General features: G+C 39.4%; 1 protein-coding gene across 1 annotated transcript; it reads right to left on the reverse strand.

Annotated features, from left to right (window-relative positions):
- Positions 1-1,421: 1,421 nt before the first annotated feature.
- On the reverse strand, positions 1,422-40,605 carry LOC117993447 (muscle segmentation homeobox-like). Its single transcript, XM_069507001.1, has 3 exons — positions 38,997-40,605; positions 4,300-4,487; positions 1,422-2,070 (listed from the first exon to the last, which is right to left on the reverse strand). Exons 1-3 carry the CDS (start codon positions 39,373-39,375, stop codon positions 1,822-1,824), a joined length of 816 nt encoding a protein of 271 aa, XP_069363102.1. The 5' UTR covers positions 39,376-40,605; the 3' UTR covers positions 1,422-1,821.
- Positions 40,606-72,089: the final 31,484 nt, after the last annotated feature.

The following is a 72,089-nucleotide window of genomic DNA, read 5'->3' on the forward strand; positions in this document are numbered from 1 at the left end:
TTACAGAAAGTAAATTTACCTATATTTAAATATTATCCTTATATGTATACATTATGGCTATTTTAAATCTGTTAAGTAATTGAAATTGCACTTATTTTATAAAAAAATATCTCATATAAAGAAAAAAATCTTATTCAATCCCTTTCTATAAAGGTTCGTACGCACCTGAGCGGCGCGGCGCGGCGCTTCAGCGAGCTGCACGTCGCGGCACAGAGCGTCAAAATATCATTTCTATCATTTTGTATGGCGCATATCGCACTAGAGCGGCGCTGCACAGCGCTTCACCGCGCGTTGCCGCGCGGCACGGCTGGAGAGAATATTTTGAAGCGCAGCGAAGCGACGCGCAGTGCAGTGACGCTAGTGCGACATACCCAGCGGCGCGGCACGGCGCTTCGCGCTCGTACGCGAACGGGTATAAAAGTGACGCGCAAGTGACGCGAGGTGCCGCGTACTGAAGTTGTAGTGCGGTAGGCACCGTCAAGCGGCCTGAGGTGACGCGTTCTGCAGTCGGACTGAAGCGCCGCGCCGCACCGCTCAGGTGCGTACGAACCTTTAGAGCAAGATCCCAGGACCGCCAGACGTTAAGAAGGCTACATACTTATTTTCTTAGAAAAAATATGTGTGGAATTTCTTGCCACCAGCACCAGCTATTAGAAAGTTAAGTAGAATAGAGATAGCGAGCAAACGAGCAGGCGGGTCACCTGATGTTAAGTGATTACCGCCACCCATGAACATTTGCAGCACCAGAGGAACCGCCGATGCGTTGCCGGCCTTTTAGGAATTTGTTGGTCCGCCCCTTGAATAACCCCATGTTGTAATCTAAAGAGAACACCGACGAAGGGAGTTGATTCCACAGTTTGCATGTGCGTGGAAAAAAGAATCTGGCTCAACGGGTGGTTGAAGTTCTCCAGAAACCCAGGTGGTGAAGGTGGAATTGATTGTGGTGGCGTGGGGTGCGGTTGTAGAAAAAGGAGGGTGGAATCAAACAACTATTTGGAACACTCTCCATTATAGAGGCGGTAGAACACGCAAAGAGAGCTTACGTCTCTGCGGTGTTCCAGGCGTTCCAACGAGCCGGTTAGTTTGGTATCGTCCACAAGTCGAACAGCCCGCCTTTGGATCCGATAAAATGGAAGGAGTTGGTACTGGGGTGCTCCGGCCCAAAGGTAAGAGCAGTACTCCTTATACTTGTGGCGGTTACCACAATAGAAACTAGATGGCGCTGTTCAATCGATGACGTAGTCCCGAACAAATGTACCGCCGATAGCAATCGCACTAACGGAGTTTTCTGCAATCTGGACTATATATAGAAGTTTCAAGACATAACCGTCGGCCCAGCTGGCGCTACCGAGCACAACCAACCGCTCGGTGGGAGATCTCCCCTTTGGTACGGTCGAGCCTGCACACCGCTCCCGTACATTAACACTATGCCACACATTTCTTTTCTCAGAAAGTAAGTAAGGTCTGGTGCTCCTGGGATCTTGGACCATATTATATCCCTAATCAATATTGCATAAATAAAATTAAGTACTGGCACAAAACACCACAGAATTCAAATAAATAACTTTTATAGTCCGTGTATCCGATTATTTTAAAAATAAAAATCACTTTTGCTAGTTTATTATTATGTACCTATCCGATTAATTTAAAAATTAAAAATCACTTTTATTTTACATAGTCTGAGTATCCGAATATAATATTAAAATCACTTTTACTTTTACTCGTCCATGTTTCCGTTATTTAAATGTCAAAATGACAGTTCTGTCCATCATGTTAGGAAAATGGCGGCGGGTTGTCACGCGTCAACGCGTGATCCTGACGTCAATGCGGTTGTAAAGAGTTCAGGATATTCATGTTTATCGCATGCTGGTGGGACGGGGGGCCTCCTAGGAAGCTCAGCTGGGGCCTTGTCGCCGCAGCCATTGCTGCGAACAACGGCGGGGCCCCCCCACCGCCGAATAGCGCAAAGGATGGCGGCAAAAGGGGCCTCGCTGACAACCGAAGTTTTTCGATTTCCGCTTCTTGTAACCGTTTTGCTTTTGCGCGCCGATTCTGGAACCATATTTTGACCTGTAATAGAGAAAAGGATTATTTTAAAAAAGTCGTTTTTAATGCAAAGAGATGATGGCACCTAGCGGCCGAATTTAACTAATGACTGACTGATCTATCAACGCACAACGCAAACTACTGGACGGATCGGGCTGAAAATTGGCATGCAGATAGCTATTATGACGTAGGCATCCGCTAAGAAAGGATTTTAGAAAATTCAACCCCTAAAGGGGTAAAATAGGGGTTTGAATTTTTTATTTATTTTATTTATACTTTACTAGCTTATGCTCGCGACTTCGTCCGCGTGGACTACACATAATTCAAACCCTTATTTCACCCCCTTTGGGGTGGAATTTTCAAAAATCCTTTCTTAGCGGATGCCTACATCATAATAGCTATCTGCATGCCAAATTTCAGCCCGATCCGTCCAGTAGTTTGCGTTGTGCGTTGATCGATCAGTCAGTCAGTCAGTCAGTCACCTTTTCCTTTTATATATTTAGATTGCACACAACAACAAAAAAGTAAACATTGAAAAAACATACAGGGATCTTAATCTAATAGCTGTAGCATGCAAAGGCGGCCTTATCGCTAAAGCGATCTCTTCCAGGCAACCTTTGACGAAAGGAATCACGAAAGCACGGGTTGGTTCGGCAGCCGAAAATGGTCCTAGGAAATTTGTTTTGTCCACGCGGACCAAGTCGTGGGAATAAGCTATATATAATTTACCAGACGATTTCCCGATGACTTCGTCCACGTGAATTTTGTTTTTACTCTTTGATTTTCCGAAATAAAAAGTAGGTACTTAAGTAGCCTAATCTATATCCAAGATACAAGCTATCTCTGTAGTCTGTACCTCAGGACCGCCGTGAAAATATAACAGAGAGATAGACAGAGACACACTTTCGCATAGTTTGGATAAATTGTGAACGGATTTAAATAATAAAATAAAATACAACAAAATGGTGTACGATTTTTGGAATCCCAGACGTTGGCCGGTAATTAGGTACCTACTACGACTTATCCAGACACTTACCTACATTAATTATAGTAGAATGAACTGAATTATATTTTTAAATTAATTAATTCTTCAACCTCGAAAATTTATTTAAATGCGAAGGTGCGGTTTGCGAATCAATAAACAAATCTAGGTATGTTGCTAATTTATCTAGTTAGCAATGTTTATTTGAGCGCATTAGAAATTATAATTAAATTAGTGGATTCAATCAATTATTTTTACATTTTTGAACATTAAATAATCCGTGTTGACATCACGAAAGATATTCACTGACCAGCACATAATTTAAAGCGATTAATTTAATCAATTTTATTTATGATTTTTTTTATTAATTTTACTATTTGCATAAAATATAACGATTTTTTTTTGTGAATGCCGTTTGCCGATCGAACCTAAATTTTTGCATAGGACAAAGTTTTATACACCTGTAGTTATTCACGAAAATACTAGATGAGCTCTATTTCTTTTCTGTTGACTTGGCTTTAGCTGTGTCTGGGTAACTAGTTAGCTAGTAAGTTAATACTGACCTGTGTCTCAGTGAGCCGTAGAGATGACGAGAACTCGGCTCTCTCCGCGATGCTCAAGTATTGTTTGTCCCTAAACTTCTCGAAGGCAAAGGGGTGTTGCATCATGAAGTGCCTCCACAGTTTTGTATTGGGCTTGTAATGGACTGTTTATATTTAGGTATTATAGTAGTATAGTACCTGTGTCTCTGTGAGTCGTAGAGAGGACGAGAACTCGGCTCTCTCCGCGATGCTCAAGTATTGTTTGTCCCTAAACTTCTCGAAGGCAAAGGGGTGTTGCATCATGAAGTGCCTCCACAGTTTTGTATTGGGCTTGTAATGGACTGTTTATATTTAGGTATTATAGTAGTATAGTACCTGTGTCTCTGTGAGTCGTAGAGAGGACGAGAACTCGGCTCTCTCCGCGATGCTCAAGTATTGTTTGTCCCTAAACTTCTCGAAGGCAAAGGGGTGTTGCATCATGAAGTGCCTCCACAGTTTTGTATTGGGCTTGTAATTGACTGTTTATATTTAGGTATTATAGTAGTATAGTACCTGTGTCTCTGTGAGTCGTAGAGAGGACGAGAACTCGGCTCTCTCCGCGATGCTCAAGTATTGTTTGTCCCTAAACTTCTCGAAGGCAAAGGGGTGTTGCATCATGAAGTGCCTCCACAGTTTTGTATTGGGCTTGTAATTGACTGTTTATATTTAGGTATTATAGTAGTATAGTACCTGTGTCTCTGTGAGTCGTAGAGAGGACGAGAACTCGGCTCTCTCCGCGATGCTCAAGTATTGTTTGTCCCTAAACTTCTTCTCCAAGGCGAGGAGTTGTTGCGTCGTGAAGGGCGTCCGCGGCTTTCTGTTGGGTTTGTGCTTGCGGAGCTGGCATCGCACTACTGGAGGACCCGTTGGTGGGCCGGCTGGGGACAAAATGAACATATCAAAAAACGGACCGAATTGAGAACCACCTCCTTTTCGGAAGTCGGTTAAAAAGATTGGATAGAAGCAGGCGTTACTTTGCGGAAGTCCATGATACACAAGGTTAAATTAAATAATATTTAACAAGCTTAATCTATATAATTATATAAAAGGAAAAGCTGACGGACTGACTGATCTATCAACGCACCGCTAAAACTACTGGACGGATCGGGTTGGAGATGCGGATAGCTATTATGACGTAGGCATCCGTTAAGAAAGGATTTTTGAAAATTCAACCTCTAAGGGGGTGAAATAGCGGTTTGAAATTGTGTAGTCCATGCGGAAGAAGTCGCGGAAATAAGTCTGTTCGCTATTTTTTTTTTTTTAAAGAATATTAGCCATGTTAAATGACTAATATTCCCCTTTCCTCTCCAACTAAGCGTCAAGCTTGTGCTAGGAGTAGGTACGACAATAGTGCAACGGGCGGGGTTTGAACCGTCGACATTTCGGTTTTCAGTCCACCCCTTTACCAGTTGAGCTATTGAGGCTCTGTCTGTCTGAGGCGTTGAGGCTATAATACGGCAATACAGACAATCTATAGGTCCTTACCTATAGATGTTTACCTTAACCTACTATCGATGGTACCTACGCCCTATAGTATTGCTAAACAATTTTGTAGAATTAAGGATTTTTTGAATATTAGAAAAGAAAAATTTATAGGTAAGTATTATTTTTCTTACCAAAATCATAAACATACCTTTAACTCTGCAAAATACCTACAGTAAAAGAGCGATTTTTATAAGAAATTGTAAGAGGCACTTCCTGGATCTAGGTGCCTCTTTGGATGCCTAGTCTAGGTCTAGGAAGTGTTTCATGTAACGATATTTTATATGTACAAATATGCTAATTAACAGCTTTTAATTTTTATAACAGTTTTTTACCTAGATTTTATTAAATTTGTATAACGCGAACTCGCCATCCTCACATAAACTTTAACAGTTTCCAGAGGATGGCGAACTGTTTATTTTAAAATATTGTATTAGTGAAATTTACGTGATCAATAAAAAAAAAAAAATCCTTAACCGAAAATTATTGTAATATCCATGGTGCTATAGTGCTAACTACAATAATAAATGTGTGTGTCACCGTACGATACACGACACAGTAGTCAAATAAATTGATTACTTCTCGGTATATATGGGGCCATTAACATAAATTAAGTTTAAATTCAAACTCTAATTATAAAATACAGCTTAATAAATACATCCATTTATCATTCGATAATTTTGTAATTAAGATATAATTCATATTTTGCTGATTTAGTATGTAGTAGAATGAAAAAAATTTACGAGACATTTCACTAAGGTAAACAAGTACCCTCATCTGGTGACAGAAGGGCTGACTCATTTTTTCCGCAAAGGATCAGTCTGGCTGATTAGATAATAATAGACAGTAATTAGATAACGATAGCTTTAAGTTTTACATTAGTAACACATAATTAGGGTTCCGTACTTCAAAAGGAAAAACGGAACCCTTATAGGATCACTTCGTTGTCTGTCTGTCTGTCTGTCAAGAAACCTACAGGGTACTTCCCGTTGACCTAGAATCATGAAATTTGGCAGGTAGGTAGATCTTATAGCTGACATTTGGGGAAAAATCTAAAAACCGTGAATTTAGGGTTAGATCACACAAAAAAAAATTGTGGTCATGAACTAATAATTAGTATTTTCAATTATCAAAGTAAGATAATTATATCAAGTGGGCATTAATATGAAAGGTCATCTGTACATTCTAAAACAGTTTTTTATTTATTTTTATGCATCATAGTTTTTGAATTATCGTGCAAAATATCGAAAAAATACGACTGTAGTTCGGAACCCTCATTGCGCGAGCCTGACTCGCACTTGGCCGTTTTTTATTCTTAGGTGAGTACTCGATTCTTTCGAAAACCTTCATAGCCCAGTGGTAATCGTAGTGCTCTTAAAAACCGGCCGTCATTTTGGAATTTACAATTATTATTTACAACTAGCTTATGCTCGCGACTTCGTCCGCGTGGACTACACAAATTTCAAACCCCTATTTCACCCGAATTTTCAAAAATCCTTTCTTAGCGGATGCTTACATCATAATAGCTATCTGCATGCCGAATTTCAGCTTGATCCGTCCAGTAGTTTGAGCTGTGCGTTTATAGATCAGTCAGTCAGTCAGTTACCTTTTCCTTTTGTGCACCAGCGTGCAGACTGCAGATAGCTATTATATGATTTTTATAGTCCAAGCGGACGAAGTCGCGGAAATAACAGAGTTCCCTGTCTTTCAACCGCACTCAGAGTCGCTAATCGTTACTTAAGATTGAGTTAAAACGAGACAGATTTATGTGAGAGATGTAGCTCTGTCTTGTTTTAACTAAACTTAAGTAACGATAAAGCGAATCTGAGTACGGCTGTTAGTTGTTAAAATAAACTGCTATTTATTTATTTATTGCTCATAAACAACAAATGTTTGTAATAGGTCAAGAAACTATTATGTCGTTAGACTGTTAACTAATTCTAAAGTCACAATAAAGTCAAAATATTTATAACTTGAAGTTAATTTATGAATATTCATGCGCAAGTCTGAAGTTGAACCGCCGCCGGCCGCGCTCGCGTGAATCTTTTATTCACGACTATTTACGGAGTTAGCGCACACGTACGACAAGACAGACGACAAAAAGAATATACGGCTGAGTTTGTTGTTTGTTTGTTCGTCTGTTACCTTTCACAGCCCTTCTGTTTAGCCGATTTTGACGATAGATTTGTATCCTGGAGACGGATATAATATCGGAATACTAATAAAAAAAAACTATGGTGAGCGGACTAGTTATACGTCTTTCATTTCCATCCTACACAAGGCCATCTAAAGTCTTATAGTTTTTGCATTTCACGAGAGCGAGTGGCTCATGCGTGTGTTTAACTCGTTTCGGCAAGTAAGGTAAAGTGAATGTGTGCGTTTGACAGCGCTTGCTCGCGATTGATTGGTCCGACATGCACGCACACGTACGCAATGCCCATGTAAACGACTTAACCACATGTAAAGTTCACTTGCCTTCGTGAATTGCAAGAACTGAAACACGGACAGAGTCATCGTAGTAGACCGACTGGGTAGGGAGGGACCCAACATTGGTAGGTATGTCTTTTGCGTGCGCAGGCGTCATGTCGGCGGACACAGAAGGTTACAATAAAAATAATGGCGCGAACTCGGTAACCACCGTGAAGGAATGGAAATGGAAAATAATAATTACCTAAAAGTAGTAATTTTATAGTAGGTAGGTACCTACTAAATTGTGTTTTCGATTTCATACACTTTTGAGAACATAGATATGGAAAACTCTCACGTAGATTCCTTCACGATGATTTCCTTCACCGTTATTGCTAGTGAAATTTAATTTATGTACTTAAAACACATTAAATAAATAAAACCGGCCAAGTGCGAGTCAGGCTCGCACAAGTCGTATTTTTTCGACATTTTGCACGATAATTCAAAAACTATGATACATAAAAATAAATAAAAATCTGTTTTAGAATGCACAGGTGAAGACCTTTCACATGATACCCCACTTGATATTTAGTTTTCTTACTTAGAAAATTGAAAATATTAATTATTAGTTCATGACCACAATTTAATATTTTTTGTGTGATCTAACCCTAAATTCACGGTTTTCAGATTTTTCCCCAAATGTCAGCTATAAGATCTACCTACCTGCCAAATTTCATGGTTCTAGGTCAACGGGAAATACCCTGTAGGTTTCTTGACAGACAGACGGACAGATAGACAGACAGACAACAAAGTGATCCTATAAGGGTTCCGTTTTTCCTTTTGAGGTACAGAACCCTAATAGAGGTGCGTGCCCGGAGTCGAACCCCCGACCTCTCGATTAATAGGCTAACTAGATTATTATGGCTTTTTTAACAATCTACCTGCACTGGTTCGGTACGTCCGTCTTACCGAGAATTATTTTGTTTAAAATAGTCTAAAAATTCTGTCAGAATTTCAATGAATGTTTTTAATAGATAGATTACCTATGTATTTATTTCAGGTTAGATACATAAAACTAACAACGTGGACACTAACAAACGGCCTTGTCCACAAATTCAAAGTCGCTCAGCGAGCTATGGAGAGGGCTATGTTAGGAGTTTCCTTGAGGGACAAGATCCGAAATGAGGAGATCCGCAGGAGAACCAAGGTCACTGACATAGCCCAAACTATTAGCAAGCTGAAGTGGCAGTGGGCAGGTCATGCCTGTCGTAGAGGCGATGGCCGTTGGAGCCGGAAAGTCCTTGAGTGGAGACCGCGTTTAAGCAAGCGTAGTGTGGGACGCCCTCCAGCACGATGGACCGACGATATAAAGAGGCTGGCGGAAAGTGGCTGGCTGAGGAAGGCTGAGGACCGGGTGTGGTGGCGCTCTTTAGGGAAGGCCTATGTCCAACAGTGGACGTCCACAGGCTGATGATGATGATGATGACATAAAATACACGAGGTACCTACGTATTTATTATTATTTTAAATGCGGTCAGTGAATAAGTATTAGGTACCCATACCTATCTAATAATCTACACTAATATTATAAAGAGGAAAACTTTGTTTGTTTGTTTGTTTGTTTGTTTGTACTGAATAGGCTCAAAAACTACTGGACCGATTTTAAAAATTCTTTCACCATTCGAAAGCTACATTATCCACGAGTAACATAGGCTATATTTTATTTTGGAAAAAAATAGGGTTCCGTAAGATATTTGGGTTTTTCGGACACAAGGTGTAAAAAATCAACCAGAAAAGTTACTTATTTTGCGTACGCTGCCTAAACTATAAAAGATAGAACCATAAAATGTTCTAATTAATTGTAGATCTTATAAATATCTACAAAAAAGTCCGCGACACACTATACCCATCTATGTCGAGTGAGGCACAGCAACCATTTTTTTATTTAAAAATCTTGAATTTTTTTTGGACTACATTTAAACGCGTTTATTTTACTCATGCTATTAATCCTTATCAAAATAAATGATTTCATCACTAAGAACAGTTTATGGAGATAATATTTGGTCTTTGAATGATTAAAATTGGACGTTTGGTTTTGAAGTTATGGCGAAATTAAAATATTACGATTTCTGCTGCACGGCCCGTTGTATCTACACTATAATATTATAAAGAGGAAAACTTTGTTTGTTTGTTTGTTTGTTTGTTTGTTTGTTTGTTTGTTTGGTTGTACTGAATAGGCTCAAAAACTACTGGACCGATTTTAAAAATTCTTTCACCATTCAAAAGCTACATTATCCACGAGTAACATAGGCTATATTTTATTTTGGAAAAAAATAGGGTTCCGTAAGATATTTGGGTTTTTCGGACACAAGGTGTAAAAAATCAACCAGAAAAGTTACTTATTTTGCGTACGCTGCCTAAACTATAAAAGATAGAACCATAAAATGTTCTAATTAATTGTAGATCTTATAAATATCTACAAAAAAGTCCGCGACACACTATACCCATCTATGTCGAGTGAGGCACAGCAACCATTTTTTTATTTAAAAATCTTGAATTTTTTTTGGACTACATTTAAACGCGTTTATTTTACTCATGCTATTAATCCTTATCAAAATAAATGATTTCATCACTAAGAACAGTTTATGGAGATAATATTTGGTCTTTGAATGATTAAAATTGGACGTTTGGTTTTGAAGTTATGGCGAAATTAAAATATTACGATTTCTGCTGCACGGCCCGTTGCGAAGTGGGCGTCACCAAGGCGGGGGTGCGCGTGCGGGAGGGGAGTTTAGTAATATTATAAAGAGGTAGTAGAGGAGGTAGGGGGTAATCTCTGGAACTACTGAACCGATTTTAAAAATTCTTTCACCAGTATTAAGCTACATTATTCCTGAGTGACATAGGCTATACGGGATCTTTAAAAACATAAAACCACGCGGGCGAAGCCGCGGGGATCAGCTAGTATTATATAAAGAGGTAATGTCGTTAAGTTTGTTTGTAGGGGGTAATCTTTAGAACTACTGAACCGATTTTAAAAATTCTTTCACCAGTAGAAAGCTACATTATTCCTGAGTGACATAGGCTATACGGGATCTTTAAAAACCTAAATCTACGCGGGCGAAGCCGCGGGGATCAGCTAGTAATGATAATAAAATAAAATAATTCTTATGCAAAACCTTAAGTTATTGTTACGATAATGTTCTTTGTATGCAATCTAAATAGTTACACAAACACACATTATTATGCATTCGAAACTAAACTACGTGTAAAATTGAAATTTATTCCTATTAATTATAATAATTACAGCCACTAGTGCATTACAGAGTCAATAGACAGCGTTACAACTAACGCAGACGACTGAGTTTTTAATAGACTTCCAAAAAGGAAGTTCCGAGGAGGAAGAATCAATCCAGATGCTGCAAATTACTGCATTAAGAGGAGATACTAAGTGTGATTTTATTAATTGTTTAGGTACCTACATACAGTAAAAAGCTTAAAAAATATTTTCAAAAACGTCTCCAAAGTCACTACAAAGTAAAACAATATTGCGTAAAATTTGTATTGATGTGCGCACAACCGTGCCGTGGAGTTTAAGTGAATTTGATAATTATTAAGGTGCTAAACGAGTTTTGGTCTTTGACTTTACATTATTTTCTACCGGGTATTGTATCCTTCTCTCCAGCAAATGACAAACTTAATAATAGAGATAACGAAAGCTGAGACTGGAAAAGCCTGACGCTTAGTTGGAGAGGAAAGGGGAATATTAATCATTTAACATGGCTAATATTCTTTAAAAAAAAAAAATACGCTGGAGTGTTACGCACAAACGCGTTACGAGCAATATTTCAGTCATTAAATAAGATGAATTTTGGCCAAGAATGGGCATTTCCTTTTGCCGCGCTTTTCCAGTCTCATCTTTCGTTAGCCAGACTCTGAATACGCCGATTTTTGTCTGAAAGTATCCCACTGACTGAAGTATACCAGCTATATTTATCGGTTGTCTGCAGTAGAAGTTAATTTTATGTCTGATTGTTTACGCCTGTTTTAAGTAAATCAATCGTTATGTAAATTCTTCAATTTCCTGTAGGCATTGTTTTAATTCATGAATCTCGGTCGTTGATCTCTGACTTAGGTATAATTATGTGACCTTTATTTGCAAGCGTAATTTACTACCGGTGGGACTTGGTCCTGCTATCAAATCATCATCATCATCATTATGTCTGCTATAAGACCTACCTACTAAAAGCAATAGTCAGAAAAGCAGGTTAAATTTAACTAATTTTATAAGTTATTAAAATGTTCCGTCATATAAAGCTTGCACGTGGATATAGATCACAACGCGTAGAGGCTTATCGAGAGATTTAATCTTTATAATACCCTAACTGCAATATTAACTTGATTAGGGCACAATTGCTATTGTAACCACTTAATCAGAATATCGACCTAAACACAAAAGTATTTAATAGTCGTTGAGTCGAGTCGGAACGAGACTGGCTTAAAAACCTTCAAACACTGGTATTTATACAAATCGATTCAAGATGGCTCCCCGCCACAGATCGCGTGACATCGGATGAGTCAAATATTGTCCAATTCATTAAACTAACTTCAATAAGCTAACAGTCGGCCTTTCCTGATCCTCTTCACGTCTCGTGAAATAACCGACTACCCGTTGCGTGACCCCTTCATGTTCACAACAACTAAAACAGAGGGTATTCGCCCATTATCAATCAAAACATGAAAACATTCCTTGAACTGCCCGCTGTCAGTTTTAATCACACAACAATAAATCTAAACGTTTGACCTCTCATTCGATGTACACAAAATCTGCATCATCTACTGTACTAAATTACTTGATTCTAAAGCGATTCTACCACTGGTTCGGATTGCCACGGCCTAGCGAGAAGAACCAGCAAGAAACTCGGTGGCGTCTAACTGTTCAAATTTAACAAGAAAATTGCGGGTACTTTATAAAAAAATATCTGCGGGTATATTTTTAATTTTAGTCACTTTAAATTACTCGCGTTTTCAAAAATATAACTGTGTAGATAGCAAAGCAAAATCAAGGCAACGTAAGTTAGATCCCGCTTCTGAACTAAAAGCAATAGTCAGAAAAGCAGGTTAAATTTAACTAATTTTATAAGTTATTAAAATGTTCCGTCATATAAAGCTTGCACGTGGATATAGATCACAACGCGTAGAGGCTTATCGAGAGATTTAATCTTTATAATACCCTAACTGCAATATTAACTTGATTAGGGCACAATTGCTATTGTAACCACTTAATCAGAATATCGACCTAAACACAAAAGTATTTAATAGTCGTTGAGTCTCGAGTCGGAACGAGACTGGCTTAAAAACCTTCAAACACTGGTATTTATACAAATCGATTCAAGATGGCTCCCCGCCACAGATCGCGTGACATCGGATGAGTCAAATATTGTCCAATTCATTAAACTAACTTCAATAAGCTAACACTACCTACCAAATTTAATGATTCTAAGTCAAAGGGAAGTACCCTGTAGGCTTCTTGACAGATCGACTGACAGACAGACAAACAACAAAGTGATGTAAGGATTCCGTTTTTCCTTTTGAGGTACGGAACCCTAAAAATGTTCAAGTCCTTAAAATAAAAATTACGAATCGACAAAACCATCAAAACCCATCGATTATAAAGTCAATATTCCGAATAGAGACCCGACCTGCGGCATCGATACAATGGCACAAAAAGGTACAAATAAAGCGCAGAACCTTCGCAAAAGTGATAAAATACAAACTATTCAATACCCACATCGAGATCCTAGATCCTAGGAGACATATCAATGCGAGCTGTACGCTAATGAAGATATAATATCCGTTCCGAAACGTATTTATTTCCCGCGGCCATTTTGTTTCGATGACAGCTCCCTTCGGGCACGTAATGGCGGCCAATTATTGGGATTTAGTTGTCAATGTCGCGGCTTAATTGGATTATTATTATCTGTGCGATGAATTATGCAAATGATGATGCTAGTTTAAGAGAAAATCTTACGAATCGCTGCAAAATTTCTTCATCATCATCAACCGATAGACGTCCACTGCTGGGAAGTCTCTTGTGGGGACTTCCACACGCCACGGTCTTACGTCGCGTCGCCTGAATCCAGCGGCTCCCTGCGACTCGTCTGATGTCGTATGTCCACCTAGGGAGGGGGGGACGGGGGACGAGCTGCGCAGATCGAATCCACGCTCTTTAAAGGTTCGTACGCACCTGAGCGGCGCGGCGCGGCGCTTCAGCGAGCTGCACGTCGCGGCACAGAGCTTCAAAATATCATTTCTATCATTTTGTATGGCGCATATCGCACTAGAGCGGCGCTGCACAGCGCTTCACCGCGCGTTGCCGCGCGGCACGGTTGGAGAGAATATTTTGAAGCGCAGCGAAGCGACGCGCAGTGCAGTGACGCTAGTGCGACATACCCAGCGGCGCGGCGCGGCGCTTCGCGCTCGTACGCGAACGGGTATAAAAGTGACGCGCAAGTGACGCGAGGTGCCGCGTACTGAAGTTGTAGTGCGGTAGGCACCGTCGAGCGGCCTGAGGTGACGCGTTCTGCAGTCGGACTGAAGCGCCGCGCCGCGCCGCTCAGGTGCGTACGAACCTTTATCATTAACATAATCTTCGATTGAGTAATAATATGTTTTTTTTCAGGAGCATACTTTTAACAGATTTATGAACTTGTGTAAAGGCAAGTCCAAAATAGTTTGCGGGATTTTGTTATAAAAGGTTATACCCATACCCACTTTCCTGAGGCGGAAGGTAGGAGTTGCAAGCTTATTACGGGTTCTACAAGTCTAGACCTTATGTGTATGTTCAAAGCCGTCTTTAACCTATTGGAGGCCCTGGGCACATTAGAATAATGGGGCCTGTATGATCTTGACAGAGTAGGTAAAAATAAGATGAATCGGTTATTAGTCAGTCTTGACTGGTTAACAATCACTATGGTCCTATGTTTGAGAGGGCCTTTTGATCTTTGATTTTATTGAAATAAATAATATAAAATAGGTTTTTCGGTAATAAAATATCGGTCGGTCGGTTATAGTTTGGTGATCTGGTGGCAGGGACTAGTGGGCCCCTATGAATCGTGGGCCCTTGGCACGTGCCCAGAGTGCCCAGTGGGAAAGAGGGCCCTGCGTATGTTGTGTGTGTGTGTGTGTGTGCTTGGCTAAGATCTTAAATTGGCATTCAAGACGTGAGCTGATGTGATCTAGGCGCGATGCAGAGATAATATTCCTGAACTTTTTGCGAGCATGCCTCCTCGCAGCGTTCTGTGAAACAATTTGTTATTGCTGCCGGCACGCTATGAAACAATGTTAATTATTATTAATTATTCGCACTAGAGTTCCGTTTGTGAGTCGTGAAAACGGATTAGATGATCCAGTTTAACTGTGCGTGATTTGACGTGTAGTAGAAACTAGCTTAGGTATGACTACACAAAATTCAAACCCCTGTTTTACCCTTTTAGAGATTCAATTTATAAAAATCCTTTCTCAGCATGTCTACGTCTTAAAGCTATCTGCATGCCAAATTTCAGCCCGATCCGTCGAATAGTTTGAGCTGTGCGTTGATAGATCGGTCAGTCAGTTGATTTGCCAAATGTCGAACTATCGTAGCCTGAACTCGAATCATTTTGCCGAATTATTTTTGAAGTGAAGCCTACAGAACTTTCTGCACAATATATAAACTTAGTTACAACCTAACTAGAATCTATCTAGGTAAGTATAATATCCACTATGTCTATTGCCTATTATACAATGCAATAACACGACCTACCTACAGGCTTTGACGTCTAGGTAACGAAAAAACAATCATTATCGAAAAATAATCCTTATTTTCTTCAACATAAAGTTTAAAATATATATGTATTGCTTTTAGAACAAAAATGGCAGGCTTCAGTAAAAACTTGAAGTCCGTTGACTGTATAATTTTGTGCTCGCGTTCGACTTCTTATCGCTTTATCAACACAACGTTTGTCCTTTCCTTGCACGTATTGAATCGTTTAGGTGCGAGAGCGACAGCGATGCAGCAAAACACTTTTTATCGCTTTCCACGGCGTTTAATTCCCTTGTATGCAATAGGTCATTTGATATTTTATATTTTATAGCAATTGATATTTCTAAAACAAACATTATTATGAAACTCCAGTAAGGCGATTTCGTAAAACCTGCATCAATCATCTCAATTGTTGCGATTGGCTGAATTTGTGCGATTCTTGCTGCAATAATGTAGTGTAGCCAATAGTCAGTGAGCATCAACCAATCAGAGGTGATTGCGATCGTGACATTGTAGCTGTCATTCACAGAGAAGTGCTGTCATTCTACCGCAATCGCGCAGCTGTACGCTTAGAGTACGAGAGGAGACCCGTGCTCTGTAGTGAGCCGGCAATGGGTTGATCATGATGATGACGATGAATGCAATACGCGGTCCAAAGTGCGTAAGAAAATGAGCATGGCCGCCGCTGCAAGTCGGACGAGTGAACAATTTCACAATTTGTCCGCACGGTTTTTGCGCGTCGATAATTGGCAGTCACCTGCGGCTACCCGCCGGCATAGCGGCCCTAATATGGCGACCTGCTCAGCCCTGCTTCTTGCACACGTCTGACAAATGTGTAATTATTTATTTAATATCATCCGTCGCTACCAATTTGGACGCAATTCGCATGCCGGACTCGTGGCTTTTTAGTGGCGTCCGAAATTTTCTTTTTTAGAGTTTCGTACCCGATGGGTGCCAACGGGACCCTATTACTAAGTCCGTACCATGTCTCGGATCCATGTGTCATCTCTGGCAATCGGATTAATAGAATTATGCCATCGTTATGACACGCGACGTTAGGCCGAATTTCGGCATGGGGTGCCAGGTAACCTCCCAGTGTGCCTGGGTGCTGTTGGTCCCTTTTAAATGCATCGGGCATCCGAGGGGAAGAGCAGTTGGTATTCGTGCCGGTGCACCCCGGTAACATGGCTAATAATCTCTATTCGGGGATATTGTTAGCCATGGCGCGTGTCCCTCTGACTATTAGACTTTAGAGGGCACAGTGGACGAGGCGGAGGATGGGACGCGGGCGACGCGACGTGCGCAGGATCGCGTTGTCGCCCGTTGGGTCTCTGGGGAAGGTAAGGTTAAAAAAAAAGATCTAATTTTGGCATTCCTTGGAACCGGATATTCAGTGGAATCCAAATTCAGCTCATCATTAGTACCTACGCACTTCGCAGCAGCTGTTTGTCAATTCAGTTTGGTATGAAACGATTAAGGGTTAAATATCTACCCATTTCGTTTGATGTAATTGCTTGGAAAAACAAAAAGACAGGTGGAATTTATCTAAACAAGAAACTTTTGGTAAAATTATACTAATTCATTCGACGGGAATTGCTGGGTAATAGGTATTGTATAAATATACTGGAATCATAATAATTATTAGCTTAAACGGTGAAGGGAAACATCGTGAGAAAACCTGCATGTCTGAGAGTTCGCCATAATATTCTCAAAGGTGTGTGAAGTTTGCCAATCCGCACTGGGACAGCGTGGTAGATTATTACCATTGCATGGGAGTTCTCACTTCACCATAATGTGTTCTCAAATGTGTGTGAAGTCTGCCAATCCGCATACTGGGACAGATTATTCAACACTAGAGGATGCCCGAGACTTCGTCAGCGTGGATTTAGGTTTTTAAAAATCCCGTGGGAACTCTTTGATTTTCCGGGATGAAAAGTAGCCTATGTCCTTCCCCGGGATGTAAACTAACTCTGTACCAAATTTCGTCAAAATCAGTTAAACTGTTGGGCCGTGAAAAGCTAGCAGACAGACTGACAGACACACTTTCACATTTATAATATCAATATGGATTTTGCAACTCCAAAATTCAACATTTTGCAAATTCAACATTATGAGAATTCAACATTTTAGGAATTCAACATTTTGAGCCCGAAGGATTATTACCATTAAAATTTATTTATTTATCAGAAATCAAACTCAGGACCTTCCACTGTGCCAGGGAGGTCGTCAAAAAATTCAAAAGTTTCCACGGGATTTTTAATAACCTAAAATTCTACCCAGTTCCCAGACGAATTCGCGGGCGTCATCTAGAATTTTTTTAAACGTATTGCTCTTGTATTGCTATTGACTAAACTGTGCTAGTAAAGCATAGAAGGACTGCAATAAATTTATAATAACCGCTCGTTAGCCAAGTATTCGCCACTTAAAGTAGAAACAAATTAAGTATGTTCGAGGCACGCCGCGCCTTCTAGTTATTAGTAACCGATCCAACGACGGACCAGTTTTGCGTTAGGTACACTATTTCTATTTCACTGTAAAGGTTGTTTTAAGACGGAGGCATTTGAAGACTTTGGACTCATAACAGGGCATAGCCCACTAAACAAACACCTTTTCGTTATAGGTGTCACCGACAGTCCTCTATGAGTATATGCAGGGCCTGCATGAAGGTCATTGAAACACCGACGCACATGCTGCGAGAGTGCACGGGCGTGGCAGAACAATACGAGCGCCATTTGGGTTCCTCGACCTCACTCCATGAAGCCCTCGGCAACCTGGGCGGTCTACTCGGCTTCTGGAGCGAGCTTGGATGGCTGGAGTGAAGACTTCAGCGGTGAGGGGCAATGCACGCACAACAGACGGACACGTTTAAGTGCGGAAACCAGCCCAGAGTAAAGAAAGAAAGAAGACTTTGGTGGTCTTGGTCCCAAGGTGTTGGAATGATGATCTCGAAGTCGCACTGGAAAGCGCAGTCCTCACTGGGTGGGCAGACGACATCAAACGAGTAGCAGAGAGCCGCTGGATCCAGGCGGCGCAAGACCGTGGCGTGTGGAAGTCCCTACAAGAGACCTATGTCCAGCAGTGGACGTCTATCGGTTGATGACGACGACAACGCCAACATGATTGAGACCAAATAATTTTTATTTAATAGATACTATGTAACTGATGATGCCCACGACTTCGTCAACGTGGATTTAGGGTTTTAAAAATCCCGTGGGAACTCTTTGATTTTTCGGCATAAAAGTAGCCTATATCCTTCCTCGGGATGCAAGCTATCTCTTTACCAAATTTCTTCAAAATCAGTTGAACAGATGGGCTGTGAAAGGCTAGCAGACAGACAGACAGACACACTTTCGTATTTATAATATACTAGCTTATGCTCGCGACTTCGTCCGCGTGGACTACACAAATTTCAAACCCCTATTTAACCCCCTTAGGGGTTGTATTTTTAAAAATCCTGTCTTAGCGGATGCCTACGTCATAGCTATCTGCATACCCGATCCGTCCAGTAGTTTGAGCTGTGCGTTCATAGATCAGTCAGTCAGTCCCTTCCCTTTTATATATCAGTCAGTCAGACCTTTCCCTTTTATATATTTAGAAGATTTTTTTTACTTCTTAGAGTGCCTGAAGGCGCCGACTACTTTGTAGCTTGTTGTAAATAAAAATAAACAAGTCTATGTAGGGAGTGCTAGTCTGGCTAAACACGACTAGATTTACCTAAAAGCCTATCAATTACGGATTCTTAGTCAATAGGCAACTTTCCAGAACCTTGTCGGTGCCTACACGACTAGAAAAGGCACCATGAAGCCGTGAGAAACATTGTACCTTTCTATTAGTACTACTACTTACTAACTATCTATATATATAAAAAATTCAAAGTCCTGACCGACTGACATATATATCAACGCACAGCCTAAACCGCTGGTCCTAAAGACATGAAATTTGGAGGGTCTATTCTTTTTAACGAGTAGGTATCCACTAAGAAAGGATTTTTCGAAATTCCACCCCTAAGTGGGTTAAATGGGGAATGGAAGTTTGTATGAAAGTCCGTCATTTTTCAAGTTATTTGCATGGAAATTGGTATTTGGGTTTTCGGTCACAAATGAAGAAAATATACCTACGTGTTTCAGGATTTTTGGAAAATTGGCCCATAAGGGTAGTAAAATAGCTGATGAAAGTTTGTATGGGACAGTTTTGATTATTGATACTATTAACACCCCCCCCCCCCCCCCCCCCCCCCCCGGGCGAAGCCGCGAGCAGAAGCTAGTAGATCATAATACTTTTACTATTAGGTCCTACTATATAATATTACTAGCTGATCCCCGCGGCTTCGCCCGCGTAGATTTAGGTTTTTAAAGATCCCGTATAGCCTATGTCACTCAGGAATAATGTAGCTTTCTACTGGTGAAAGAATTTTTAAAATCGGTTCAGTAGTTCTAAAGATTACCCCCTACAAACAAACTTAACGACATTACCTCTTTATATAATAATAATATAATACAACGGGCCGTGCAGCAGAAATCGTAATATTTTAATTTCGCCATAACTTCAAAACCAAACGTCCAATTTTAATCATTCAAAGACCAAATATTATCTCCATAAACTGTTCTTAGTGATGAAATCATTTATTTTGATAAGGATTAATAGCATGAGTAAAATAAACGCGTTTAAATGTAGTCCAAAAAAAAATTCAAGATTTTTAAATAAAAAAATGGTTGCTGTGCCTCACTCGACATAGATGGGTATAGTGTGTCGCGGACTTTTTTGTAGATATTTATAAGATCTACAATTAATTAGAACATTTTATGGTTCTATCTTTTATAGTTTAGGCAGCGTACGAAAAATAAGTAACTTTTCTGGTTGATTTTTTACACCTTGTGTCCGAAAAACCCAAATATCTTACGGAACCCTATTTTTTTCCAAAATAAAATATAGCCTATGTTACTCGTGGATAATGTAGCTTTCGAATGGTGAAAGAATTTTTAAAATCGGTCCAGTAGTTTTTGAGCCTATTCAGTACAAACAAACAAACAAACAAACAAACAAACAAACAAACAAAGTTTTCCTCTTTATAATATTAGTGTAGATAAAGATAGAAAATCTGTAGAAAATATTGTACATCGACCTTTAGAAAGATATAGTTGAAAAAAATCTATTTGTATTTGAAATCTATTTTTATCCGTTTTCTAAAGAACATAAAAACATAAGTATTCTTATCTACTTGAACATACTTTTTACCGGACACACCTACTTGAACTGATCGTCTATAGGTACTCTATATAATTACGACTTAATCCAAGATTCTTTGAAATCTGAAGAAATTACGCTAATTTGTTGAGATTTCAAGGAATCCGTAGCACGATGCGTGCAGGTGCCTTATTTAGCACATGATTACCGATATATCTCATTTGCATACATCACAGAATACAGAATACATATAGAAATGGTATAAGAGCGTGAGATTGTCGTCACGCAGATGTTCAGGGACACATCAGTGCGTATTATTCTAAAAATCAAACGTATTTGTATAGTGTACAGTTTGAAAAAATTAAGTTGCTTTGGATGCTAGAATCTGCTAGATACACCTATGTGTTTCGCGTTAATATATAATTTTTATCCTTCTCACTATACGTGTAGGATAAACGCTAAAATTTTACCCTTCTCATTCAGAGAGGAGACCCGTGCTCTGTAGTGAGCCTGCGATGGGTTGATCATGATGATGCTGATATATTTTTAAGTTTCCTGTGAGATTTCTTTGATTTTCGTGTTGAGAATGCAAGGTCAAATGTCAAGATCAGTTCATCGGTTGAGATGTGAAAGACACACTTTCGCATTTATAATGCCTACTCTATCTGTGTATTTGTTGTTTTTGACTGAATAACTACCCCTATTCTAAATGTGGAAGTGTGTTTGTTTGTAGGTTTGTTGGTTTGTCCTTCCATCACGTCGCAACGGAGCAACGAATCGACGTGATTTTTTGCATGGCTACTTTTTATCCCGGAAAGTTAGAGTTCCCACGGGATTTTTATAAACCTAAAATAAACGCAGACGAGGTCGTGGGCATCAGCTAGTAGAGGATATTTATATTACTATTATAACATTACCTAATAGGGATAACTTTTCCCCACCACTTTGTCCATGTGGATTAAGTTTCCAAATGGATTTTTTCAAATTTATTTCTTAGTGCACCTTTGGGTAGTAGGTAGATACTATATACCTACCTAATAATTTTAAATACATTATCAAAAATTGCGTAACCGGCAGGAATCGAACCTGCATCTTCTGGGTTCGCGCCCGATGCCTTGACCACTCGGCCACGGTCTCGCTTACTGCCAGTGGCGAAATTGGTGATATGTATGTTAACTCAGTACTGAAGCGACTGTTCAATGCCATCTAGTAGCGACACTTTGCAGTTATCGAAACTACTTTCAAAGGCCCATATTACAATGCAGCTCTTTGAACGAGAAATGACATTATTTGCTTTTTACTATATTTTTGAAGTGTAAGTAAAACACTAAAAAAATATAAAAAAAAATATACCTACCTACTCAAGATATGTTTCCTTGAATCTGTGGTTCGGGTTTGTGATGTTTGTTAGTCAGCCAGTCACGATACCATTTGACGTGTATATCTAGATGTAGAATTCTGTAGCTTCATGTGCGCAGACCATTAACTTTATTTTCTCAGAAAGTAGGCAAGATTTAGACCTAGCTTCCACTAACCTTATTATACCCATTACGCACCTCATATTATTAGGAAGGCACTTAGTCATTTGCATACGCTGTCATTATTTTTAATTAGCATTTTTTCTCATACCGGTATGTCACGTATGTAACCGTACATACTACATAGTTACCCATTACGTGATGGATTTTAATTAAAACGTCTTTGGTTCCAAATGGATTCAAGATCCAATTCTATTAGCTTTTTTAGAGTTCTGTGGTAAAAAGGCCAGTAATTTTATTTTCTCGGAAAATAGACAAGATTTATACAAATACAAATTATTTATTTGCTGATTGTAGGTTACATTTATAAGTTTTTTGTTTCGAGCTACAATCTACCATATTATGGTGTGCAAATTTGAATAGGTACACAAATATAAATATTAATAGGAATCCTTACTATTACTGCAACACAACAATTATTTATTAATACAATAGCTCAAATATCTCATTATTAACATATTATTCATTATAATTAATCAATTCTTATTATTTTGCATTTTTTTAAAAAATAAGTTTAATAAGTAATTAATAAGTAAGTCATAAAATTATTATAATCTAATTAATGGCAAAATTTGGACCTAGCTCCTACCTATAGCATACTTTAGTACTATTACAAATTCTGTGCCTATAGCTAGCAGTACAGTCAGCAACAAAGCTAGGTTTGCAGTTTGCACCCGTCCATAGTCGATTGTACTGGCGAGTTCAAACCTAGCTTTGTTGCTGACTGTACCAACTTGATCATTTGCATACGCCGTAGGTAATTAGTGGTAATTTGCAGTTTTTGTTATGCAAATGAACTATTTACTTGCTACGTGGTGGATTGAAGAACTGAGGCATTAGCCGTTTATCCACAATTTAATAAATGGCGTACAAAAAAAACCGCCCAAGTACGAGTCAGACTCGCGCAACGAGGGTTCCGTACTACAGTCGTATTTTTTCGACAGTTTGCACGATAATTCAAAAACTATGATGCATAAAAATAAATAAAAATTTGTTTTAGAATTTACAGGTGAAGACCTTTCATATGATACCCCCCACTTGATACAGTTATCTTACTTCGAAAATTGAAAATACAAATTATTAGTTCATGACCACATTTAATTTTTTTTGTGTGATGGAACCACAAATTCACAATTTTTAGATTTTTCCCCGAATGTCTGCTATAAGACCTACCTACTTGCCAAATTTCATGATTCTATGTCAACGGGAAGTACCCTGTAGGTTTCTTGACAGACAGACAGAGAGACAGACAACAAAGTGATCCTATAAGGGTTCCGTTTTTCCTTTTGATGTACGGAACCCTAAAAATGGCACCGACTCAGTGATGCTTTAGCACCAATGCAACCTCAGTGATGTCTGGATTTCAAACGGGTCGTTCATTAGTATCTAAGAGGTGGCGCTGATTTATTTGGTTCCAAAACCGTGAAAATTTTCGATCGCTTGACCAATTTATATCGATGGATCATGGAGATCAGAGATTTTTTTCATTTTTCAATGTAATAAGGTAGTGAGATAGCAAGGAAGTTCTTTTACTCGGTAGGTACAGTTATTTGACCCAACAAACCATTGTAGACTGGCAACTCGGTGTTGCTAATTGCAACTAATTGCAACTTCTCGAAAACACCAACGAGCTCATTGAACTGTCAATCATCGGGTTGTCATTTCCGACGGGATTCCTATGAATGAATGAATCAATGAATGATACTCTCAATGAATCAGTGGACGATAAGTAAAAACTGATCCGCGATTCTACGGACGCTGTTAATAAGGGATTCTATTATAGTTAGGGTGGCTAGGCTTTCTGTTTTTGTAGGATATTTCCTGATTTTTAAAAAAAATCAAATACAAGTTAGCCCATGACTGCAATCTCATCTGGTGGTAAATGACGATGCAGTCGAAGATGGAAGCGGGCTAACCTGGAAGGGGTATGGCAGTGGCTGGAAGGGGTGATTTTAAATGTGTATTAGTTATAAGCTATCCCGAATTTTTAATGTAATTTAATGTAATTAGTATTATTGTATCATTGCATGCCGCAAGGTAGAATTTGGTCGAACACTAATAATATCTTTAAGATCTGTAAACTAACCCAAATTCGCAATAAAGAAAATTGAATTTAATTGAATTTAATTGAAACAAACGAAGTTGAATTGAAAGAAAGAAGTGGTAGTTAGAAAAATTAAATAGTCCGACAGCCCTGCCAAAAAACGAACCAAGAAGTAAAAAAAACACATTTGAAAATATTGAAAAATTTATAGCCCGTGTCACCCGGATGATGTAAGTGGCAATGGGCAGGACACATAGTTCGAAAACACGATAGACGTTGTGGTTCCAAGCTACTAGATCTAGAATGGTGTCCTCGCACCGGATAATAGGTATTTTATTGGTAAATAAGAATTTCCTGACTTAAGCGAACGTGTCCTGCTTTTTTATATACCAAGATTGTTACCCTAATGGATGTATGGACAAAACGTCAACATTGTCAACTAGGTATGTAATGATTGTATTGATTGCAGCTGGAATGGTTTTTCAAGTAGGTATTTGAGTTCTATTTAAGTTGCTAATAAGCCCGCGTCGCGGCGGCGGTCAGGAAATTCAGGAGGTCGGAAACGAACTTTATTTTACACTAGCGGACCCGGCGAACTTCGTACCGAGTCGATTTTTTAACTTTTTTTTAATACTTTATATTTTTCTCTCCGCAAGAACCATCCTCGTACTTCAAGAAATATTATAAAAAAGAATTAGCGAAATCGGTTCAGTTGTTCTCGAGATTTGCAATGACCAAGACACATTCAACGATTTATTTTTATACATAGAGATTAAAAAATAATTTTAAAAATTGATTTGTAATTTTATTTCAAAATACAACCTCGTTTTTACTACAATATAATCGTTTCGCCTAAATCGATTCGTTATTTTACCGATTATTCAGTAGAGTAGATTAATTAAACTCAGCGGGCCTCGTGTCGAAGAGAATTGATTTGAATTTATTACCGATCGCGATAAAATATATTATATTACTTATTAAAAAGTTCAGTAATGACGCAGAAAACTACGACAAAATGATTACGCAAATACGTTCTGTGAAAGATTCAAATGTACCTAATGTTATTTTTATTTGATTATTTAAACCACTCATTTATTGCATACTAGCTAATGCCGGCGACTTCGTTCACGTGTAATGTAGATAACGGGTACATACCACGATTAATTTGATGTTTTTATTTGTCGATATTTCAACCCAATTGCACGAGTCGTGACCACGATTAATTTGATGTTTTTATTTGTCGATATTTCAACCCAATTGCACGGGTCGACGTCACGACTCGTTGCAATTGGGTTGAAATATCGACAAATAAAAACATCAAATTAATCGTGGTACGTAAATCGATATTTAAATGACAAGATATTATGGTCAAGCGAACAAAATTTTTCACGGTTTTGGAACCAAATAAATCAGCGCCACCTCTTAGATACTAATGAACGACCCGTTTGAAATCCAGACGTCACTGAGGTTGCATTGGCGCTAAAGCACCACTGAGTCGGTGCCATTTTGTTTCTTCAATAGCCCTGTCCATAAATAAATAAATAAATAACTAAGTGACTAAGCTTTAAAATAACCGGCCAAGTGCGAGTCAGGCTCGCGCAATGAGGGTTCCGTACTACACATTTTGCACGATAGTTCAAAAACTATGATGCATAAAAATAAATAAAAATCTGTTTTAGAATGTACAGGTAAAGACCTTTCATATGATACCCCACTTGATATAGTTATCTTACGTAGAAAATTGAAAATACTAATTATTAGTTCATGACCACAATTTTCTTTTGTGTGATGTAACCACAAATTCAGGGTTTTCAGATTTTTCCCCAAATGTCAGCTATAAGATCTACCTACCTGCCAAATTTCATGATTCTAGGTCAACGGGAAGTACCCTGTAGGTTCCTTGACAGACAGACGGACAGACAGACAGACAGACAGACAGACAACAAAGTGATCCTATAAGGGTGCCATTTTGTTTGTTCAATGGCCCTGTCCTTACGAAGTAAGTACGTACTACTATAGGCATCAGAGCTCAGAGTAGGACTATCTACTCGTGTGATCAGAGGACGTGTCGCCCAACCTTACATGATTCGTTGATGAATCTCTGTTTGCTGATTCTAAAGCTCCATGTGAATCTGCATTATCATTAACCAGTTAAGACCGTAGTCAAGCGACAAAACTGCGATCGATAAAAAAAGCTATCGTTAATGGCTTCAATCATTAAGAAATACGCATCATTCCTATAGCGGAGTACTCGGAAATATGCGCGCGCGCAGATAAGATGAAACAAATGAAATCCCCAGGAAATCATAATTGGATATCGGTTTCTTAAACGATATCTATGTGATCGCATTTTTAGACGACAAAAACACGATTTTGCTCCGATTAAGTAACTTCGCTTTGATGGAAATCGGTCAAGGGTTCCGTTAAAAGAAATAACATTTTTTTAAATTGTTTAATTTTTCCTGGCGGCCATTTTGAATTTTCTATTAAGTATTTGTTATTATAGCGACAATGGATAGGTATAATATTCACATTCTTCTCTCGCACCGTGCTGACAGACAGACGGTCACTATTTTAATATTAACTAGCTAATTCAGGCGACGACGTCCACGTGGACGACACAAATTTTGAACCCCTATTTTACTCCCTTAGGGGTTGAATTTTCAAAAATCCTTTCTTAGCAGATGTCTACGTTATAATAGCTATCTGCATGCCAATTTTCTGCCCGATCAGTCAGTCAGTCAGTCACCTTTTCCTTTTATATATTTAGAAGAAGAAGATACAGATAAATAATAATATGGATATTTATTGACATCAATTCGGCTCCTATACTAACTTAAGTAAATATTTAAGTAAGCTAGATAGGTACACGACGTATGGATATAAGAAAGTCCTAAATCATAGTAACAAATAGTTTTAGTTGTTTATGTCAGTTAATGAGTCACTAAATAAAGTTTAAGACAAGACACCTTTGTCTATCGGTAACACCTTGTAAATAATTAATGGTCGAACATTCCTGCGGTCGTTAATTTCTGTCATCGGTTGTTAAATTAATTACAGATTATTGATTCGGTTCACGATTTTATGTTGCGATAAAATTTGTAGAGTTTGATAATTGTTTGAATGAACAAATCGAAAAAAAAAAACCGGCCAAGTGAGAGTCAGACTCGCGCACTGAGTCTACAATCTTAAACAATGGTTTAACAAATTAACTACAAACATTTTAAACAGTCATTGAATTGTTAATTAGTCATTAGGAAGTTTACCAAAAACAATCGAATTTCCTGTCTACTTAGAGTGGAGCCACACGACGCGATGCGTTGGCGGTGCGGCGCCTGAGCGGTGCCGCTGCGTCATCCTACAGTGCGACAAGGCTTTCTTAGCACTTCAATGACATTGACAGGGCGACGCTGTTGGAGAACAAAGGCTTAGAATATTCAAACAAGAACATAAATAATAATAATAAAAGGGGACATAAAGCTGAGTTTGTTGTGGGCTCTTCTCAGACCTGGGCGTTTGGAACCCTCGTAGCTTTAGTTTTAAGTTTGTGTAATAATTATCAACACTAAGGGCCGGTTGTTTCAACAAACTTTGACGGACACGTAACCTTTAAATATGGCGCTAACGAACGTAAGTAAAGAAAAAGCGTTGATTCAGCATCTATTAGCGCTAACGTTCGTTAAAAAGTTACGTTTACGTTAACCAGTGCTGGCGCCATTGGTGATCGTCAAATCAATTCGTAACTTCATACTTCTTACAAACGGAATATTTTATTTACAAATTATAATGGAATCAATTTAATTCAAAGCTTTTAATGGTAGTTTTTTTGAAGATGAAAGAGAATTTGTAAGAAAGAAAAAGTGTTTAAAATGCGAAGTAGCAATATTAATAACTATGTATATAATTTAATATACTTAAAATGAAATAAAAAAAGGATACGGAGAAGTAAGTTAATTTTTAACCGACTTCAAAAAAGGAGGAGGTTCTCAATTCGTCGGAATCTTTTTTTTTTTTTTTTTTTTTTATTTTTTATGTATGTTCCCCGATTACTCAAAAACGCCTGGACCGATTTTGAAAATTCTTTTTTTGTTTGAAAGGGTATACTTCAAAGTTGGTCCCATTTCAATTTGGTGAAGATCTGATGAACATCTTCGAAGATAGATACTGGAACTCCTCAACGGATAAGAGTAAATTGCTCGCGATCAGTGTAATAGCTTAGTAAACAGTAGATTTTTAACCAGGCATAGCATAATTCCATGGGGCCACTAAAAATTGTGAAATAAAAAATTTTTACAAAAAAAATAAAAACCGACTTCGTTACATAAACACTAAAAATTGAAAAATAATTTAATTTATTACCGAATATATTATGTATACAAGAGTTAATATAGTTCCATAATAATATTTTTTGGGGTCGGTGCCAATGAGGTGCCATTGTGGAGTCCCATAAAAATATGAAGTCTAGACGATTCGCGCAGCTAAAGCTAATTGGCACCGGCACCAAAAAATATTATTATGGAACTATATTAACTCTTGTATACATAATATATTCGGTAATAAATTAAATTATTATTCAATTTTTAGTGTTTATGTAACGAAGTCGGTTTTTATTTTTTTAGGGTTAGTTTCGCAACCAAAATAACAATGACGAACAGTTTTTTGTACAATGAAGCAACACACTTAAATTAACAGATGTTAAAGTTCGTCTACGTCTGTTAAATTTTAACGAACGTATCTTACGAAGACCAATGGTTTGAAACAACCGGCCCTATATCTTACAAATCCAACATCTGACCATCAAAAAGAGTAATTTATTACCTATTTTGAATAAATCATTTGACTTTGACACTTGACGGCAACGTTAGTTCCGATTTTCGCCACGCGCCAAGATAGCCTTGTCGCACTGTACATAATAATCGCTGTACATGCATGCCACACGATGCGGTTACGACGTCGAAAACTTTCCTTCCAAAACTAATCTTGGAAATGAGATTTGGGCTCCTCTTTGTAAATGTCCAAAGAAAGCGAGCTTCCTTCGCATGATAGTGGATATGAGTTCTCTATATTTGGCATCTGGGCACCCAATACTTACTCAAATCAAATCAATCACAGCGGTGCGGTGCGGCGCCGTAACGCACCGGAAACGCATCGTATTCGTGAGGCCTGAGCCTTAATTACCTACTAACTGGTCAAAAAGGTTACATAATACTTTTATTGTGTGCTAATCAAACCTTTTTCGGGTGACGACTGTTCGTTACTAATTTCAATAGGTTAATTAAATGACAACATTTATTTTGGTGTATTTTGTTCAAGTATAAATTTTAATAAAAAAACCGGCCAAGTGCGAGTCAGGCTCGCGCAATGAGGGTTCCGTACTTTGTATTTTTTTTTGACATTCTGCATGATTATTCAAAAACTATGATGCATAAAAATAAATAAAAATCTGTTTAAGAATGTTCAGATGAAGACCTTTCATATGATATCTCATTTGATATAGTTATCTTACTTCGAAAATTGAAAATAGTTATAATTTTATTAGTTCATCACAATTAAATTTTTTTTGTGTGATGTAAGCACAAATTCACGGTTTTCAGATTTTCCCCCGAATGTCTGCTATAAGACCTACCTATCAGCCAAATTTCATGAACCATAAAAATAGTTTTGCTTCTATATGTAATTTGAATAACCCTACATAGTTAAATAGATAGATATTGGGTTCAGAGTTCGAAGGTATACCAAGGAAGGTTAGAAACCAAAGATGTATTATAAAAAAACTGCCATACTCTTTCCAGGTTAGCCTGCTTCCATCTTAGACTACATCATCACTTACCACTTACCACAAGGTGAGATTAGAGTCAAGGGCTCACTTGTGTCGGAGAAAACTCTACTTTATTTGTGTTTCTGAATGAACTGTACGATTACAATCATATTATTATATACTAGACTAGCTTATGCTCGCGACTTCGTCCGCGTGGACTACACAAATTTCAAACCCCTATTTCACCCCCTTAGGGGTTGAATTTTCCAAAATCCTTTCTTAGCGGACGCCTACGTCATAATAGCTATCTGCATGCCAAATTTCAGCCCGATCCGTCCAGTAGTTTGAGCTGTGCGTTGATAGTCAGATCAGTCAGTCAGTCAGTCAGTCAGTCAGTCACCCTTTCCTTTTATATATTTAGAAGATGATGCACGCGACTTCGTCCGCGTGGATTTAGGTTTTTTAATCCAGTGGGTACTCCTTGTTTTTCCAGGATAAAAAGTAGCCTAGGTATGTCCTTCCCCGGGATGCAAGCTATCTCTAGTCTGTACCAAATTTCGTCAAAATCGGTTGAACGGTTGAGCCGTGAAAAGCTAGCAGACAGACAGACAGACAGACACACTTTCGCATTTATAATATTAGTATAAGGGGTAAGGGGGTGCACTAACATCTTAACACCCCAAATGTCAACCTCACCTGCACGCGGTGCCCCTTGCGAATCAGCGAACGAGGATATGACGACCGAAGAATGGCGGGATTACCATTCCAAATGGCTTGGCTTTAAATAACACAGACCAGAGACGGGCAGCAGCGTCACTGGTGCGAAATGGCCTACAGCTCTGCGCTGACCAACCCGCCTGCCCAGCTTTTTTTGTGTGTTGTTTCGGATTGACTATGCTGCGTAGGCCCTATTGGCCGCTACAGCGTCACCGGGGGGGTTGGCGAGCGCGAAGCTCCGCCTGGGGGTGAGCCCTAGGGCTCGAAGAAATAATTCGAGAGGTCGGGGGGCAACGTCCTCCTAAGGGCGCCTCCTGTGAGGGTCGGACCACGGCTTAGGATGACGTTGGGATGGGTGGAGTTGTCGGTTTTGTTGGTTAGTCCGTACGCCCCCGAGGCCGTGGCGTGAGCCCACGTCCGGGTGACGTTAGAAATCGGGGACCTCGTCTTCGCCGGCGAAGACGCTGTGATGAGGTTGAATTGTGTAGCCCTACGAGATAGGGTGCATTGTCGGTCATGATTTGATCGTCGGGGTCGTTAAGGACGTGCTTAGGGCGTCTTTTATCTGGGGGGTCGTTTCGGTCAGGGGTGTAAGTCGCTGCCTCAACTATTAGGGGGTTGGGGTGTCTAATGGCTTTCTCAAAATAATTTTTGGAAAGCTGTTTAAAGTAATGAGCTATTGTCGGGAGTTGGAGGTCTCTGTGGAGGTCCACGTTGCGCATGTACCACGGGGAGCCAGTGGCCGTACGCATAAACTTATTCTGTAGGACTTGGAGAGGTTTGAGAGAGGAGGGCGGCAGGTGTGCAAATGCAACACAGGCATAAGACATTATTGGGCGGATGCACGTTTTGTATAGCGTGACTTTATGTCGAAGTGACATTTTGCTCTTTGCGCAAATCATGGGGTAAAGACGGGAGAGCACATACGCTGCGTTCTTGCGGACTCTACGAATGTGCGCGGCGAAGCTCATCTTGTCATCAAAGGTTACACCCAAGTACTTGGTATTAGTTTGCCAGGGAATGGGGCGGTCGTAAAGAGTTATTTCAGTCTGTCGAAGTTTGTATTGTGATTTCCTTTTGGACTTTTGAAAGAGCACTGCTGCGCTTTTCTCCGGGTTAACCTCTATCCTCCAAAGGCGGAACCAGTGGCCTAGGCTACTGACTGCCTTTTGGAGTCGAGCTTTAACGTTCCGGTAGTTTAAGTCGGAGCTGTATAGAGCGGTGTCATCCGCGAACTGGGCTATATGAACATGAGGGGATCTGGGAATGTCGCTGGTGTACAGCGCGTACAAAAGTGGCGAGAGCAGGGAGCCCTGAGGGACTCCTGCTCGAAGAGGTCTTGGGGAGGATAGGGTTCCATCCAGACGGTAGCGGAAAGTTCGATTGGTGAGAAATTCTCGTAGTAAACGTACGAGTCTTTCGGGCACGCCTAGATGGTAAAGCTTGTAGATCAAGCCGGCGTGCCACACCTTGTCGAAGGCTTTGGCTACATCGAAGAAGAGGGCTCCCGTTGGGATACCTCTCGTTTTGAATCGGTTGAAACCGAGAAGGATGTGCTCCGTGAGGCGGTGCACTTGATGAACACATGAGTGTCTGGTTCGAAAGCCAAATTGCTCGTCGTTGAGGAGGTTTTTCTCCTCTACGACGGACCTAAGTCGATTAAGGATGACTTTCTCATACACCTTGCCAAGGGTGTTGAGCAAACTAATGGGGCGGTAGCTAGTAGGGAGGTTCCTAGGTTTCCCTGGCTTGGGGATGCCTATAACGGTAGCTTCTTTCCACCTGTCGGGGAAGGAGCATCCCGCCATGAGGGTGTTGAAAATGACAACCAGGAGGTTGATTAATACATCGGGAAGTAACTTTAGTGTTTTGTTATTAATAGAGTCGGGGCCTGGGGCTTTTTTGGCGTGAAATTCTTTGATAATTTGACGAACTTCGCCGCTATTCGTCGGGAGGATTGGATCGCCATCTGGGGCGGAAGAGAAGATAGATGCTAGTTTGTTTTCGACTAGTTCTATGTGGGAGTTATCTACAGAGATGGTGCTCGGGGAGCATTGGGCTTCTAAGCTATCGGCCAGGCATTCGGCCTTATCGACATCTTCAAAGGCGGGCGGTTTATTGGGACGTAAAAGCGGAGGAGTGGCCGAGACAGGGTCGGCTTTGAGAGCTCTCGCCAGGCTGTAGTAGGCTACATGCGATGGCTTGAGCTCGCTCAGCCTCCTGTCCCATTGTTCGTCGCGGAGTTCGGCAAGGCGAGCCTTTACCTCCCTCTGGGCTCTCCAGAGTTCTCTCCGGTTGTCGGCGTTGGGACATGCGTCATGGGCTCTACGTTTAGCGTTTTTGATGGTGATGAGCTCTCTGGCGTCGTCCGGCAACTGTCGACGGGTGAAACCGTTCGGCATCTGTCGGGAGCAGGCGCTTAGAGCATCGCGGATATGATTAGTAAGGTGCAGTGAGGCTGCATGCGCTTCATCTAGGCTACCTATAATGTCAGGAATTTGAGAGATGTGCACTGAGTCTATAGACTTAAGATGCTCTGAGAGCTTCTTGAAGTCAATGACTGTTTTGGTCGGGGGGGCCGCGGTGGGCGGGGGTCCTAGCCGCATTAGGACGGGACGGTGGTCTGAACCTAGCTCGGACAGCACCTCCAAAGGACTCACCTGAAGGGCGATGTTCTTTAGAAGAGCTATATCGAGTATGTCCGGTCTGTCTGTTGAATTGTCGGTCGTTGGGTAGCGAGTCGGTGTGTCAGGGGCTATAACTATGAAGTTAAGATCGGGGCGGTGCGTCAGTCTTTCGAGTTGACGTCCTCGTGAGTTCGGGGAGCGGCAATTCCAACTTTGATGTTTGGCGTTAAGGTCTCCGGCCACGATGACGGAGTCTCCTAATGAGAGGAGTGCGCGGATGTCGCTTTCTAATAGATCTTTCGAGGGAGAGAGATAGACGGATGCTAGTATGACCGACGGATGGCCAGTCATACTCACCTGACATATAGAAGCTTCCATATGGGTTAGTTGAGGAGGGTCGAGAGGAGTGCAGTGAAGAGCCCTTCTGTAGTATATAGCAGTGCCACCCTTTGCAGTGGCCCTGTCGTTTCTGACAATATTAAAATTGGCAATTCTGGGATTACTTCTACTAGGTTTCAAGAAGGTCTCTTGCACTAGGAGAATGTCGGTTTGATGTGCACATACAAATTCGCGGACTTCGTCCATTTGGTCGATAAGGCCGTTCGCGTTGTAGAACGCGACCACTAAGGAGTGGGGTTTTAGTCTACCTTTGGTTGTACTATCCATTATAGGTTTTTAAGGTTGTTTATGGAGATGAGTAGACCCAAGTGTTGGGTAATGGCTGCTTTGGGATCTTCCCTAAAGGTCCGGGCGAAATTTTCCATCTCCACTATGTCAATAGAGGCGAGGACGGTTTCTATTAATTTGAGATTATCCGCAGCGTTTGTCGCTGCGGATGTATGGAGCGGTTGCTCTGGCTGGGGCTGGGGCTTAGGCGTAGGCGCGGAAGCCTTGGCCGGGGCTGGTTGGGCGGGCTTGGCCGGGGCTGGTTGGGCGGGCTTGGCCGGGGGTGCCTGGGTGGGCTTGGGCGCAGGGGGGTTAGTCCTGGGAAGGGGTTTGTCCCATGCGTTGGTGGCCGGAGCCGGCGCCGGGACGAATTTTTGGGTGGGTTGGGGAGCTGCAGTAGGTTTGCGGCCGGCCGGTTTGACCCTTCGCTTTTGCTCCTTGGGGGCTTTGGGGCATCCGCGATAGTTCGCGGTATGCCCTTGAGACCTGCAAAGAACACAGCTCGGGGGCTCCTCGGTTGGTTGCTTCCTGGGGCAGTCGGAGGTGCCGTGGTCCCCTAGGCACTTTACGCACCTAGGGTGGGCGAAACAATTCCTTGCGGAATGGCCGTACATCTGGCAGCGATGGCACTGGCCCATCCTGCCGCGGTTACGGGGGGGCTCAATTTTGAGACCAGTAAGGCGACACACTGAGGTTATATTATTAACTTTTTTACCCGCGGGGGAAAGTTCTAAAGTTACGAGCACCATCTCGTAAGGGACTTTGGTTCTAGGATGATACATCCTGTGAACCTCCAGGACTGGCAGCTCCTGGGAAAGGAGGTCTGTCTTGATGAGCTCTGTATCGAGCTCCTTCGGAAGGCCGCGAATGACTACGCGTAGAACGCGTTCGTCGGGAAGAGCGTAGGTATGGAACCCTACATTCTCTTGACGGAGAGTCTTGGTGAGGAGGCAATGGTCGCCTGAAGTCGGACATTGGAGTTTGATTCCAATGGCGGTCGAGCGGGCACTCGTGAACGAGATGCCCCGCTGGTCTAACAGTGGCAAGATGCGCTGCCAGCTGAGTTTTTCCCTAATAAAAAGGGGAGGGACCTTTTCCCTTGGCGAATCCTCCATGGGGGAGTCTTCAGACTCCTCCTCGGAGGTCGCTTGGGAGGTTGTGGGTTGGTTACCGGGCCCTGAAGGGGCTGCAACGCCCACCTTTTTAGGTGGGTTTGCGTGCGACTTTGAGGCCTTCAGCTTTCGCTTCTGGGCCTTCGTCTGCACCGTCATGAATTCCTCTGTTTCAGAGGAGGCTGGGGACGTTTCGGAGTGAGGCTCCTTGGTCGGGATCGGTTTTTGGGCTGAAGGCCCGGCTGGGGTTTTGGAGTGAGGCTCCTTAGTGTCGGTCGGTGTCACGGTCGGGGTATCGTCCTCCATGGCCGTGGCCGAGGGAGGAGATGCCGGGGGACGGTCGTAGCGCGTAGGTGTCCGACTCGCATGTACCTTAAATTTCTTAAGGTAGTTGGGGTCTCGGGTCGCGAGGTCGGCGATGAGAGCACTCATGTCGACGTCTTTGTAGAATGTCTGGGGGAACTCCGGGCCCTGATGGGGCCCAGGAGCGGGTTGGTCGGGGTGGTTGGGGCCCATAGTGGACCCGGTGGCGCTAAAGGTCCTCCCTGCCAAGGCAGGGAGGTGGGTACCTACGGTGTGGCCCTAATGTGAGTCCCCGCCCTTGGGTGACGGGGGTGTGAACCTATGCTGCGCTTAGACTAGTGTACTCACGGAACCTGGACTCTAGAACTACACTACACTACACTATACACAACGCAGGAACAATCGAAGCACTGGCAATCCAGGGCACTTGCACTGACACAGGGCGAACTCGCGCGAGAGTCGGAGCGGTACCGAGAGGTAGAGCGCATGAGCGAACGTCCGCACGGGGCGGAAGCCGAGCGCCTGCCCAGCGTGGTCACTGGTCAGTATGGGCATTACTTCTAATGAGCAGCGCCAACAGACAAAGGCCCCCAGTTCCCGGCAGCCCTGCTATTCCCGAGTACGGTAAGGTGGTGGGGAGCGGGTGGATGAGGACCGTGTTTGGTGGCGTGCTCTTGGAAAGGCCTACGTCCAGCAGTGGACGCAAACAGGCTGATGGATTGGATTGGATTGGAATATTAGTATGGATTCATGAGCAAGTAATTTCAGTAGACTGGATCGTATTGTATTCAATACATTAATCGTTTTCTGATTTAATTGCCTGGTAACCTTGGTTTGTTTCGGCCTTCAAGTACGTCTTTGAACCTGTGTTCAAAAAACCGGCCAAGTGCGAGTCAGACTCGCGCACCGATCGGTTTTCGGATTTTTCCCTAAGACCTACCTATCTCCAAAATTTCATGATTCTAGGTCAACGGGAAGTACCCTATAGGTTTTCTTGACAGACACGAAAGACAGACGATCAGACGGACAGACAGACGGACAGACAGCAGATTGAGCGATTACACTCACCTTTGAGAACATTATGGAGAACTCTGAGATATGCAGATTTCCACACGATGTTTTCCTTCACCGTTATTAAAGCAAGTGATACCTATAATTGTTTGCCCTTCCAGCATTAGTTTTCCCCTCTAATTTTAATATGGGTACGTAACTTCAAGGCTAAAAGATGCCTATTCACTCTTTAATAGGCATCTTTTAGCCAAGCGCGCTCCATCTTAGGCTGCATCACCAGCAAATCTGATTGCAGCTTAGCGCTAAGAAAACGCACATATCTACTCTTAACTGCCGAAAAATTAGAGGTGCGTGCCCGGGATCGAACCTCTGACCTTTCCGACTATGAGATCGACGTCTTAATCACACTTAGTGAGTACCTACTTAAGTATAGGTACCTATTATGTATATGTACGCGACAGGTGGAGATGGCAATCGGGGAGAGAACCAGGTACGGGCGAGCGCGGGTGACGTGCGGGGCGCCCCCCCCGCCTCATACTTACCCTGATTGCCATCTCAAGCTGTCGCGTACTAAAATATCTACCTATTATGCTTTAGGTATGGCAAACAAAGAGTTTTAGAGGTTATAATAACAGCAGTCATTGTCCTCACAAAATTCGTTTTGAAAAGCGACGTTTAATTTGTCTTTGTTTAAGTCCTTTTTTTAGAGTTTCGTACAACAAAAGGAAAACGGAACCCTTATAGGATTACTTCGTTGTCTGTCTGTCGTGTCTATCAAGAAAATGGAATCAAAACCTACAGTCTACTTACCGTTGACCTAGAACCATGAAATTTGGCAGTTATTTTCTCCTTTAATAGATTTAGACCTACCGTCTTATAGCACAAGAAAGGAAAAAAAATACGAAAACCATGAATTTGTGGTTACATCACAAAAAAAAAAACTAAAATGTGTACATGGAAACTAGCTAATTAGTTTACTTAAATCACATAATATAGATGGCGCTGTCTGTTATTAACTTGCAGTGTTGCACATAAAAGTGTTCTCCTACGATGATACGGAACCCTTCGTGTGCGAGCCGACTTGCATTTGACCGGTTTTTTTGGTAAATCATGTTTTTCTTGCCTTTGTTTAAATTGCTAACAACTGCATTACGCAAGTTGATAAATTACTGCTAAGGTGCATAGAAGGTGCCTACTAGTGACGTAACGAAGTCTGTCTGTCATGCTTTGGATATTCGCGGATGCGAATACGAATGCGAATATCTACTTCCAACATTTAGTTTATTTTTAACAAATATTTAGTTTTTGTTTTTTTTTTGCGCCATTTGTCTATGGCTTGGTGAAATTGGCAGCAGTCCAGTTACCAAATTATAAAGAGAAGACTGATAATGTGATTACGAGGTTAAGTTACTTTTTATTACATTAAAATTTAAAAACCATAAGAAATTAATGGAATTTGTTTCATTAACCAACTATGGTACATCAAAAATTTTTAATATTCGCAAAACATTCGCAGTAATTTCGCGAATGCAAATGCGAATATGCAAAAATATGCGAATATCCGCGAATGCGAATACGAAAATTCGTTACATCACTAGTAGGTAGGTGCCTAACTAGGTAGCTGCTTGATGAGAACAATTTGGCCAAAATTAATTTAATATGATAAGAACTTACAAGATGAATGGGTCCTGTCGTTTTGATTTATTCAATGTTATATTTTAATGCTTTTATATGAAAAGGTACTATATTACAGACATGCAGACAGACTTATAGTAGGTACCTACACACTCGCATTATTGTAAGTATGGAGAATAAATAAAAAGATTAAGGATTACAGTAATTAGCATACCTACCTCTTACCTAAATTGATACTTATCTACTTTTTACAATTAACTGAACAGAGCGTATCAATAGCAAATAAATATAACTTGATATTTCCATCTCCGCTGATACCTAGTTCTTTAAATACTTAGATGATTTTATGATAATTCTTAGAAAACCTAAATTACCTCCAGGAAAGCCCATAAGCCCATATAAGAAGTTTCTGGTGTACCTATTGTAAACCTCTCAACATTTTGTGTAAGTTCTTACAAACCTATTCATCGTACGGAACCACAGTACGGAAACCTCTACGCGCGAGTTAACTCTCTTATCCTTTTTAGGGTTTCGTACCTCAAAAGGAAAAACGGAACCCTTATACGATCACTTTGTTGTCTGTCTGTTTGTTTGTCTGTCGGTCCGTCAAGAAACCTACAGGGTACTTCCCGTTGACCTAGAATCATGAAATTTGGCAGGTAGGTAGATCTTAGGGGAAAAATCTGAAAACCATGAATTTGTGGTTAGGTACGTCACACAAAAAAATTAAATTGTGGTCATGAACTAAAAATTAGTAATTTCAATTTTCGTAGTAAGATAACTATTTCAAGTGGGGTATCATATAATATTATTATGAAAGGCTTCACTTGTGCATTATTAAACAGATTTTTATTTATTTTTATGAATCCTAGTTTTTGAATTATCGTGGAAAACGTTGAAAAAATACGTAGGTACTGTACTACGGAACCCTCGGTCCGCGAGCCTGACTCGCACTTGGCCGGTTTTTTTTCTTTGATATTATTTACCTACCTACCTACTGTTAGTTTAATATCTATTTTCATTTCTATATCAAATCTTTCTCTTACATAAACGGGATATGCCAGCAAATCTTCATTGACTTAGGTAGGAAATCAACTCACCATTAGGAGATCCAGCTCGGAACATAGGGTTTGGAGTCATCCAGGGGAAGGCCCCAAACGGCCAAGTTGGTGGACCGTGGCCTTGGTACAACCTTGGCAACAACGGCTGTGGCACCACCACACCCCTACTCTCCGTTTCCTCCCCGTCATTCGTATCTCGTTCATCTCTCTCGTCACCAACATTTGATTCCAAGTCCTCTATATCAACATCACTATCATCAGACTCTACAGCACTTTCTGCATCATTGGATATCGCGTCAGGAGTGTCTCGTGGCGTCTCGCTCTTACTCCCTAATAACGAATCGACGCTGAACGATATCCGTCCCTTTCCCACGTTCTCCGCGGCTTCCGACCGCTCGCATTCTATCGAAGTCTTCATTTCATCTGCGGGATCATTCCGACGGTATTTCACATCACCATTTCACTTCTCCCAAATCATGTCAGTAATTTAATCGATATCACGAACCGATATTATCGATTACTGATTAATAAAATAATCATAAGTAGGTACTTCTTAAGTATTTTTTTTCTTGATTTTCAATTCGATTAGTGATGTGCAATTTAGGAACTAAATGAAACGAGGTACGAATATGTAAATTTCACGGTATTTTTTTGAATTAGATTGGTGAATTTTTTTATTAGCTTTAACTGGTTTTATTGGTAATAGTTGATTTACCAAAAATGTATGGATTGTTTTGTAAACCATGCATCCGATTTGGAAAGGATAGGTACTGAAGTAGGTACAGATATCTACATCACAATTATTCAAAGAGGGATTGTTTGTTAGTTTTAGGGGGTGACAAATAACTGGTATCGGTTTCCTAGAAATGGAATTTTATCCGAAAATGGAACGATTTTCTTTTAATAAATCACGCATCCAGATAGCTACTAGCTAATTGCGCCTTTAGGATTTGGTATTGATTTAGCAGTATTCGGTATTGATTTATTACAAGTTGAAGAGTCACAGAGTAGATAGATATCTATCACCAATAGGTAATGGTGTAGATGGAATCACACTTTCCACATTCTTGAGTTCGTTGGTTTGATAAGATGATTATGGTTTATTTTGCACAATGTTTGAGGAATGTTTGTCCGTATAATTTGGTAGACCACTTAGTTTTTTTTTTAATTCGAAAAAGAGTGCTCAGTAATGAATTTGGCTTGTTTTGTGTTACGCTTCCGTTATATCGGTTTTTTTTATCTTGCAGTAATTTGCCAGTAGATAACACTTGAATTTCCGTTTTTTCAGTTCTGTGTCGCGATTTTTGCGTACTTTGCGCAACTCTCACGTTTGCGAATACATGAAGAAAACGTTTGTCCTTATTATCTAATAATAATTTAATTTATCACTAGATACGGGTAGAAGATAACACTTGATTTTCCGTTTTACGAAATCAGTATTGCGATTTTTGCGTACTTTGCGCAACGCTCACGTTTATATTGGGAAACCTTTGTCAATATCAAGCAATTAGCAGATTATTAGTTAGGTACTTAGCACTTGATTTCCCGTTTTTTGACTTTTCGGACGCGATTGAAGCGTATTTGCGCAATGCCGGTTGCGAATGCGTTCGGAAAACTGTCCGCGTAAATATTTCGCGTGGCGGCGCGATGAAAATCGCACTGGCATTGGCGCAGACGGCAAACGAATTCACTCTACCGCCTCCCTCTTCAGTACATTAGACAGAGATGCAACAACCAAGCGAGGAATTTTAATAAGCGGCGCGGATAGAGCGAGACGACGATATAATCCGACATGTGTGTCAAGCGATATTGGGTAGGCGTGGTCCGTCGCGCTCAAATTAATAGTCTCTACGGAATACGGTATATATCGTTATTACTTGCTATTGAAATTGTAGCCGTACCACTAGCATTTTACAGTTGATTTTTAAGTGTCACTGGAATAATACTAGTGATGTTCTGGTAGTATTGGTATCAGATTGCAGTGGCTATTGTGTTGAATGGAAAAAGGAGTAAATAGACGGGTGCCGTAGGCAGCATAGAGGGGACTTTACGATTTAATTATTCGCGAATACGGAGGCATTTTGTAGCGAACTAATGTCTCATTGTCTCATTAATATCTGCGCCGGCCATGTTTGATTTGTTTATGACACGGGTGCTAGGTGCAATGTGATGTACCAACCTGCCTAGATATTTATGACGTTTTAAATCCGCTCATGATGTTAAGTAAATTTTATAAATTGACAACTAAGTACATTTCGAGATCAAAGGCGTCGGACTAGTACCTAATTACCTACTGTGTCTCTCTTTAGCGTGCTATTTAGGTAATTTTGATTTTATTTTGAACGTAGGTAAATCTGGTATTTGACTTCACGCACGCCCGCCCAGCCCCCTCGCTAACCCGGTGCGGGATAGTGCGAGTGACGTGCGCGTGTGCGGTATCTCGACATATCGTGTACCTACTTTATACCTTCTAAATAAGTATGTAAGTACTTAGTGACATCACTATTCTAAGTTGTCAAAACGGCCCTTATAACGTGCCGCAGTAGGTACAATGCGATGTGCCTACGTAAGTACCTGGAATAGGTATTCTCTCAAAGGACGTTACGCGACAGCTCTGTCCGGAAGCGGGATTGAATGCGCTTGGCAACTTGGCTGTGAATTAATTTCGCTTCGCTCGTCTGCTGGAGTGTCTTTATTAGTTATTCTAAGATGTCAAAACGGCCTTTATAAAGTGCCGCAGTACAATGTGATGTGTCTACGTACCTAAATAATTCGCACCTTTAGAATTATAAAGACCTAATTCACAATTTAAGAATTTCGAGGAGTGATAAAATGACTATTAGCCATGTTAAATGACTAATATTCCCCTTTCCTCTCCAATAAAGCGGCAGGCTTGTGCTAGGAGTAGGTACGACAATAGTGCAACGGGCGGGGTTTGAACCGTCGACCTTTCGGTTTTCAGTCCACTCCTATACCGGTTGAGCTATTGAGGCTCTAAATGGCTTTGAATGACCATTTCTATTGACTCATAATAAAATAGAGAGAAATACACAAAATTTCTCTCTTTCTACATTACAATGGGTAATTTTATTTTGAGTCGATGGAAATAAATGGTCATCTAAAGTAATTTTATCACTCAAACTCGAAATCCTTAAATTTTGAATTAGGTCTCTATAATTCTAAAGGTGCAAAATGTACCTACTTACCTAGGAATAGGTAGAATTGAATGCGCTTGGCAACTCGGCTGTGAATTAATTTCGCTTCGCTCGTCTGCTGGAGTGTCTTTATTAGTTGTTCGGTGTTGTTGGGGATTGCTAAATGGAGCATTTAGGTAAGACTTATACGACTTATACGATAATGCAACGTAAAGATTCCTACTATTTGAGAACCTTCTCCTTTTTTGAAGTCGGTTGAAAAGGACTTTTAGAGATGGTTTGCTACAGAAAGGGGCAAGGGATGTTCAACTTTCAAGCTGTTGCATTTCCCAAGTTCATTAATAGCTTACAAGTCAAACAAAATGTAATCTTCAAAGAAGCCACTTACCTTTTATGATGAGGACTTAAGGTTATCTTTCTAAAAGGCCATCATCAAAAGGACATAAATATATCAAAATCCGATTACAAAAGCTATTCGAAATCAAATCGTTAGCGCTATGTCACTTAAAGTTAATCGCATTATATCGATATCTGTGATCTTTGACGACAAAAAACGCGTCATTATTCAATCGTATTTCAAGTGGATAAAGTTCAAAATTACGTAACAATTGGTGACAATTCGCAGTTATTAATGAAATAGGGTTGCCATTTTTTTAATTCTATTCTAACTTGTATTATAAGTCCCGCAAATTGCTAATGCCCGTGGCCGCAAAAAATATTAAAGAGAAATCCTATATTTTGTAAATGTTCACGATAATTGCATTTAAACATCTGACTGACGCTAGAGGTCAACGGGCGTTACGTAAGTAGGCCACTCGGAGTCAATGCCGCGTCGTAGGTGGGGCATTGACCCGAGTTTTGCACGCTATACATTGCGGGTTTGAAAAATACTAAATCACTAAAACTACAAAATGAGGCAAATGGTTATTGGTATTGGATTGTGTTTAGGTAGTATAACAATTACTAGGTAGGTATATCTAAAATAAATTATTTCTCAGTGATTATTAAATAGAGGATCTTCCAAAATACGTAAAATCCACGTCCTTTCTTAGTTTTAAGTGTAGTAACCATTTTAAAATATCGATTAAACTAGAAAAGAACATCATTATGATGTGACGTCACATTTCAGTATTCCATAGAATATCGCATACCTACCTACTAAGTGCGCGTTTTGACGTTTGATAAAAAGTTATTGATTTGCCTACTTATAGTTGTCAAATACCGTATTCTGGTTACATCCTGTATGGCTGGCAACCCTAATAACAAAGGACCTTTCTGCATAGCTGATAAGCGAAATTGAATCTTATTGAATCGCGATAGGGGGGTATGAATTGGGCTTTGTTAGGGCGGTTTCAGATCCCCCTCTTGCCAATTAACGCGATTTAATTGTACAGGCAGATTATCGTTTGGTAATGAAAAGATGTAATGACGGGTGATGTCCGAATACGGCTTTATGTCGGCTTGTGTGTCGGAGATAACTTCGTGATTGATTTTGTGTGGGAAATGCCCCCCCCTTATGTTTCGGCTACGTAAGTAAATGGGCTGACAGACGTTTAGTGCTTTTGTTATTGACTTGCAAAATACACAAACTGCAAAAATACCGAAGAACATTGAAGTTCAAAAACTCAAAGGCCCTCAGTGACAGAAAATATTAATAAAACAGAAAATCGACACAGTCTCAACGTCGAAGAATAAATACAATAACCGCTTTCGAAATTACTCACAAAACTCAAATTACTGATTTATAATTTTTTTATATTAAAACTTATTTCAAACTACGGGATTCAAATTATATTATAATCCGGTCAATATTAGCGTCCCCAACATTCGTACCAATTCTTAGAGAAAAAACCGGCCAAGTGCGAATTAGACTCGCGCACTGAGAGTTCTGTACCTACTACAGTCGCATTTTTCAGGATAAATCAAAAACTAAGTATTATGCATAAAAATAAATAAAAATCTGTATTAGAATGTACAGGTACTTAGAGCCCTTTCATGTGATATCCCACTTGGTAAGTTACCTTACTTTGAATGATGAAAATACCAATTATTGGTTCATGAACAGATTTTATTTTTTTTTGTGATGTAACCACAAATTCACGGTTTTCACGGTATACTTAATAGGAGTTTGAAAATTGTGTAGGTAGGTAGTCCACACAGTCAAAGTTTCATCTATACGATAAAGATGATCTTAATAAATATCTAAAATCATCTAATATCATCTAAAACAGAAAAATAGAGAAGAAGCAATTGTAGAGTATGAAGGCGGGAAATGTGTTTACGATGACAGCGCTGGGCGGGGGCGGGCGGGCGGGGAAGCGACGCACGTTTTATTATTTCACCGCTTTTCTATTGCCCACCTTACACAGCATGTTCTAATTTTTCAATAAAAAGTGGAGGCTTCGGCCGTGGCTTGTTACCACCGTACCGGCAAAGCCGTGTCGCCAAGCGATTTAGCGTTTCGGTACGATGCCGTGTAGAAACCAAAGGGGTAGTATGGGTTTAATAAAATTGCCATACCCCTTCCAGGTTAGCCCGCATCCATCTTAGATTGCATCATCATCACTTACCACCAGGTGAGATTGCACTCAAGGGCTAACTTGTACGTATCTGAATAATAATAAAAAGTAATAACTATTATAAGTATTACTAGATTTTTAATGCTCATTCATTTAACCGATTAAGACATTTGATATAGGAATTGATTGCAACCCGAGGACGGATATACCTACGGAAAATCAAAGAGTTCCCACAACCTAATTCCAAGCTAACGAAGTCGCGGACATCATCTAGTTTAGAATAATGTTTACAAACTGAAATGAACGATTCTAAAACCAAGCATACTGTAGCTTCTGAAAAAAGGCGCCAATTAAAAAGTCGGTAATATGAAGGTCGCCATTTAAAAAATGATTGCTCTTTGCCAGATAGGGCGCGATCCCAGGAGACGCGGGTTCGATTCCTGCCGGTTCGCAATTTTTGATATGTATTTAAAATTATTTAAAAAACCTTAACTTATGTCATAGGTACATATTTTTCTAATACGGAGCAACCTGTAGCCTCTGAAAAAAGGTGCCAACTAAAAAGTCATTTCGCGCTGTAATGGCCGAAGTCCCGTCCACCCCACTTTGCCCCCGCTTTTAATAAAAAAATATCTCATCTCCGCTAAATTGTTCGCGCCACTCGGGAATATGAAAGTCGTTATTTAAAAAATGATTGCCCTTTACCAGTGACCCAATAAGGCTTGCACTAAAATGCATAGATTTTTCCTTGAAAGCACCAGCACCACAGAGGCAGTCTTCTTTTCGGAGGATCTGGCCAGTGCTATTTGTGTGGTATAAAAAAATTTAACGGGGTAGTCATACAATAAAAAATCTTAACTTCTTATGTCATAGGTACATATTTTTCTAATACGGAGCAACCTGTAGCCTCTGAAAAAAGGTGCCAACTAAAAAGTCATTTCGCGCTGTAATGGCCGAAGTCCCGTCCACCCCACTTTGCCCCCGCTTTTAATAAAAAAATATCTCATCTCCGCTAAATTGTTCGCGCCACTCGGGAATATGAAAGTCGTTATTTAAAAAATGATTGCCCTTTACCAGTGACCCAATAAGGCTTGCACTAAAATGCATAGATTTTTCCTTGAAAGCACCAGCACCACAGAGGCAGTCTTCTTTTCGGAGGATCTGGCCAGTGCTATTTGTGTGGTATAAAAAAATTTAACGGGGTAGTCATACAATAAAAAATCTTAACTTCTTATGTCATAGGTACATATTTTTCTAATACGGAGCAACCTGTAGCCCCTGAAAAAAGGTGCCAACTAAAAAGTCATTTCGCGCTGTAATGGCCGAAGTCCCGTCCACCCCACTTTGCCCCCGCTTTTAATAAAAAAATATCTCATCTCCGTTAAATTGTTCGCGCCACTCGGGAATATGAAAGTCGCTATTTAAAAAATGATTGCTCTTTGCCAGTGACCCAATAAGGCTTGCACTGAAATGCATATAGATTTTGCCTAAAACGCATCAGCACCACAGAGGCAGTCCTCTTGTCGAAGGATTTGGCCAGCGCTATTGTGTGGTATAAAAAAATTAAACGGAGTAGGTAGTCATATAATAAAAAAAAACCGTTACTTCATATGTCATAGACTATACTTTTCTAATACGGAGCACGCTGTAGCCTCTGAAAAAAGGCGCCAACTAAAAAGTCATTTCGCGCTGTAATGGCCGAAGTCCCGTCCACCCCCACTTTGCCCCCGCTTTTAATAAAAAAATATCTCATCTCCGCTAAATTGTTCGCGCCACTCGGGAATATGAAAGTCGTTATTTAAAAAATGATTGCTCCTTCGTATTATTTCGGTATAAATTTTCAGTTAAGCTGTTTTCTTATGAGGGCCTCTCGAGGAACGGTATTAGGTTTTTATAATGTTTTATCTGTCGCCTCCGAGCCTTTTTTGCGTAATTTATATTTCAATTTCTTCTTCAATAACTTAAAAGACGGGATTCTTTTGTCTTTGAAATTATGGAATTACGCAAATACTTGTTCGGTTATAATTGCTGTTATGATTTTTTAATTTTAAAACTCGTTATTATTTAGGTGTTAGCTATTTTCCTGTTTTAAAGATTTTTAAAGATCCTGGTGTTTTTTTTAAATAGAGATAGCGAGCAAACGAGCAGGCGGATCACCTGATGTTAAGTGATTACCGCCGCCCATGAACATTTGCAGCACCAGAGGGCCTGCCGAAGCCGATGCGTTGCCGGCCTATGTAAATATGTAATTTACGTAATACTAGCTTATGCTCGCGACTTCGTCTGCGTGGACTACACAAATTTCAAACCCCTATTTTCTTTTCTAGGGGTTGAATTTTCAAAAACCCTTTGTTAGCGGATGCCTACGTCACTCACGTCACGTCAAGGCAAAGTTCATACAATAGCTACTTATATGCATGCTAAATTTCAGCCCGATCCATCTAGTAGTTTGAGTTGTGCGTTGATAGATCAGTCAGTCAGTCAGTCACATTTTCCTTTTATATATTTAGATGTATGTCTCAAAACAAGCATTCTAAAATAAAATAAAATAAAAAAGCCTTTATTCTAATACATTACAAATAATCAAATTTAAACTATCTTACATTTCATTTCCCTTATTCCATTAGCAATCAAATAATATCTAATAATAATAATCATTCATATTTTAAGCATTCTAAAATAAGCTTCACAATAATTATTGAGTCCCTTTGCCGATACCAAAAGCCCCTTTCGTTCGAACAGATAAAAATAAACACAACCTTGTTAAAGAGGAGTCGTGTAAGCCCAAAAACAAACAGCGCCCTAAAACAACCAAACATCAGGGCTCCCACTTAAGCATCACTTAAAGAAACCACTTTAAATCGACCCCCCGACTCTTCCCCATTCACTTATAATGTGTTTGTAAATAGAGATCTTTTTAATTTGAACGCATTATACCCTCAACAAATATTAACGAACAGCCAACGTGTAACAATCGAATAAAGAATAGGGAAGTGTAACAAGAGTGTACTGTGTAACATTCGAATTTCGAACAAACAGAGGCGCCAGCGAGCTAAGTCACTGACCTCTATCAATACACGCTGGACTTGCAATTTCCGACGTGTTTTTGAAGTAGGTAATTTGTTTTTTACCATTTTGGCGCTAATAGCAACAGTGAAATGAGATGCTTGGTTTAATCAATTTTGCACGCCATGCTTGGCAGGATATGTGACTGATTACCTAATTTTTAAGACCATGTAAATAATATAGGTAGGTACATGTACCTACCATATCTGAGCAAAATAAATAAATGATTATGATTGTGTGAGTATAATGAGAGCGTACTCAGAACTACAATTATTAGTGTTAATTTTGAGACATCTGTCAACATAGTGTCAACAATTTTTAAATACATATCAAAAATTGCGTAACCGGCAGGACTCGAACCTGCGTCTTCTGGGTTCGCGCCCAACGCCTTGAGCGCTAGGCCACGGTTTCGCTTACTGCCAGTGACGAAATTTGTGATATGTATGTTCACTCAGTACTGAAAATCATTTAGTAATTTCCTTGAAGTGTAGGTAAATAAAAACACTATAAAATTTATAAAAAATATAGTGTCAACAGTAATTGTAACAAAACGTCGAGGCTTCGACGTCTATTAATGTTGTTACATTTGACGCTAGGTAGCCAGAATCGCCTGTTTTTCTTTGATTTCACGTCACCCATAGCATAATACACACGTCTTCCAGCGTACTTGTATGTCAATTTCAGCGAGCTAAGCAGATTATGGTTTTTAAAATGCGTGTTTGCGTTTTAAAAATGGAACGCGTGTGGTTTGCGCATTAACACCTTTTACTGTTGTGCTTTTAAGGAGGTTAAACATCGACGTGTGTGGCCGCCAACTGTATGGGACTGGGGGTTTTTGCTCTGTGATTTTTCGTTACAACTTTTCTTTGTCACTTAATTAAGAAAGGTAGAAGAGGAAGTGAACGGTATTTTTTTTCAAATAGACGTTTTTTTTTCTTATGATGCTCGCGGTTGTGGATTCAAGTTTTTAAATATTCATGAGAACTTTGTAATTTTCCAGGATCAGAATTCAGAGGAAGTAATATCCTATGTCCGTCTCCAGGATGCAAGCTATCTCATGGTTCGGACCCGTGAAAAGGTACCAGAGACAGATGATGGGTTCACGGACAGACTTTTAAATTGTTCTATTTTTAATATGATTAATGAATAATGAATTGACGTGTCCAAATTAAAGTTGATTATTCTTAAGTTTTCTAACTGATTGGACTAAGAGCCAGCTCGTTGCAGATCTTCGTTATTTTATAAAAGCTGAAAGTTTCTCTGCGTATTGTCCTCAACACAGGGAGGAACGATCATTGAAGTTTGGATCATGGTGAGTTTGGGGGATAACATAACATAAAGTGTAAAGAAAAATCTCACAGAGAAGTATCAAAGCATAGGTATAAGTCCCGCAAATTGCTAATGCGCGTGGCCGCCATTTTAGTGACGTCAGCACGAGACTGAAGTTTCGAGCTGATGGTAGGTATATTTTTATTTCGGCTGACCTCAAAATGACGTCATTTCGATGGTAATGAGACATGGTTCCAGCGTAATAGCAATTTGCGGGATTTTATAAAGTCTATTTTTTTTAGTTTTTTTTAAATTTTTTCTTTGGAATAGTATTAGAAACACTAGTGTCATGGTAACCCCCGCCAGACCCCCTTAAACTTTAAATTTAAAAAAAAACTGGTATTCGAATTTTGAACGCGTGCTTACGTAGGTACAACCACGTGCAAAATCGTATTGTGTTAATTCAAAGAACTCCCAAAAACCTTTTGATATAGATCTCTTTAGAAAAAGGTGATGCGAAGAAACGCGAATAATGAACAACAATAATAAATTAAATAGCACCGTTTTTGATGATTCATTTCTGTTCTTATAGTTATCACTATAGGGCTTAGAATCAAATTCCTTTTCCGCTTTATGGGATCATTGTATGTCAAAAGTGACGTGTTCATTCCCTTAAGATATTAAGATAACATTAGTGGCTTTTAAATGGTTGTCTGGTATTTGGTAAATTGTATGGATTCAGCTATAAAACATAGCTACTTGAGTTAGGGTTGACACTTGACACCAATATCTGTATATATAAAATTCAAAGTCCTGACTGACTGACTGACATATATATCAACGCACAGCGTAAACCGCTGGTCTTAGAGACATGAAATTTTGAGGGTGTGTTCTTTGTAAAGAGTAGGTATCCACTAAGAAAGCATTTTTTGAAATTCTACCCCTAAGTGGGTTAAATAGGGAATGAAAGTTTGTACGAAAGTACGTCATTTTTCAAGTTATTTGCATGAAAATTGGTATTTGGGTTTTCGGTCACAAATGAAGAAATACGTGTTCCAGGATTTTTGGAAATTCAACCCCCACCTCTATTTTCTAAATTCCACCCGAGCGAAGCCGAGGCGGGTCAGCTAGATGGAGCATACTTACTCACAGTATGCGGCCAAAAGTGATGAACATCGATCTTTAGAAGGAGATAGTAGATTTGTAGAGCACCGTTTCGGTCGTTGAGACCGACAAAACGTCATAATGGGTATGAGTGACAGAGACCACGCTCTACAAAGATGAAATGTCATTCTAAAGGAAAAAAAAAGAAAAAAGAAAGAAAAGAAAGGCCGATGTTCATCACTTTCGGCCACGTACTGTAACAAGTGTGTCGCTAGTGGTCTCTAGGTGATGGTTACTTAGTTATAACAACGGTTAAAACTAAAAGAGATAGAGATTTGAAATACGCATTTAACCATTGTAACCAGAACGCTGGCAAAAACGAAGATAGGTAACTCGTTTAAGCTGATTCATATTCTCTTTCCTATGGACAGTTAACATCAAGTTAACGTACCGTTACAGTATACGCAGGCAATAATAATTACGTTTTTTAACAATTTATGAAAAAAACTCTTAGTAAAGTCTGTTCACTAACATGGTGTCGCTACCCAACTTGTGTTTATTATTTATATTCGTATTTTACAAGGTATTTTATTACAATAACCATAAGAATAATATAGTATTCTATTTTATTCTTAGAATAGTAAACATTTATTTATCAAACGCAGTGAAAAATAACATTATTAAGAGCAAAATATTAAGTGTGCCTGCGTGTGTAGCGACACTAAGTCAGCGAACTCTAAAAAGTGACAACCCTAAGTTGAACGAATGAGTGAATGAACGCATGAATGGGTGACGTTTAGGACGAGATGGTCCCATGTTGATAAATACGAAACTAATCTAATTATTTATAGGCATTAAATGGTAATAAAATCATGGCACATCTGCTCGGGCGGTGGTTTTGATGTCATAGATTTAGAAAAAAGGGTTTATAGATCTCTTGACTTTTATTATTATTATAATACGAATAATAGCTATTGTGCTTAATTTTTATGGAATTCTAATTTATAAGAATTGAAAATTAGTGCATTGGGTATTTGACTAGATCAAAAATAAATTATTTCTCAGTGATTATTAAATAAAGGGTCTTCCAAAATACGTAAAATCCACGTTCTTTGTTAGTTTTAAGTGTATTAAGTAATAACCATTTTAAACTAAAAAAGTACGTCATTATGATGTGACGTCACATTCCAGTATTTCATAGAATATCGCATACCTACTAAGTGCGCGTTTTTACCTTTGATACAAAAGTACTGATTTGACTAGTTGTCAATTACCGTATTGTAAGATTCATAGAAATTTCATTAAAAAGTTCTTAAACTCTACGCTACATGGTCAAAAGCTTTTTGCTAGCTATAACAATTTTTGTCATTATCTTCGTTTTATTTATACAGTTGATTAAAATGAACGGTAGGGCAATCACAGTTAAATATAAATTAATATTGTAAATGATTACGAAAGTCATTCAAGTGAACATCGTTTGTACTTCGCCATATCGCGTCCATTAGCCCACAGCACAGGGGAGGGACTCTATGCTAGAAGCATACTAATAAAACGCCACTCAACGACGACTATGACGCGTGCAAACATTTCATTAGACGGAAAGTTCGGGTGTGCAAGCGGCCAAAAATATATTCCCAACTGTTGGTAATAAGTTCGTTCCAGATGAAGCTGTGATAGCCTAGTGGTTAGGACGTCCGCCTTCTGATCGGAGGTCGGGGGTTCGATCCCGGGCACGCACCTCTAACTTTTCGGAGTTATGTGCGTTTTAAGTAATTAAATATCACTTAATTTAATGGTAAAGGAAAACATCGTGAGGAAACCTGCATGCCTTGAGAGTTATCCATAATATTCTCAAAGGTGTGTGAAGTCTACCAATCCGCACATGGCCATGGTAGACTAGGTATATGACCAAAACCCTTCTCACTCTGAGAGGAGACCCATGCTCTGTAGTGAGCCGGCGATGGGTTGATCATGATCATCAGGTCTGGGGCATGTTGCAAGTTGCAACTTGCAAATATGTTTCCATCCCCAGCTTTTGGGGGAAGTAGGGTAAACGTCCCAGTTTTCACCTCATTTAGCCCGAGTTAAGGACCCTATTATGTACTTTATTTATTCCTAAATTACCCATCACTTAATAGGCTACCCTGTTACCCTACACCAATATAACTTGACCTGTCTGTATTTAAAATTATGCGTAATTTAGCTACGGGGAGAAGTTTAATGGGTGGTGGAAGGGTCAAGTTAAAATGGTTGATGTATTAAGGTGGGGAGATTTTAAAGTGTTCGTATGATTACAAAGTTGTTCAAATGATTACAGAGTTGCGCTTGTTGTATTAGGATCGTTGAGATTTTGTGATTTAATGTTTGTTCGAACTTTGAACTGCACAGAATTGAAAATAGATATAGAAAGGGTAAAAAGTAATGGTAATGCTTGGAAAATAGAAATAGAATTCAGCTGGGCTGGGCAGCATTTTCAAAGCTACGATAGGTCTTCGAATCGTCGATACCGCAAAGCGTTTAAAGATAGATATTATGACGTCATAATATCTATCTACATTCCAAATTTCAGCCCGATCCGTCCAGTGGCCCAGTGGTTTGAGCTGTGCTCAACGAACAGCTCAGTCAGTTTTTTCTTTTATATACTTATATAGACGACATATTTTCAAGTTGAATACGAGTGGGATTGACGTTTAAATAGAAGAAAAAAAATGTCTGTATAATCTGAAACTGCATCCTCAAATCTCAATTCAAAATAAGTGACATAAGATTAGAAAATGGAATTTAAGGAAGATGTCTACGACGATCAAAATAGTCGCAATTCTGATGATTTAGAGTGTAGGGACATTGGAACTTATTAAAAAAAGATTTTCATTATAATTTCACTTGTCCGAATGTGAAGAAAACACTGATAAATAACTGTATAATCTGTTACCACATTCTAAATGAAGTGAGATTTGAAAATGGAATAAACAAGGTGTCCACGATATCTGGGATCCCAGATGTGGACAACAATCGCTGCAGTCGTGTCTATTGTGTTGGACAAACGCTATTGTAGTGCTGGCCCATTATCGAGTGTACCTACTTAATAAACGCAAGCGTGTAGGGTGACTGAGTTAGCGAACGCTCGATTTAGGACTATAATAATTTTTAAAAATAAAAGCTCATAGAAAGAAAAGAAGAAAGAAAGAAAATGCATCATACCTATGCGTTAACACACATAAGATGCAGGACGCTGCATCTTGAGAAGGACCCCCCCCCCCCCCCCCCATCAACAATAAAAGATGCAATCAAATATTTAGCGCTGGTCAATTCTAAACTTCAAGTTCAGAACATCGGCCCAAAGTTGCCTGTCTATCGGTATTCTACAGGACAATAAATTTTAGATCGTATTTTTTTTTAATAGATATAGCGATCAAACGAGTAGGCGGGTCACCTGATGTTAAGTGATTACCACCGCCCATGAACATTTGCAGCACCAGAAGAGCCGCCGATACGTTGCCGGCCTTTTAGGAATTTGTTGGTCCGCCCCTTGAATAACCCCATGTTATAATCTAGTGGGAACACTGCCGATGGGAGTTGGTTCCACAGTTTGCACGTTTGTATATTCAGGAACATTTTGAATTGGTTCCTCCTTCACCTTTCTACTATCGTACCGCAAGGCATCGTCAAGATCTGCACCCGTATGTAGTCGGAATTTCACGGATACGTACGAACGATGTACCTCCTCGTTTCTTCAACCCACTAAGATTTGGCATCAGTGTTCCCTTCCATTATGACCTTCAGTCAAGAGTGAATAGACATCTAAAGGTGCATGCACGCGCTCCATCTTAGGGTGCATCCAGTGTGGCGGATTTGCTGTCTTGCTGCTCTACTAAGTAGGTACCAGCCGCCCCTTACTCAGCACCCATCATAGACTATATAATGAATTTACTAATTTGGCAACTTTTATTATAACATCATTGATTTTTTTATCACGATTGGCTGCCCCTAATATCTGACCGCCCTAGACCCGGGCCTATTGAATACTGATCCTTAGGACAAATCCACCACTATCCAGCCGGTTTTATTGTAGCCAAGCGCTATTCTATAATTAATTAAAAAAAAGTCTTTTCAATTTCATGGTCACCCCAGTAACCTAAAATGGCGCGGCACAGGCGAACGCATTCACAACCGTTTTAATGACCGACTGATAGCCGTTTAAAAACGAATTTGCTCACTTCTGGTACATTAAACAATCATTCATTCATTCATTCATCGTCGAGCGATATCGCTGAGTAACGTTATTACGTATTTTGAATTAGATAAGTTCCCATATTTATTTTGAATAGACCTTTCTGGCACAGAGGTGCGATGTTGCTTTCTAATGAAAAGGTCTTGGGTTCCATTTCCATTTTTGACATGGTGAAAGTTATCAAGGTTTTTTTTTTTCAAAAAATTACACAAGTAATTAATTAATTTGTACCGAATTTGTATTTATTTGTGTTAATTAACTATTTTCTATATGAGAATATAGAAAATAGAAAATTAGAAAATCCATAATTAATCTGTATATATAAAAAGAAAAGGTGACTGACTGACTGACTGACTGACTCATCAACGCACAGCTCAAACTACTGGACGGATCGGGCTGAAATTTGGCATGCAGGTAGCTATTATAACGTAGGCATCCGCAAAGAAAGGATTTTTGAAAATTCAACCCCTAAGGGGGTGAAATAGGGGTTTGAAATTTGTGTAGTCCACGCGAACGAAGTCGCGGGCATAAGCTAGTATTATATAAATGCGAAAGTGTGTCTGTCTGTCTGCTAGCTTTTCACGGCCCAACCGTTCAACCGATTTTGATGAATGTTGGTACAGAGTTAGCTAATATCCCGTTCAGAGGCGTCTCTAGCCCTTGTGGCGCCCGTGTGCAACCAGTACCCTGGCGCCCTCTAGTCTAGTAGGAGCAGGGTCAAAATGGAATACTAACAGTTATATTTTCAAACGGAAATTCGGATGCAAATGGTGCAATTTTAAATGATGACGGCGTCGGCCATAACACGAGCGCAGGGTCTTTGAGAGCGCCGGCATCGACGCATCTTTGGAGGTGTCGCATTAGAGGGCGCTCGGCGCCCCCTTAGACCCGGCGCCCGTGTGCGCCGCACACCCTGCACCATAGGTAAAGACGCCTCTGATCCCGGGGAAGGACATAGGCTACTTTTTATCCCGAAAAATTAAAGAGTTCCCATGGGATTTCAAAAAAACTAAACCCACGCAAACGAAGTCGCGGGTATCATCTAGTAGAAAATAGTTTCATATTTGTGCCTTTTGTGGTGAGACCATGGGTTCGTGGGGCGAGGATGCTAGATCTTTTTTTAAGGATCTGTCATCCCGTCTCGCGGAATCCACGGAGGACCGGAGGGCTTACAGCTACCTCGGTCAGCATATTAGTCTGGCCATTCAACGAGGTAACGCTGCCAGTGTTCTGCGCACCCTGCCTCGTTGCGGTGGTTTAGATGATATTTTAATATTCAATTGTTATATGCTTGTTGACACTTGAATATACCTCTAAAATTCTTAATTTAAATATTTAAAAAAATTGTACCGGATAAAAATAATTAAAAACATGAAAAGAGATCATCATACATTTATTATTTGTTTAAATATTCGTAACCTTTAGAATGCAGATCACATTTATTTTTAGAAAATAGGTATAGGTTTTACCTAGATAACAAACATCCACTTTTAGGCAATTGACCACAATGAATATTATTTTGTTATTAATAAATTATGTGCAGTCTATTTCCCAATAAAATATTTTATTTGTGTGGTTTTCCTGTTTACCAAAAAGCTGAGTTAATTTGTTTCAGTAGGAGTCAAAACACACGATGTATGTAAATGTTTGTATAAGTCCCGCAAATTGCTATTGCGCTGGGGCCATGTCTCATTGACATCGAAATGACGTCCTCACGATATTATTTATAATTAGTTAATTAAAAAGCACATAACTCTGAAAGTTAGAGGTGCGTGCCCGGGATAGAACACCCGACCTCCTATTAGAAGGCGGACGTCCTAACCACTAGGCTATCACAGCTGCTATGTTTGTATGAAATACGAGAAATATGTTATTCGGTTTTCTGACCCTTGAAAGTGGCAACTTGAGCATCGCATCGCAAAAACGATGCCGCATCGCAATGCAATGCGACAGCACAGAATGGCACACAGAGAGGTGTGGACACCGACTGAACAGGAATACGTCGTCGCATCGCAAGTTTGTACGGTGCGGCACCGCATTGGAAATTTGCACAGTGCATTGTGCGACGTCGTAGATTTTTACAACCCGACGTCGCATCGCATCGTAGTGTTGTGGTCTCAGGCTTCGGGTCTGAAAAGCGACCAAATCACAGTTCGCCTTTACTAAAAGTATCGTCTGTGCGATGGCCCTTATTCATTATTATGGGCCTACTCGATTTATTGTGCCCATTAAAACCGATCCTTACCAAACAGGAAAAAATTATTAATAAAGAAATAATTACCAATTAAGTTCATTATTGCATTAATTAATATTATTGTTGATTAGTTGTTAGTAATTAGCTCAAAATAAACCTTATCCTTTTTCCTTAATTAGTCAATTTGTTATCGCGCTGTATTGAACTGTAGGTTATTATTTATTAAATTATTACTCATAAATAATTTTTGTAATAGGTAGGTATAAGTAGGTAATATATTAGCATGTATTTTTTTATTTTTTTATTGAGTTTTGAAAACTCTACCACACCGGCTCGGAAAGTAAATTATGTACCTACTGAGAAGAGTTGGCAAGATACTCAGGTTTTGGAAAAGTCTTCGGAAAGCATGTAAAGTAAGGATGGATTATTAATTTATCCTTTAAAATGCTTGGAATTTCTCTACGTGATCAAATCAGAAATGAGAAGATCTGTATTCTGTAGGTAGGAATACCAGAGTAACCGACATAGCTCGACGGGTTGCAAAGCTGAAGTGGCAATGGGTAGGGCAAAATTCGAAAAACCGAAAGTTTGGGGTCCCAAAGGATGGCGTTGGTAGTGCCCCCACTAGGTGGGCGGACAATATCAAAAGAGTCGCATGGAGCCGCTGGATTCAGGGCTCAGGCGGTGCAAGACCTTGATGTGTAGAAGCCCCTTTAAGAGACCTAGGTATCTATGTCCAGCTGTGAACGTCTATCGGTTGATAATGATGATGATATGATGGGGCCGATTCTAGTTACATACATCTTTAACTCTTAACTCTTGCGTGCGTCGACTAAAAAAACTTTTCTTAGCTTAACGCATAACCTATTGTAATGACATCCACCCCACAGTTAAAACTCAATAAAACCCTATATAAAAACCCCGCAACACGGTTCCAAACGTCAAACATTATTCGTATAAACGTATTACGGGTGGGTATAATAGACCGCTTTGGTAGTTTATTTATGTCACAGCGAAATAGCAATATCAGTGATTTTGTGAATTTCCTAGGGATATAATGAATCCCAAAGAAGTCAAATAACCTAAAAAAAATCGGTGTTGACAGTTTTTGTATTAGAGTTAGCTGTCAATACGTCAAATTTATTTATCAGATAAATGTTATTTGCCAATTGAAAATCGACCCTAAATTGTTTAAAATTTAAAGCGATTCGCTTATAAGTCCCGTGAATTGCTATTGCGCATATATTAAATGACTTCATTTTGACGCCATTTGACGTATATTAAAGTAAAAATATAAGTACTTACCATCAGCTCGAAACTTCAGTCTAGTACCTACTGACGTCACTAAAATAGCGGCCACGGGCATTAGCAATTTGCGGGCCTTTACTTACCTACTTGCACATTTTCAAAACTGTAATCCCATGCGTGTAAAGGTTACGGGGCTACATGTATGAGTTTTTATTTCGATCTCGATTATCGAATTACAATTCTATTGAATAGACTTCGTTTATAAGCAACGCACATAAATAAAATGATGCGACAAGCTCAGTCAATGATTCAACAATTACAGTGAGTATCTACTGTGAATTTATTGAATTAAATTGCTTAAACGATCCGCTTAGGGTCCGATATTGTTGAGACGAATGGTGTTATGGGTGTTATGTATTTAAATAACAACTGTTTATATTAAAACTAGCGGTGATAGCCTAGTGGTTAGGACCTCAGCGTAGGTACGGGAGGTCGGGGTTTCGATTATTTGTTAACTATAAGATAATTAATTTTAAGTTCAACCACTATATTGTATGGGAAGGCACTGGCTCCTAAGATACGGGATCTCCTAGTTTAGGAGCCAGGACTCCATTGAGGTGAAATGTACAAAAATAAATTTCGTCAAAATCGGTTGAACGGTTAAGCCGTGAAAAGCTAGCAGACAGACAGACAGACACACTTTCGCATTTATAATATTAGTATGGATTAGATACTGAGCAAAAATAATGTAGCTTACATTAGCTACCATACAAATAGTTTTATGACTATACTTCGGATTAGTGGCGTGCACAGAGTTTGAAGTCAGGGTATGCATTAGTTAGGTAGGAACCTGTTTAAGTTAGCAGGTCATAATGAAAATATGCATTGATCTGTTACAACTGGTGTAAGCAGTGCATGTATGCCTCTATGACCTGCACGCCACTGCTTCGGAACGTATTTTGACGGATTCGGATCGGAGGCAGTGGGTAATCGCCCTTACTACGCCGAAGTTAATATGTCGCCTATCTTATAACGACGTCAAAAGTATTGTAATATGATATACCCTCGACTACGATACGCAATAACGACCAACACAGTAATGAATTCGGAAAGGGCTTTCCCTTTATTGGCTCAGTTGACTGTTAAACCGAGCTGAGCGGGGCTTAGCCGACTGCAGGGGCGGCTTTATGTAACACTGCACCAACAAAATCTTTATTTATCAATCGCGACGTATCAAGTTACAATGCGACAAGGCTATCTTGGCGCGTGGCGAAAATCGGAACTAACGTTGCCGTCAAGTGTCCCTTTTGTTCTTGTTTGAATATTCTAAGCCTTTGATTCTCCGACAGCGCCCCCCTGTCAATGTCATTAAAGTGCCAAGAGAGCCTTGTCGCACTGTGACTAAAAGGTTGACATAATATCAAGCTTAAGAATAGAGCAAAATTACATGAAAAGGTATACCATATCAAAATATTTGTTAGAAAGAAGACTACTTCTAAAAAAAATATAAGGTAGATAGGAGCATTTTTTGAAGATACTTTATTTTATTTTATGTTTGAGGAAAATTAATTTCCGATGACTTGGCCTGGCCACCTGTAATAAATACCCCTATAATAAATGCGAAAGTGTGTTGATTTGTAGGTTTGTCCTTCAGTCACGTCGCAACAGAGCAACGGATCGACGTGATTTTTTTGGCTCACTATTGGCTACAAGGCATTGTTGCAACAAGAATCGCACAAATTCAGCCAATCACAACAATTGAGATTGTAATAATGATTGATGCAGGTTTTAGGCAATCGCCCTACTGATTTACTCTCAAGTCACGCCAAAGGAAGTTTTACTTCAAATAATCATAATATTGAATACCACCATCCTATACTTCCCCCTCACAGCATCCCCTCATGATATGGAAAAATATATCGAATTTAATACCAACTAAACGCGTTTAGCATCCGTCGCGTCGTCCGGGCCCGACCCGCTTACAATGTCATCTGCTTATTTACATATGCTTGCTAAATCTGCGTGAGCGATCGGTTTTATGCTTATTATAATGTAATGTTATAAAAGCGGTGATTGCCCAGTGGTTAGGATGTTGGCCTTTTTCGAGAAGTCAAGGGTTCGACCCCGGGCACGCACATCTACCTTTTCAGAGTTTTGTGCGTTGCTGCAACTGATCTCTTAAAACGTAAGAGACCCTTTAAGTTTAAAGCCTCTTTAAATTTAAGGAAGCCTTAAAATTTAAGAAACCTTTAAAATTTTAGAACATCTCATTTTACTTAAAAACAGCACAAAATTCAAAAATACCACACATAGATATTTAGATTTTTTCATTTTTCGTTCTTGCGTTATTGTTAGCTAAGATTTTGGCAATGTGCTTCGAAACGCTTTTGAAGTCAGTTAAAATTCACAACTCTAGGTATAGACCAATGCTGTGATAGTCTAGTGGTTAGGACGTCCGCCTTCTAATCGGAGGTCGGGGGTTCAATCCCGGGCACGCACCTCTAACTTTTCGGAGTTATGTGCGTTTTAATTAATTAAACATCACTTGCTTTAACGGTGAAGGAAAACATCGTGAGGAAACCTACATGTCTGTGAGTTCTCCATAATGTTCTCAAAGGTGTGTGAAGTCTACCAATCCGCACATGGCCAGCGTGGTAGACTACGGCTGTAGTGAGCCGGCGATGGGTTGGTCCTGATGATAGACCAATGTGTTTAACATAATCCCTCCTGCTCCATCCAACTTAATGACATCGGTATATTTAAGTTCATTTAACATCCCAAACAACGAACCATCAATAACCAGTTATGAATGACACAGGAATTGTATAGATCCCAAAACATCTGACGATTCAGTAACTTACACTGACCTCAATTAATACACGCTGGACATGCGATTGCCGACCTTGTTCTTATTGTGAGCTAAGCTTGCGGTTGACGATAATCTTGTCTAAGAAACAGAGCAATGGTGAGATCTAGGTAGGAGCGCGCTTGCCTAGAAGATGCATTTTCTTAAACAACTTGATTTTCGCCATTTTGGCGCTGATAGCAGCAGTAAGTGTGATGTGAGCGTACTCAGAACTAAATGTTAGTGTTGAGACATTTTTCAACATACTGTCATTACGAAAACCATTTGAAACAAAACCTGAATTTCAATTCCGGATACGTTTGCTGCGATGCTTCGAATCAGGATAAAAAATAACAGTCATTTTGTAGGCACAAATCTTCCAGCGTCATCATCATTATCAACCCATAGACGTCCACTGCTCAACATGGGACTTTCACACGCCACGGTCTTGCGCTGCCGCCATCCAGCGGCTTCCTGCGAGTCGTTTGATGTCGTCTGTCCACCTAGTGGGTCTTCCAAGTTCCAACGCTGCGCTTTGCGGTGCGAGTTCGTCATCCTAGTTGGGACCCCAACGTCTATCGGAACGATAAAAAATGAAATACAAAAGATGTTAAAAACTACAAAATCTATATATTTAAAAGGAAAAGGTGACTGACTGACTGACTGACTGACTGATCTATCAACGCATAGCTCAAACTACTGGACGGATCGGGCTGAAATTTGGCATGCAGATAGCTATCATGACGTAGGCATCCGCTAAGAAAGGATTTTTGAAAATTCAACTCCTAAGGGGGTGAAATAGGGGTTTGAAATTTTGTAGTCCGCGCGGACGAAGTCGCGAGCATAAGCTAGTTATAACTAAACTTAAAACTACGAGCTAGAAAATACTAATAACAAAAATGATTTCATGTGTGGACTAAAGGAGCTACAACCACAGCAAAATGCTGTAGTATTTGACTACTGCAGCGCTAATTTTCAGGCAGAGTCCTGGTGTCACGACCCGACAACGAAAAACCGAACATTATAAGAATAAGAATAAGAATAAGAATAATTTATTTTGAATTTAGAATTTAGGCACAAGAAACAAGTTTCCTACCCTCTGCACTAGGAAAACCCTGTATTGCAGAAGGCAGTTACAAGTTTTTTAAAAACTAAGGACTTAATATATTATATCTAATATTATACTAAAATTATAGGTAAGAGAACGAGTTTCCTACCCTCTGCACTAGGAAAAAACCTGTGTTGCAGAAAGGCAGTTACAAGTTTCCTAAAAACTAACCTAATATTACACCTCACCTAATACTATACCTAATGTTATACTAAATTATAGATAAGAGTGAGTGTGTGTACGTGTGTTTTCTGTATGTGTGTGTGTATATATGTGTGTGAGCGTGTGTGTGTGTGTGTGTGTGTATGTGAGTGGGCGCGCGCGCAAACTATATTCTAATTTTTAAAATATTTTCTGTTTCTTCATAGCCTTTGGATTATGGGCAAAGCCTTCCAGTTCCAGCGTACATGTATATTATTTAAGTCCTTATCAGTGGCAAGGGTAACTTAGAATTCCTCGACACACATGCTAGCATCTTTTCATCGCATCCGAAGAATGTCATTAATCATCAATTTCTCCAATCATTTATCATTAAAATGAGACTTAAAGGGAGAGAAAATGAAGTGACGCGAGATTGCACGAGTAAACACGACTATATTTTACTAATGATACAATTGAAAGATTAATTATTATTTTTAAAACCGGTCAAGTGCGAGTTGCATTCGCACACGGAGGGTTCCGTAACGTCGTAATTTTTTGTGATGTAACCACAAATCCACGGTTTCCGGATTTTCCCTTTACTTGTGCCTAATACATTACTACCTGCCAAAGGAGACCAACCATCTCCCATAATATTATATAGTTGGGCTCAGAAATTGATGAACCGTTACTAGTTCCAATGACATTAATGTGTCATTTGTTAGATAAAAATATCTCCTTTACAGCCGTACTCAGAGTCGCTAATCGTTGCTTAAGATTGAGTTAAAACGAGACCGATTTCTCGTTTTAACTAAACTTAAGTATGAGTGCGGCAGTTAGACTACTTAAGTTTGAGTGATAAATTGCATAATCAAAATAAATGGGCCCAAATCCATGGTAAGGTTGTGTTAGATAATATATTTTTTGCAATTATCAATCAAGTAATAATAATTAGACGACTAGTAAACTGCTTAGATTGGTTTCCTTTAAGTACATAAAATAAAATCTATTCTACGTCAACGGAGAGTACCCCATAGGTTTTGATTCCTTGACAGACAGTCAGAGACTGACAGACAGACATAATTACGTCATTATCTTACAAATTCCACAATTGACACAATCATGAAGTGTACAAATTGAATAAATTATTTATTTGAGTTTGACAGACAACGAAGTGATAAGGGTCCCTTTTTTCTCGGGTGATACGGAACCCTAAAAATTTCACAGTCGCTGAGTGAACGGGTTGATTTCAACTAAACGAATGCTGAATTGCATTTTAATGATGATATCATTAGGTTGCAATTTACGTATCAAGTACTACCTACATTTGCTTTTAATTCAACACATATGAAATTGCACTTTAATTACATTACAAATTGAGTTAAAATTCGATTTGCACATCAAATAGGTACTATTAGATTACTATTGCAGTTAAATTCATTTCAAATTGCACTTTAAAAATATAAACATTAGGTTGCAATTGCATGTATTCACACTTTGGCGTCGGCGCGTCTCTATCATTATTTAGTTTGTTAATGATTTTAGTTACTTTCATTCGTTTACCGAATGACGCAGTAGTTTTCATTGACTTGTGAAAGGTTTTAACTTCATCATTTCGAAATTCAAGGGTCTTTTGTACCCCCATTCATAATTTCGCAAGAATTTTACTACAATTTAAAAGTATTTTATATTGTAAGTGCCATTGACTGATATTTTATGGTACATTACAAAGTTACAATACCATGAATATCTATTGAATAGATTACAAATGATATTTACTATTGCTACAAATGGGAAAAAAACGTTATCTAAAAGGTATCAACCCGGCTTACTAAAGAGCATTGGGTCTCCTCTCAGTATGAAAGATTTTGGCCATAGTCTACCACGCTGGCTAAGTGCAGATTTACAGACTTCACACACCTTTGAGAACATAATGGAGAACTCTCAAGTTCATGATTCATGTTACCTACTGAGATAGCTTACATCCCAGGGACATCATACATAGACTATATTTTCTTGGCCCGAAAAATCAAAGAGTTCCCACGGAATAAAAAAAACCGGCCAAGTACGAGTCAGGCTCGCGCAATGAGGGTTCCGTACTACAGTCGTATTTTTTCGACATTTTGCACGATAATTCAAAAACTATGATGCATAAAAATAAATAAAAATCTGTTTTAGAATGTACAGGTGAAGACCTTTCATATGATACCCCACTTTATATAGTTATCTCACTTCGAAAGTTGAAAATACTAATTACTAGTTCATGACCACAATTTAATTTTTTTTGTGTGATCTAACCCTAAATTCACGGTTTTCAGATTTTTCCCCAAATTTCAGCTATAAGATCTACCTACCTGCCATTTCCAAATTTCATGACTCTAGGTCAACGGGAAGTACCCTGTAGGTTTCTTGACAGACTGACAGACAGACAACAAAGTGATCCTATACCTAAGGGTTCCGTTTTTCCTTTTGAGGTACGGAACCCTAAAAACTAAATCGAAGTCGCGAGCATCATCTAGTTCCAATAAATACTTAGGGCCTAATGAAATTAAAATCGCGCTTCAAATGTAGATAGGGTAAATGAGGTATTTTTTGCAGTCAGGAGTGAATTCGTTTCCCGGCAAATACCTATTAAGAAAAATTGTTCAAAGAGCGCACATTATAATTTGTGATTATAGTTTGCATCATCAGTCATCACTTACCATCAGATGAGATCATAACGACGTTTATTACCTACAAAATTAGGCGTAGGCAGTCAACATAGAGATGTCTATGCATAAATTTTAGAGTATTCGATAGTATTATTAGATACGTATAAAAAAAAACAATAATTCATTTACAACATTATATAAGTAATAATTTCGGTAATAAAAAGTTACGAGCCAACATTGGTCTCACAATACGGCTCTACGGTAGCATAATAGAGGCTATAAACTATAAATATTGTCATTCTCGGCAGTATGTGGAAACAGCTTAGATAAAACCACTAACTTTAATATTACAGCGTCATATCGTCTATGCAAAGTGCATAAATTCTTTGTGGGGTTGAATATAATATCACTACCCATACATGTGGTGTGTTTATTTGTTGGTTTATTGGTTTGTCCTTCAATCACATCCCAACGAAGCAACGGATTGACGTGATTTTTGCATAGGTATAGTTAAAGAGCTGGAGAGTGACATTGACCACTTTTTAGCTCGGGAAATCAGAGTTCCCACGGGATTTTTGAAAACCTAAATCGAAGCGGATGAAGTGGCGGGCATCAGTTAGTGCTTTCATAAGATGATTCCGAAAGAGTTCTTCGATTTGCCATTGCATATACCTATTGGTATTTTAAGTCATGATTACCTATTATATTTCAATGACAAGGAAATCACGGGCATAATATTTATTGTAGTAATATTTTCATCTAAAGATATAAAAGGAAAAAGTGACTGACTGACTGATCTATCAACGCACACCTCAAATTACTGGACGGATCGGCCTGAAACTTGACATGTAGATAGCTATTATGACTTAGACATCCGCTAAGAAAGGATTTTTTAAAATTCAATCCCTAAGAGGGTAAAATTAGTCGATGTAGACGAAGTCGTGTGCATTAGCTAACTTAGCATTTTTTTAATATGAGTAGGTACTAAGTAGATACTGTCAGAAAACGCATGGAAAAAGTATTGTTCTTTATGCTTGGTTGCATCTCCAAATTTTCCTCATACAGCGAATCCCAACAGATGTTTGGGGAGTTAAAAAAATGAACAATAGTTCTAAGTGGAGTCAGTTACTAAATAATAAAGTTTAACGACACCTTATTAAGGATTTATTTGTTGTTACACCCGAATTATTCTATAATTTATTACAAATAGCTCTCATGGCATTTAAAGCCCCAATCCCACTGCGAGCTGTCTTGAGTTCCGCATTCTGTGCTCACAAATACAGCTTATATCTTTCTAAGGTCTTAACACACTGCTTCTCGGACCGTTGCGGTCAAATATTTTTATGTGTGTAGATTTTAGCTTTTGCATTCTGAGTGGTAAATTAAAACTACCCGACGATTCGAAAGCGCTTGTAAAAAGTCTACTTGAATAAAAAACATATCCTATTCTATTCTATTCTAGACCTAATCTTCGCTGTCAAAACCGATCTATCAATTTCAGACCTACAAATACAACAATTAGGTATAATATAAATAAGATTTGAGAACGCTCTCGCCATACTTGCCCTGTGTCATGTCAAAAATACGGTTTACCCTTGGTGAATTTTTTTTTTAGATTTTGAAATTTTTATGAGTAGGTACCTACCTAATCAATTTGAAAATCCAAAAAAACCACAGTTAAATTATAACATAGTTTTAGGTTTTCACTTCTATCGGCCAATTTTCGTTTTTGTTTAGCTATCAGTTCAAGCAACGCATAGATTAAAAGTGTCATAATATTACCTATATTACAGGACTTACGGCGATTACGCACTGCACTGCCGTCAACCGAGTTCTATCCGTCATCCTTGAGAATACCAACGATTATCTACGAAATCATAAGCTATTATACCATACAAAACAAGTGCGAGTCAGGCTCGCACAATGAGGGTTCCGTACTACAGTCGTATTTTTTCGACATTTTGCACGATAATTCAAAAACTATATGCATAAAAATAAATAAAAATCTGTTTTAGAATGTACAGATGAAGACCTTTCATATGATGCCCCACTTGATATAGTCACTCACTTCGAAAGTTGAAAATACTAATTATTAGTTCATGACCACAATTTTTTTTTGTGTGATCTAACCCTAAATTCACGGTTTTCAGATTTTTCCCCAAATGTCAGCTATAAGATCTACCTACCTGCCAAATTTCATGATTCTAGGTCAACGGGAAGTACCCTGTAGGTTTCTTGACAGACAGACGGACAGACAGACAGACAGACAACAAAGTGATCCTATAAGGGTTCCGTTTTTCCTTTTTCATTTTGAGGTACGGAACCCTAAAAATATTTGCAAATCGGTCCAGAAACCTGGAAAAAATCGATGTTCATACATTTAAAAAAAAGTCGAAAAAAAAACGAGCCGAATTGAGAACCACCTCCTTTTTGGAAGTCGGTTAAAAACAAAAAGGAACGTATTTTCACGGACTCGGATCGGATGCAGTGCGTAACCGCTCTAACAGTGAACGCGGAAAAAGAACTCTATAATGTCGTGGTCCACGATTGAAGTGTATTCACCATATTCACAAAGAGTTTTTATAACGTTTTTATATACATTTGTTACGGGATTTGATTTTAATGATCCACCATTTTGGTAAACTGGGCCCATTCAGTACGCAGTAGTTTTGGAGTAATTCATGCTGAGATTTATTAGGGAGTTTATTTTTTCTTTATTTTATTTCGTTAGGGGTGGTCTTATAGGTGGGTACTTTGAAACTACGCTCCCCTCTCGAGGAATTCACATTCCCTCACTGGTAGGGGCTAAAATTGGCAATTTTCAAACAAACTTCAATATTATGTGTATGTAGAAAATGCTAATATAGGTAGTCGATGTTAATTGTGTACCTCTAGGTGTTAGGAAAATCTACTCTTTTTTTTATATACAAAAACTTTTAGATGCAGGTAAGTACATAAATAAATGTTTTTTTTAATATGAAATTATGAATAGAGAAAGTCCAAAGTAACAAATTGCCCCAACTTGGGGCTGGTTGTTATCAGGCTGGGATAAGCTGTTACTAGACAGAAAGCAGATTAAGAAAATGATTAAGTAGGTACTTGAATAGTTAATAATTAATAATATTATTTATGGTCTTAAATACTTGTAGTTGAAACTACGCTCTCCTCTCGAGGAATTCACATTCCCTCACTGGTAGGGGCTAAAATTAGCGATTTTCAAACAAACTTAAATTTATGTATGTAGAAAATGTTAATATAGGTACCTAGTTGATGCTAATTGTGTACCTAGGTATTAGAAAAACCTACTATTTTTTTATAATATTGAAAGACTTTTAGATGCAGGTAAGTACATGAATAATTTTTTTTTTATATGAAATTATGAATAGAGAAAGTCAAAATGTAACAAATTGCGGATTGCCCCAACTTGGGGCTGGTTATTATCAGTCTGGGATAAGCTGTAGAGGGAAAGCTGACTAAGCATTATTATAAATGCGAAAGTGTGTTTGTTTGTTTGTTTGTTGGTTTGGTCCTTCAATCACGTCGCAACGGTACAACGGATTTTTTGCATGGGTATAGATAAAGACCTGGAGACATAGGCTACTTTTATCCCGGAAAATCAAAGAGTTCCCACGGGATTTTTAAAAACCTAATTCCACGCGGACGAAGTCGCGGGCATCAGCTAGTAATTAATAATATAGCTATTATTTATTATGAATTGTTAATAATATTATTTATTTAAATTAAAGGCTAAACAATCACTAAAACCACTAGGTAGGTACTTATCAGCTCTTTAATTTTGGCTCTATTTTGAAAAATTAGTGAAATCAATCGCTACAAAAAAATTCTAATTCAAAAGTATCAGACTCAAATAGGTACCTAGACCTACTTCTGTAATTTTGATTCAAATCAGTCAACTCAAAATATATACGTAGCTTCATTTATTTCACACGGACGAAGCCGGGGTCAAAAGCTAGCTGCAGGCCCTAAATCATAAAAGCATGCGGCGTTTTTGTAACCTCAGCAGCGAAATGTGTTTCTCTGCTAATTATGCGGCATTGTAGTTTGACACTTTGTAAACTAATTCCATAATTCCGAACGGAGCAAAAACTCAAGCAAAAACCGCTAATGATAAACGCTGCCGTTTTGGAACGGTTCATTCATTCATTCATGTTAATTATTTCAAATGTCAATGCTTGGTTCGCATTTTGGATTTATACGCGTCAAAATTTTGCCATTACTTTTGAAAACAAAAATTGTTGTCTTAATATTAGCTAGCTTATTCCCGCGACTTCGTCCGCGTGGACTACACAAATTTCAAACCCCTATTTTAACCCCCTTAGGGGTTGTATTTTCAAAAATCGTTTCTTAGCGGATGTATTATACGTCATAATAGATAGCTGCATGTCATATTTCAGCCCGATCCGTCCAGTAGTTTGAACTGTGCGTTGATAGATCAGTCAGTCAGTCAGTCAGCCAGTCAGTCAGTTAGTCAGTCAGTCACCTTTTCCTTTTATATGGTTGCGGCTTTTTGGGCTGACCCACAGCCTTCTTTACTTACAATAAAGAAGGCTGTGTGTGACCGTCGACTCAAGAAGAAGAAGACTGCAGAGTACTTGTTTTTTTATACCCAGTGTTTGGCTTGCAGCCAATCCGATCGAACGACAAGCGCTCCCAATCGCATGGCATTCACACGCTTGCCAGTGCTTGTTGTTTGCCACAAGCATCGAGCGGCACCATCACACGGAGTAGGTACGCCAGACGCCAGCAAAAAAGTGGCGCCAAGAGTCACAGGTCAGTTGAACCCGGAACGCCCTTTGCGCGGCAGTACGACAACTTCTGAAGGAATTTTATAGTACCGATTCCTAATGAACCGTACAGACGGGTGTATCCTGCGCAGGCGCAGGGCGGGGCGACTTGCAGTTATTTCCAGACTTTATGCCCTTTGACATTGTAGAAAATGTTCGTTTTAGCTTCGGCGTAATTCAACCGGTAGACGTCCACTGTTGGACATGACTGGGACTCTTTCCTGTAAGAGATCTGTCCAGAGACTTCCAACAGTTTGTTTGAGATCGTCCGTCTATATCTATATGAACTCTCTATAAGCAATCCAATATCCAGAATATTAACGACTTCGGCCGCGTGGATTTAGGTACGTATGTTAAAATTCCAGTAGGAACTCTTCGATTTTTAGGGTTCTGTACCTCAGAAGGTAAAACGGAACCCATATAGGATCACTTTGTTGTCTGTCTGTCTGACTCGCACTTGGCCCGTTTTTTTTTGTCTATCAAACCTTTTTGACCCATATCCGTTTTTTTGATACGTTGAGAACACATGATGATACCTATTAGGTAGGTACCTATCATTCCTGTTTAAGTCTTGTGATAACACCACTTATAACTTGTGATAACATTACTTACCATAGTTTAAAAATGACTTCCTAACCTTAACATCTTCAAAAAAAAAAGAAAAACAGAATGTGCGCAAAATTCAAATATCGAATAACTTTGCGCAACATGATAAAGAATCCAAGTCAACGCGTCGCCATTTAAAAAAGGCAGTCATAATTCAAATTTGGAATGCACAAATTCAGTAACGAAGCGTGGCGGTGCATTGGTGTAGGCACAGGACTCAGGCACAGGTAGCGGGCGTCGGATGACAAAGAGTGCGGCGAAAGTTTATACGAAAAATTTATATTTCGAACCTTTTGAAGTGTTTGTACTTACGCTGTTATGAGGTTCTTGATTTAAAAACTTTTAATAATGGGCCTCAGATTAAGTATCAAGAGACTTGGCATTAAAATAATAAGTAATACCTTGTTAGAGCAAGCTAGGTGTATAGAAAAGCTCTGAAGAGTGATAGAGACATAAACACAGTTTTTTGTCTTTGTCATAGTTTAGCTTTTTTGTTGGGCACGGTGTAGTTTGTGCCCAACAAACCTCTGTGATAGTAATTTATTGCGAATATTACGAGTTTTTATTTAGTTTCCTGTTTTGAAGGTGTGTAGAAGCCATTTATGCTGTGTAAAAGTTGTAGCGAATGCAAATTATGAAACATAACCTTTCATACGTAAGTATGATTTCTTTTGTTGTTTTGTCCCTTTCGGGTCGCGTCTGACAAGTCTCTTGATACTTAGTCTGAGTAATGGGTAGAGTTGTTTTTTTTTAATTGGTCTCGCCGCTCTGGGTCTAGCTCTTATGAAATCTTAATCAAAGTGCATTGCTTTTTAGGTTCATTTTAATGTACTTATTTAAGAGATGTTTTAAAATCTTAGTAGCTTGGATTTCAGCCCAATCGAGCCGTTATTTTAAGCTTACCGCAATCGTTAAGCTTACTAAAACTTTTTTGTAGTCACGACGTCATATCATATTATCAACAGAATTTATCTATCTTTCTAAATATAAAAATAGGATCAATGTCAAAATTGACATAAAGTTATAAGAAACTGTATAGGTAGGTACCTACATAATGCTCTACATTTCATAAAAATGTTTAAAATAAAAATCAATTATACAGATTAAAAATGCAAAAAAGAAAATGAGTAAGAAATGGCGACAGAGGCAGGTTAGTCGCCAAACATTGCTTTAATAAATTCGCAGGCAATATTTATGGCGTTCGATATTTAATTTCTCACAAAGGGGTTCCCGCCTTTCGCTAACGACCGCGCGCTTTTTATAACCTTTTTTTTTTTAATAAAAGAAGGCTAATGCTGACTTGTTAAGTGATTTTGTGATATTAATGGTAGTTAATGAGGTCTGATTATATTTGAAACGGTTATCATATTAGGATTATTCTTTTTATAAGTCCCGCAAATTGCTATTGCGCTGGAACCATGTCTCATTAACATCGAAATGACATCATTTTGACGTCATTCAGCCTCAAACTGCCGTAAGACAAACCTCAAAAGGAAAAACGGAACCCTTCCTTATAGGATCAATTTGTTGTCTGTCTGTCCGTCTGTCTGTCAAGAAACCTACAGGGTATTTCCCGTTGACCTATAATCATGAAATTTGGCAGGTAGATACATCTTATATCTGACATTTGGGGAAAAATCTGAAAACCGTGAATTTAGGGTTAGATCACACAAAAAAATTTAAATTGTGGTCATTAATTAGTATTTTCAACTTTCGAAGTGAGATAAATATATCAAGTGGGGTATCATATGAAAGGTCTTTACCTGTACATTCTAAAACAGATTTTTATTTATTTTTATGCATCATAGTTTTTGAATTATCGTGCAAAATGTCGAAAAAATACGACTGTAGTACGGAACCCTCATTGCGCGAGCCTGACTCGCACTTGGCCGTTGTTATTCTAACCTTGGCCGGTTTTTTTTTGTGGTATCATATCAGCAATCGTCAGTGCTATCAACCTGCCTTCGTTTTTGCCAGCGTTCTGGTTACACCCTGTACAGGTAGGCAGTGGCGTGCACAGGGTTGAAGCCAGGGTAGGCATTAGTTAGCTAGGAACCTGTTTATTGGCAGGTCTTAATGAAAAATATGCATTGAGCTATTACAACTGGGGTAAGCAGTGCATTTAAGCCTCTATGACCTGCACGCCCCTGCAGGTAGGTGAGGTAGGTATACAGTGGCGTGCACAGTGTTTGA

The sequence above is a fragment of the Maniola hyperantus genome, chromosome 24, assembly GCF_902806685.2.
Source record: "Maniola hyperantus chromosome 24, iAphHyp1.2, whole genome shotgun sequence".
Classification (NCBI taxonomy): domain Eukaryota; kingdom Metazoa; phylum Arthropoda; class Insecta; order Lepidoptera; family Nymphalidae; genus Maniola; species Maniola hyperantus.

Coding starts and splice junctions, on each gene's coding strand:
- LOC117993447 (XM_069507001.1), bottom strand. CDS start 39,375: ATGAAGACTTCGATAGAATGCGAGCGGTCGGAAGCCGCGGAGAACGTG. Junction 4,488..38,996: donor CCGAGCTGGATCTCCTAATG/GTGAGTTGATTT, acceptor TTTTGTCCCCAG/CCGGCCCACCAACGGGTCCT. Junction 2,071..4,299: donor TACGACTCACAGAGACACAG/GTACTATACTAC, acceptor TCTCTATTACAG/GTCAAAATATGGTTCCAGAA.